The sequence below is a fragment of the Cyclopterus lumpus genome, chromosome 4, assembly GCF_009769545.1.
Source record: "Cyclopterus lumpus isolate fCycLum1 chromosome 4, fCycLum1.pri, whole genome shotgun sequence".
NCBI lineage: Eukaryota > Metazoa > Chordata > Actinopteri > Perciformes > Cyclopteridae > Cyclopterus > Cyclopterus lumpus.
In genome coordinates this window covers 23,762,752-23,823,699 of record NC_046969.1, presented here as the reverse complement: position 1 = coordinate 23,823,699, position 60,948 = coordinate 23,762,752, and the positions used below count along the sequence as shown (strand labels likewise).

Below are 60,948 nucleotides of genomic sequence, written 5' to 3'. Positions count from 1 at the left end.
TTGTTGGGGTAGTTTTTCCGATCCATGCATCTTCAAGTATGTAAGCTGTATGTCATTTGAATACCCTAGTGAGATACGCTATTTTATTTCACTATGTCATTCTGCGTTGGATTCACATTCAGATTTGTTGTCTATTGTTTTAGAAGCTGTCTTTAGGTCTCACGTGGAATATGACTTTTGGAGTATTGCTTCAAAGTACTGCTGATGGAGCTGCAACTGCAGGCCACCATCTGGCAAAGAGTGGCACCAAAATGACTCATTGCTGTCTAATTGACCGCTCGTCGAATGCTAATGTGATGCATACATATAGGATGATCGTCTCTGCAACATCAGGGGACAAATGCCAAGCGCATGCTTTCTATGACCTCACACTACCCTAACTTGAGCATTGACTGTTGAATTCAGTAAGTGCTAAATGTTGGGGCAGTTTTAGGTAAATAAAGCAACTGAATTGAAGAAGAAGAAGATAGAGGAAGACATATTTAAGAAGATGCCGGAAGAAGACATTGTATGGGAAACGCTCTCAGACCACTTCAAAAAGAGCCACTGGTGATGCTCCTGTTCATAAGTGCTTCTCTTTGGGGTTGTCTTAGTTGTGACAATCAGATCGGATTGAATGCAGTAAAGTTGTCCTCTCAGTGTCCAGATTTGGTCATTATGACTACCCTTACAAAAAACACTAACTTTGTTTTTCAATGCAGTAAGTGCTTCTTGTTGGGGTAGTTTTTCCGATCCATGCATCTTCAAGTATGTAAGCTGTATGTCCTTTGAATACCCTAGTGAGATACGCTATTTTATTTCACTATGTCATTCTGCCTTGGATTCACATTCAGATTTGTTGTCTATTGTTTTAGAAGCTGTCTTTAGCTGCAACTGCAGGCCACCATCTGGCAAAGAGTGGCCCCAAAATGACTCATTGCTGTCTAATTGACCGCTCGTCAAATGCTAATGGTATGCATACATTTAGGATGATCGTCTCTTCCTGAAGCTGTTGTTTACCGACATCGTCAAGACCATTGAAACTTCATCTCAAAGTAGGCGGAGTTTGTTTGACTGGCCGGCATTTAGTATTTAAGATGGGCTAATCTGTGCAAGAAACATCACTTCCACAGCTTCTGGGACGCAGCAAGGATCCAAGGAAGAACCATGTGCACTACGGGGATACCCGTAACTCCTCACTGGAAGTCTTTTATATTGCCTCAACTTGAGCATTGGCTTGTGTTTACATTAAGTAAGTGCTACTTGTTGGGGCGGTTGAGCATGACAAATACTACGGATGACAACGGAAGAAAGATCTCAATGAAATCACATTCAGATAACCTCAAACGGAGACACCGATGATTCCTTGGTTCATAAGTGCTTCTCTTTGGGGTTGTCTTAGTTGTGACAATCGGCTTAGATTTGGTCTTTACGATTACCTTTACAAAAACACTGACACTAATATTAATAAACAGTACAGTATTTACCTCTAAGATGAATACAAAATGCATTCTTTACCTCTGAAATGTATAAAAGTACAATATTTACCTCTGAGATGAAGCATAAAGTAGCAGAACATGGACGATTAGTGAAAAAGGACGTACAAATCCTCGTACCTGGCTACTCCAGAATATTGTAGAAAATGATTAAGGTGGACTCATAAGACTTGAGAGAATCACGCACTATTTATTTTCACTGCTTCAATTGATGAATAATACATACATATACTGATCCGCCCATACACAGATTCAAACTCCCAATTCTATATGCTCATGTCCACATACATGTATATCTCATTGGATGATTAAGCCAACTCACATTTAAAGAAATATAAAATCGGATTGATTGGGGTGACGAGGCAGTGGACCGCTTCCTTCCTCCCGTGACATCATCGTGATGTCACAAAGACCTGTCGTCTTACATGTACAAGTACACAGTAAATGCACTTTGTTACATTCACCAGCCAACATGTTAGTGTAGAAAGAAAGAAAAGTCTGCAGGTTCTTAAAAAAGTGTTTATTTCATATAAAGATTTACATTGTTTTATTTATAATTAAATACCAATTATTATTATCATCATCATCATCATCAGTTAAACTCCATCTGACCCGCTACGTCACAGTCTCGCTACATTAAAATCAAATAAAATCAACTGGCTTAAGAAACGTGGAAAATGAACTCGATCACATTGAAGTTGCTGCGTCGGTGAAAAGAGTCGTAAGAAAAGAGGTTCAGCTGGTTGTGAGGAGATCGTGAGACATCTGCTTTTGGGGAGGAGGGGGTGAGGGGGGGGGGGTTAAGCTGCGGTCGAGAAGAGAAGAGAGCACCTGAGAGGACCAAATCTTTGCCCGCCAAAATAAAATGCCACTGAACTGTGGAAGTTAACTTTGGTTAATGAGAGCGTGCGTGTTCTTTAAATAATGCACTTCCGAATGAACACTGGTTAGAAAAGTCAGGTGCCGAGAGTCAAAGGGTACGAAAACAGCCTCGAGTGTTACTCATCATGCAGGTGATGACGCCTCATGCACAGATCCTCCTGCTCGGAGACTTCAGGCGGCAGATTGTGACACAGCTGCACAGCTGGAGGCCTACTCATCGTTATCTGGGGGGGTGGAGAGAGAGAGAGATAATATGAGAGACAGGTCTTCCCCTCTGTTGATCTCGTCTAAATGAAGAGACCTAAAACACAAACAAAAGTCAACAAACAGATCTTTCCTCTGGGCCTCTAAACGTTGATGTATTTGTAACTTACGCACATCAGCAGCAGCACTTGAACGCAGCGTCTTAAACCCAGAACGGCGACCTCCTACTAAACTGAACCACGTCGAGTTTTAGAGCACCGAGAACGGGAGGAGTTTGGAAACTCACGTTTTTAAATGCAAACAACCGCTAGAGGCGACAACAAGGTAAAAGGTTTCACTTATTCTCATCGGGAATAAACACGGGCTATGTTACGTAAGGAAATTATACAAATGAATGGGACCTTTCACGCCGACTTTGTGCGGTTGAAATTATTGTCCAGGACGGTGGTGAGAAATGTTCGTGTGTGTGTATATATATATATATATATATATATATATATATATATATATATATATAAAAATGGTATCCGAACATCTCCGCATCTGTAGCCGGTAGATTGCACCGCATAACCGCAGGAAATGGGCCAATTATCGGTTAGATGACTCACAAATGCACCCGGTGTTACTGCGGTGCAGACGGGAGCCTGAAGTTACATCTCTTCACAGATAAAAGCCTCAAGAGAGAGGGGGAGAGAGAGGAGAGAGGGGGAGAGAGAGGAGAGAGAGAGCGATCTGACATCTCATCACGCATCCTCAGTTTCTCTGTCTGATGACAGTAAAAATAGAAAAATAAAAGAACCGTCATATAGAGATGTTCTGCGAGAGGAAACATCTGACGAAGACCAAGAAGAAGAAGACGAAGACGAAGGATGTTCTAACTTATTAAAACCCGTGCCTCACCTTCTTGGTAGGCGCCGTCCGCCATCACGAGGTGCAGGATGTTGGGATACAGATGCTGGTGCTCGGTGCCCAAAATGTTCAAGACCAAGCTGGAGCCCAGGTCGATGTTCTCGTCTTCGTCTTCATGTATCGCCTTAAAAAAACAAAACAAAAAACAAGAATCAGTTTGTTTGTTAAAGTCTGATGTTGTGAACATGTAGAGGTCAGACACACGTACCTTTATCTTGTTGTAGAGGTCAGACACACGTACCTTTATCTTGTTGTAGAGGTCAAACACACGTACCTTTATCTTGTTGTAGAGGTCAAACACACGTACCTTTATCTTGTTGTAGAGGTCAGACACACGTACCTTTATCTTGTTGTAGAGGTCAGACACACGTACCTTTATCTTGTTGTAGAGGTCAGACACACGTACCTTTATCTTGTTGTAGAGGTCAGACACACGTACCTTTATCTTGTTGTAGACACACGTACCTTTAGCTTGTTGTAGAGGTCAAACACACGTACCTTTAGCTTGTTGTAGAGGTCAAACACACGTACCTTTATCTTGTTGTAGAGGTCAGACACACGTACCTTTATCTTGTTGTAGAGGTCAGACACACGTACCTTTATCTTGTTGTAGAGGTCAAACACACGTACCTTTATCTTGTTGTAGACACACGTACCTTTATCTTGTTGTAGAGGTCAGACACACGTACCTTTATCTTGTTGTAGAGGTCAGACACACGTACCTTTAGCTTGTTGTAGAGGTCAAACACACGTACCTTTATCTTGTTGTAGAGGTCAGACACACGTACCTTTATCTTGTTGTAGAGGTCAGACACACGTACCTTTATCTTGTTGTAGAGGTCAAACACACGTACCTTTATCTTGTTGTAGAGGTCAGACACACGTACCTTTATCTTGTTGTAGAGGTCAGACACACGTACCTTTATCTTGTTGTAGGCCTCGATGAACTTCTCAAAGCCCATCTGCTGCTCCAGATTGAAGCGAAGCTCCTCCAGGCGGCTGAAGATGCTGTCGTGGTGCGCAGCCTCTCCGCCCGGCTCCTCGCCACTGCCGTCTGCGGAGCAGCAACATTTATATATAAATATTGAGTTTCTCATCAAAAAAAAGGGAAAATTAGCGTTCGAACTGGATTAAAATAGTTTAGAAGCGTTTATCTTTTGCAAACGGTTGCTCGTACCTGAATGCCACTCCTCGTTGAGCTGGCTGTGGTTACCGTGGTTCCCCTCTCCCACACCGTTGGTGAGCAGCTCGCCTGCTTCCTCGTCACCGGCACTCCCGTTAGAGCATTCCTCATCATCGTCCTCCTCCTCCTCCTCTTCGTCTTCATCTTCGTCGTCGTCATCTACAGCCATCTGGCTGCTGTCCTGGTCGATCTCAGCGGCTATCCTTTGGAAAAGTACCCGGTCGTCGTCGTCTTCTTCTTCCTCCTCCTCCTCCTCCTCCTCTTCTTCCTCCTCCTCTGGAGGATTCCCGTTGAAGTCTCCTGCTCCGACCTGCAGAGGGCTCCTCCTCATCAGGTCGCCCTCCTCTTGCAGCAGCCTCTCCATGGAGGCCCGGATGTCCCGCAGGTCTTCGTCCTCATACGCACTGTGGAACAGGGATGAATAATCAATACACAGCATATGAGCCGTGTTCCCGTCTGAGAAAAGGAAAAGCCAAAGTCAGACCGCCGCTCGGCTTACTCTTCGGCCTCCGACCGGTCGTCGTCGTCTTTAGCCGCGTCCTCCAGGTCCTCGATCTCCAGGTTGTTGCCGTCGTCGGGGGCGCCGCGAGCGTCGCCGGCCGCCGCGGAGTCCCGCCGAGAGCTGAAGAGGAGGCTGAGGTCCGGCAGCGAGCAGGTCCGCAGCATCTGACGGCGCAGGGGGAAAGCGGAGCGTTCAAACACCTCAATGGGGCTCGGACGGGAAGTCTCCATTTTTTACCGAGAGAGACTTGACGCTGTATTATGTGTTCGACAATCTGTGTGTAAACGTGTGTTAAATGTGTTAAAACGCCACAAATATTTAAAAAAAAAGATTTAAATAAATTGCAAACTCAAAAATATATTTTTTTACTAGAATTATTCATATGAATTCTTGAGTTGTCACAGTGACCTTTGACCTGAACATTATTATTATTATCTCAATTTCATGCTCGCAGATTTACATTTTACACATTTGTGTATTCGCAGCTCTGTTTTCTGTTTATTTATTTAAAATGTATTTATTTAATTAAATTGTACAAATCTTTTTTTAATTATTTACATGTACAGATTAAACATTTCCACACACAGATTGTCGTGAGCAACGTCAGCATTTCCTATTTCATACGAGCAACAATGTGAACTCTTCATTGTGGTTATTGTTAGTTTTACGGTTCACTTATTTATTAGAGATTAATCGTTTGATTACTTTGATTATGTGCACTTTGCTGCTGTGATACTGTGGGACTAATAAAGGATGTTGTTATATTAACTAATAATATTGAAACTAAATCGCACTGACAAAGCCGACCGGGTTTCAATTCTGTGCAGCTCCTTGTGTATTTGTGTGTGTGTGTGTGTGTGTGTGTGTGTGTCCCGCTGAAGGTCATGACAGATATAGGTTGATGGATGCTCTCTCCGTCCTTTGAGAGCCACTGCAGGTTCACACCGTGTGATGAATGGCCTCCGCCTCCGCTCCAGAGACCCTCTTTAATAAAGAAGAGTGACCTCCTTCCTAAAAATACTCCACGAGTCCCGACGACAATCTCCACCCACCGCAAAACACCCCTCCGCCTCCACCCGTACGGCCACGTGAAACCCCCCCCCAACAAGGCCGTGCTCACCACCTTGGGGTTGTTGGCGTCGAACATGCCCGTGGAGAGGCCGACGAGGAGGGCGTGGTGCTTGGAGCGCAGCGGGGAGATGGAGCGCGAGCGCGAGGCCACCGACGAGGAGGAGTCGTCCACGGAGGACTGGGCCGAGAGGAGCAGCAGGGCGGCGGTGCGTCGGTGGGCCGGGGAGCACAGCTTTGTGAACAGGGGCTCCTCGCGTTGGGCTGAACCTGGCATGGGGGGGTAAGTAGGATTATAACCACAGAAAAGTGTTCTTTGACTCTCTGAACAGGAAAGCTTACTGGATTCGGCCGGTTTCTCTGCACTCCTCTCGGCCTCTTTAGTGGCAGCGGGTCTAGTTACGCCCTCTGGTGGCCTGTGAGAAGAATACACTTTAGCTCGTCTTTAAATGTGTCAAAGAAAGAAGGTTTTCAGACATATTGAGGTGGGTAAGTGATGACAGAAATCTGCTTTTTCACACCAACATTAAGATTAATTCTTAATATAAAAAAAAAAAAGAAAGAGGAACAGTCACATCGGCTGTCGGGCTTCCTGCTCCCAGGCCTGCTGCACACCGGCTGGAGGACGCGAGGCCCGTCGAGGCGTCTCCTCCAGAACCAAAGACTCCACGTCTTCTGGATCTGCAGAGAGTCAGACCAGGTGGGGTTGAAATACACCTTAAGTATTCGTTAGTTAGTTAATAGTTCAGTTCATTTATAGACGATGTTTGGGAACAATATATAAGTTGATCAAAGTGGCAAAAGAACAATGCACACAATGATAATTTACGTCAGTTCAACATCCTGTGAAGCTACGTGAGGATGTTAACCTCCAGAAAAGGTGGAGAACACCACCTAAACAAAATAAACAAATAAAAAATATAAATGACTTTTCAGCAACTAAAACCAAAACCAAAAAAAAAGGGATAAAAATTAATGGAATGTGACTAAAACTAAAATCAACATCTTAGTCTCAAGACTAAATCCTATTCCATAATCAAACCGCGTTAATAATAATAATAATGCATTTAATTTATATAGCGCTTTTCATAATACTCAAAGACACTTCACATAATTAAAACATCCTAAAAGCTAAAAATAAATAAATAAGAATAGCTAAAATACAGGTAAAAACAAATAAATAAATAGGGACTTTGACTGGTGACTCTCGGGGGGAAAAGCACCAACCGTGTCATATTATCCAAACCTGGCTGAAAGTCACCAGTCAACACGGTCGCTCGTTCAACCGAAACACCCGTTGCTCTAAAAAACGCCCGTGAGAAGAACTCCGGTCGAAACCCGGCCCTTCGATGACGTAGGAACACGTAAGCGTTGTAAATGTTGGTCCGGATGTCCGGCGACAGCATACCGGGCACGAATCCAACCGGGGAGGAACGATCCGAGTGTCACACTCACCCTGAATCTCGGCGAGGTTCGTCGGAGCGCTCTCCTTCTGGACCTCCGGGCTCGGGGCCGAGGCAGGCGGCGCCGGTTGAGCGGACATCGGTTCTCTGGGCGGCGGCGTGACATCGGCTGAAACATCGTTACAGACCGGCTTTTACTCGATAGAATCTTTTTTTTTTTTTTTTAAACGCTTTATTCTTGTTATTATCTTTTTGTTTATTTAGTTCTTATTGTATCAATTGTTTTTTATTACTCTGATTGTTTATAAAAAAAAAAAAAAAAAAAAGGTGCATCTCAAAGTCCAAATCAAACCGTTTCCCCGAGGGGCACCTTCAAGGTCGTAGACACAAATGAGGAAGAGCGTACGAAGACGAACCAGGGCTGCAGATGTCGTCCTCGCCGACGGTGACGTCCTCCAGCCGCTGTGTGAGAGGCTGAAGCTCCGCCTCCCTCAGCACCCTCAGCACCTGAGAGTCCGGACTCGCTCCCCACACCTTCCTGCGAGCCTCTTCCTGCAGCGCCGCCATCTGGATCACCTCCCCCGCCGTTCGCTCTGGAGACGACGTCACACAAGACGGTGAGAGACTTGAGATTTTCTTTTCACGCGCACTTTCACGTGCACTTTTACGCGCACTTCTCTGCGCCGTCACTCGCGTTGAAAAGGGAACTCACCGATGGTCCCGAGGTACGTCTCCTCCAGAGTTTGTCGGGCTACGGAAAGGACAAGAGGAAGTCCCGCCTCCCACTTCCTCCGGTCTCCAGCGGAAGACTGTCCGTCGTCTGGAGACGTCGAGGTGGCTGGTGAGAGGACGAGAGGGAGATTCAAAACCGTCCTGTTTGTTGTTGTGTTATTGTGTCATGTGACGCTGATGTCAGCGTGTCATCTGAAGGATTTTCATGCTCGTGGATGAATGCATTTAAAAATATTTAACAACACAGATACAACAGTAGATTTCAGAATGAGAGACTTGACGGAAAGGTAAAGAGAAAAGTGTCATTTCTTATTAATGCCACCAGAGGCTTGTAGTCGCATTAAAAAGCGCATATAGAGGACGTTCATTGACGGCGAGGATGCTGGACAGACGTCGACTCACCGGTCGAGGTTTCCTCAAAGGTTCGCTGAGCCACGGGAAGCACGGGCAGTTCCGCCGCGTCCCACTTCTTCCGGTCTCCGTTGGAAGAGGGACGCGTGTCCGAGTCCGCCCGGCTCCGTTGGGGACCAGGACTCGGATGAGCCGGCTCCACCGGCTCCACCGGCTCCACCGACTCCACCGACTCCACCGACTCCACCGACTCCACCGACTCCACCGACTCCACCGACTCCACCGCGCTCTGGGTTTTCAGGTTCTGGTTGAGTCGCCGCAGAATCAGCTTCTTCTCACTCTGTTACACGATTAAGTAGAATTATCTTCCTGAATGTCGACTCCTGGGGGGGGGGGGGGTGGGGGGGGGGGGTCTGAATCCCGTGTCGTGAACTCACCTGGACGACCGTGGCGGTCTCTGGGGACTTTTCTTTCAGCGGAGTCGTCTGTCAAAACGCAAAATACTAAATTAATAAAGCTATGGAGTACAAATACAACAATACTGTAGATCTAAGAACAGCTCCATCTTACCCTGTGCACAAACAGCACAGCGACTACTATTTTATAAACTGGTATTAAGTTCCCGTATGTGCAAAAGAAATCCCAGACCCTCTTCCCCCCCCCCCCCCCCCCCGGGTTTGGCACCACTGGTAAAAGAATACTGACCGCTCCAACATTCTTCAGGGCGGCGGTCATGGATATGGCTGCAGGCGGGGCCGGAGGTTCGGCCGCTGGGTCCAGCTGAAAGGGACTCGGCTGTGGAAGAGGACCGTCAGAGGTAGACGATGCTGCTGCTGCTGCTGCTGCTGGTGGTGACGATGATGATGATGATGCTGCTGCTGCTGCTGCCATGCCAACCTTTACCCCCCGAGCTGCAAGCTACCACAGTACACAAGATTAAACTAAATTCACACGCACCGGTTGGGACAAGTAACGGTAGGAGAGTGCAAAGAATGATAAGACCTCACGTGGTCCTCCCAAGCTCTCTTTTCCCTCTCCTGGGCCTCCCTCCTCTTCTTCTCCAGCTGTTCTTTCAGAACGGCGGCGCGGGCGTTCGCCTGGGCCTTCGAGAACAACAACAACAACAACGACGGGAGCATTTGATCTTTTCATGCAAGGTCAGCAAAAGGAGAGCGGATAGCGTCTTTAGTCGCCTCAATGAGTCAGAGCCTTTTTAAAAACACTGAGGTGTTTCAAGGTAATTGATTATAGGATGGTCGAGCATCTGACCCTCTAATCCCCATTAAAACCACCAGGAGGACAAGTCCCTGAGGTAGTCTAGCTGACGGTCTTTGCAAAAAAATCCAGGCTTAGATTGACGGACATCCAGGGTACAATATACCCCGGATTGACACGTCAGACCCTGTGGGCTGAGGGGTGGGGGCAGAGACGTGGTGCTCAAACAGTCGGTGTTTAGCTGATAAAAGGAACTACTAATGACAATAAATTGGCCTGTTTTTGTCCCTTTGATGTTTGTGTTTCTTGTCATCAGTTGAGCGTCGCATATTGTTAAATGTATCATTCTCTCACTTTTAAAGCCTCGATCTTCTTCCTCCGGAGCTCCGCTTCCTCGCTGGCCTCCTGGCTGTCAGAACCATCGCTGTCATACTGGGAGGAAACAAAGAAGAAGACGACACACACACACACACACACACACACGAAATGTCAGAGGAGAAAATAAAAGTGTAAAAACACAAAGTTTGCCGTCATGTGAGAGCGGAGTACCTTCTCTCCTCGGAGCCGGGCTTTGATCTGCTGACGCTCGTTGAAGTTCTGCAGGCGGATCTGCCTCAGCCTGGACAAGTACTCCTGAGAACCAACAGACGTGCGTTACACACAGTCAGCTAGACGAAGGCGCTCACGATCATACAAGAAATGTAACATAAATTGCACGGGAAGAAACCACAACGTGTGTTCTTAATCACATCAGCCACTCAGCCAGAATAATAAAATAAAGATGCATGTATTTATGTGCTCTGTTCAAACGACAACAACAACAACAAGCTGCAATAAACAACTCAAAATGGAGGCGGGAGTGGTTATTTGAAATGGAACACAACGAACAAACAAACAAACAAAAAAAAGGTGTTTGTTGTTGTGAGCGGCCATTATTGGAGAGGCAAAAAACAGGCGGTTCACAAATGGAACAGCACACATGGGTTTGAGCTGCCAGGTTGCATTATGGGAGGGGGGGGGGGGGTTCAGTGCATATGAAGGACGGCGAGCCAAAGCCGGACGTGCTGCGAGGGAGGTGGGCTGTGAGGCGTTCAGGCTCCCTCTCCGGGCTCCTACCTCCTCCTCCTGGTCGGCTCTGGGTCTCCTGCACCAGATGGAACCGGCCCGGCTTCTGTAGGTTGCGGTCAGGTTTTGCCGAGCGCCCTGTTTACATACAGGACGTAGCCCCTTAACGTCTAACTGGCACAGCAGCCATGAGCTCGGGCCCGGAGGAAACGGTAAATCCAATCAATAAAACGTCAATTAAACATTTTCAAGAAGCCCGCAGAGCGTTAGCGCCCAACTCTGCAGCTCTACATCGTATTTTAGCTCTTTGATTCAGTCCCACACTTCTTTTTCCTGCAGCACATGGCAGCTGGTTTCCAGCAATAAATAGAGATGAATAAATGTTAGCAGCTAGCTGGAGAAGAAATGTGAAAGGTGTCCCTCAGAAGGTGCCTCTCATGTGTTCATCTCTCCTCAGTTACTCTGGCTCAGTAGGCAGCAAACAGCGGCAGTGAGAGCCGGTGGGTCTCGAACCTCACAAACCAAAACAATGGAGCTGAAACACCCGGCCGGTGCTTCGTAGAATTTGGCAGAACTTGCGACGCTTCCACGATACGTGGAGCCATTTCATTCAATGTTTACATAGAGAAGAAAAGAAACGTGTTAATGGAGCTTTAAGATCCATAACATTTAGGACGAACCACTACGTACCAGCTGTCCCTCGGCACGGACTTTGTTGAGCATGGCTTCCCTCTTCCGCTGTAAAAACTCCTCCACCTGATAGGCCCGTCCGGCAGCCGCCTGACCCCGCGGCCTGAAACACGGAATTTAAAAAAAAAACGCGTGAATTCAGAGCGACCGGAGCGAGGACGCGGAGTTTAAAATCCAGATGTTGTCGCAGCGGGCCGCCGGACTGACCGACTGACGTGGACCGGTTTGGAAACGTGCTGCAGCCGCTGCAGCTCCCTCTTGACGGCGTCGCAGTTCAGGAGTCGGGCGGGGCCGTTGGGCAGAACTGGACCGGCAGCAGCAGCAGGTACGCTTCTCGGGAAGGGAGCGCCCGTTAAGTGTTAGGTATTCGACAAAAAGGAGAAATCACCTGAAGTACACGGGGGACATCCGGGAACTCACCGGGTGGGACTGCCCAGTCCTGCCGAGGACGCCTCCCCGCCGAAGGCTTTAGGCTGCGGTTTAGCCATTTGGTCCAGGGCGGCGTGGTAGTGCTCGTACGGGGTTCTACCTGGCAGACAGGCCGAAGGGCCGGGACCCTTTCCTCCGCCTACATAACACTGAGTAAAAGGGCACAGAGAGGTGGCCGTGAGCCGGAAGGAGGCGTGGAACCATGAAATGTAGTCCTGGGAACTGGATCCAGTACCTTCCTCTCTGGGCTGCTCCCCCCGCTAGAGCTCAGGACATGTTTCCAGCCTTGTTCTCTGGCCTGGTTGATACGATTCATCTGTTAAAGATCCTTATTTCAGTTTCAGATAGAGACACACACACACACAGTACATTTTCCCTTTACAACCCCCCCTTTACTACAGTGATGATGACTATGAAATAACAAATAACAGCTACCTTTTCTTTTTCATATCTCTTCATTTGATCCGCTTTCAACAGGAACACCTGAAGGAAAAACTGTTGTTACATTTCCAGCCGCTTCCTGGTCCATCAGAAACTCTACAGAGGGGTTTACATAGTCGGTGTTTTACTACAGCGGAGGGAGGGAAGTCATGTTCTGCTGTGGTTGCATTCTGCATCCATTTCTGCCCAAATCCAAGTATCATGACTTTGTCATTTGTGTGACATTATCATAACTAGCATATAGATTCTTCTTCAGTGTTTTGTGAGGTCGCGGTGACCTTTTTAACCGGAGGCCACCACGTTCAAATCTATTCATCCTTGAGCCCAAATGGACGTCGGTGCAGACTAAAAGAAGTGGAGCGTGTTGCTGTCCGAGGAACCTTTCTGACGGGGAACTGAAGCACCCGTCATGGTTCTTTTAGGAGTCTAAAATACGCCCACACAGCAGAACTTCACTTTGCTTCACCTGCTGCAGTAAAACTCTGCAGGAGAAGAAGAAGAAGAAGAAGAGGAAGCTCACAGAAACACTCTTCAGAACATCGGTACTGGCCCTTTAACAAAATGCACCCACCTGCTCTCTCTGTTTCCTTTCTTTCTCAATCAGCTCCATCCTTTTCTTTCTGATGCCGTCCTGAAGGAGGCAAAAGCATCTCGTTTTTAAAAAGAAAGAAAGAAAGGAGGAAAGAAAGAAGGGAGAAGAAGAAGAAGCCTCTTAAAGAAACGGTTGGTTAACAGCTGTGAACGGGAGAAACAGGTGAACGTGGAGGATGAAGCGTAAAGGAGAGGGAGGAACAGCTAAACATGCCGATAGGGGGGGGGGGGGGGGGGGGGCACACCTTCAGGTGGGGTGAGGAAAAGGAAGGGGGGAGTCTAACAGTAAAGTCACGAGGGGCTTTCTGCTGTACCTCGAGTTTTTTCCTCTCTTCCTCCACTTGACTCACTCTTCTGTGGGGGGCTGCAGGGGGAGGGGCCTAAGCAACATATGACACTGGGGTTCAGAGGGTCGCCGACACACTACCATGTAAAAAAAAAAGAAAAAAAAAAAGAAAACTAGCACAAAGATGGGAGAAGGCCTCCGGCGTGACCCCGGAGCGAACCCCCCCTCCCCCCGCCCGCTCACCGCTTTATGCTTCACGGCCGGTCTTCTGGCATCCGTCACCTTCCTCGCGGTTAAAGGCACTCCGTATTTGCTGGCTGGTTTGGTGATCTTCTGGGCCGGGGTGAGTGGCGTGGAGCCCGGGGCGGGACGCTTGGCTGGTCACACGAGTCAAAGCATAAGAAGTCAGTATTCAACAGAAAAGAAGGCATGACATGTTGTTCTATGAGATCTAGTCACGGCTGGTCTCCAAAGTATTACGTAACATTATTAACAATATAGATGTTTTTTTGCACCAACAAAGCATCGGATTCAGAGCACGCTAACAACGCAGTTTATTTCTCCCTCTTAATGTCGTCCTAACTAACCCAAAACACTTAAATTCTGGTACAATTACAAGAAGATATACTTTTCTTTTTTTTCCCTGCGTTATTGACCTGAAACCATTTTTTTGTTGACCCATTTACATGAAATGTAAAAAATAAAATAAAGAAGAAGAAGTCGTTGCTGACCTGGTGGTCCCTGCACCAAACCCACTTTAGGCTGCTTGTGAAGAAAAGTATGGCGGAATTCCTGAGCAATGATCTGGAATCGGTGGAGAACAACACGTTATTATTTTAACCACGTTGTTGTTGTTGTTGTTGTTGTTGCGTCATCAGATGCCTCGCCGCGCGCTGCTCCACCTGCGGCGTGAGGAAGCGTTCGATCCTGCCGGTGAGGAACGGCTTGTCCAGGATGCTGCCGACGGACGGCCTCTCTCTCGGGCTGCGTTTGAACAGCAGCGCCAGGAGCGAGCGCAGCTCCGGGGAGTAGTGGCCGGACACGGGCGGGTACGAGCCGCGGATGATCTTCAGAACCAGGTTCTTCATGTTGCCGGCCTCGAACTGGAGGAGGGAGACGGGTAGAACGCGTGAGGGGGAATCGTACTAAAGCAGCGGGTTGTTTATTTTAAAACAATTTGAAGCCAGAAGTTGCAAAAACTGACATCGTCGGATTTTTTAAAAAATATCTTTCCGACGGTCTTTGAACACATCGTGTGTGCAGGAAAAAAAAGCGTCCAAAAACGTAGTTTGAAACTGTGACAAGTCTCTTTTAAAATCTCGCCCCAAATAAACCGTTTGCTATAACCAGATTCTGTAAAAAAAACATTAAGTTCTGAGTTCCTCAGTGAAACTATGAATGATTCATCTTGAGACCGTAGAGTATAACATGTTAATAGTTCAATATGTAAAACACGTGGAACCTCCATCTTTCCAACCTTGGTAGCACTTTATTGTAAAATAACGTATCAAAAGAAATTCAACGTTATAATTTATGCCATTACAACCGTTTACTTCTTTGCTAAAGACATGTTTGTGTTCTATACTTCTTGCAGGACTTTTCTATTCTGTCGTGACGAACTAATACATAAAAAAAACAGGTTCAGAGGGTTCATGAATACGTGGGCTCTCAGGAACCAAACAGAGATCAAAGCATGCGAGAGAGCGCTGCGATGCTGCGTAAGATACATTAAATCTGCATTTATGAATAAACAGCACACACACTGAATACTTACAGCATGCTTAAGAGTGCACATTTCATACAGGACACACCCGAGGGCCCAAATATCACTGCAGAGGAGGGGCGGGAGCAAACAGATGGACAGGCAGGAATAAGTTCTGGGGTTTACATTCATTCAATAAACAGTCACTTGCAATGTTTTTCTTTTCTTTTTTTTTTAAATCGTCGATGGGAAACACAACAGGCCCGAACTTTGGTTTTATATACTTGTTGGTATTTTACCTCCATAACTTGTCTTCTTTCAGACTTGAGGAAAGAAAACATTTATTTTACTACTTTTTCTGTAGATTTATGCTTGATTCACCAAAAGTCACCGTTACATAATGCCCCATTTCAAATAATTAAAAGTAAACTGGGGTCGTTTCACTGTAAGATTTCTATTTATTTACCATTTAGTGTCTCCCCTATTTCTTTGCCGAGAAAACTCCACACGGGATATTGAGCTGCTGCTAAATGTACTTCATTGGTGGTCAGTAAAGTCGATTAAATGACACGCTCAAAGTAGTTCAAGAGGAAATCAATACTGACATCCGGCCGCAGCGACAGAGAAGCAGGATCACTCAATAAAAGAGAAGACAACAACAACATGATCCTGCGCGACTCAGTTTGTTGGGATTACTATTAAATATTAATTTACACCACAAATAAGACAAAACACCCGAAAAACGATCCTCGGTACCTTTTGTTGTTGTACGGTTTATTTTCGCAGATCTCCGGCGACAGGTAATACGGGGTGCCGATGCACGTTCTTGCGAGTTCTACAGTGCTGAAAAATGACAAGAGAATGGATAATATTATGCTTTCTGCCCCCAAAAATGTGTAAATTTATCCAGATGACGTTTCACACACACACACACACACGCACACCTGTTGAGCACTCTTGCGATCCCAAAGTCTCCAAGCTGCACGGTCCCATCCTTCGTCAAAAATATGTTCTACGTGGACATTACGAAGAGACGTGTAAATACAGGACGAATACGCCACGTTGGGGAGGGAGGAGCTGGCGGTTCAAGGAGGAAATACCTGTGATTTGATATCCCTGTGGAGGATTTTTCGATCATGCACGTGCTTCAGCGCCAGGCTAATCTGCACAAACCAATCCAAGATCTGGGGAGGGGGAGAAGATGGCCACACACACACACACACACACACACACACACACAGGATCAACTTCCCATCGACACCAGTTACGATGACCGATTCAGTCCACATGTTCTCAAACGACGAGAGGCTTACTTTCTCTTCTGAGAACAGCGCTCCTTTCTGGGAGTTGATCTTCTTGAAGAGGTCTCCGCCCTCACAGTAATCCATCACGATGTACAGGCAGCCCCCCTCTTTAAAAAAGAAAAAGAAAAGTGGTTAGAAGACATTCAGAAAGGTCATCGCATACACCTCGTGTCCTGTCCATCGGGATTTATCAAGTCTGAAGGCCGATATCTGTGGATACCTTCGAAAGACTCCTTGTACTGGACGATGTTGGGATGACTCATGGTGGCCAGAACGGCCACCTCTTTCCGAGACTCCTGCCTCTCTTTACTCGACATCTGTCAAAAAGATAAACAACAGAGAAAAGGTGGCGTGAGGCAGCTGGCGCGGACAGTGAGGACGGCGTGCGGTTCACGGGAGCTTACTGCGGATATGCCGATCTCTTTGATGACGTACTGGTGTCCATCCTGTTTGGATTTGACGAGGATGGCCTTTCCGAATGAGCCTTCGCCGATTTTCTTCACCTTTTCGTACTTGTCCATGTCAGTGGAACGACTGGCTGCTCGTGCTGGGTCTGCAGAGAGAACACAGAGTCATTTGTTAAGGTCCTTATTAATCCAAAATGAATGCATATAAAAAGAAACAGTGCGGTATTAAGCAAAATAATGACTTATTATTCCCTTAAAATAGCATATGTTCAATAAAAATCAGACCTAGGCTTTATATTTGTTTACCAGCTTATTCTGTTAAATATTATTTATATATATATATATATATATATATATATATATATATATATATATATATATATATTATTATTATTATTATGTTATGTAAAGTGTCTTTGAGTATCACGAAAAGCGCTATATAAATTAAATACATTAATATTATATTATACTTGTTTACCAGCTTACTCTGTCAAATAATATAATATATATATATATATATATATATATATATATATATATATATATATATATATATATATATATATATATATATATATATATCAAAATGAACTACATAATGTTACTTCCTTATCAGTTCCCTCTTTTGACAGATATATCATTATTTTGTTTATGAACAAAATAGGTATTCATACTACAAAGAAATATTTAAAAGAAATAAGAAAAATTTACAATATATTTAAAATGAACTAACAAAGCAAACAAAACAACAGTGCAAAGATTCAGCCAAACAAACAGTGTCATTTAATAATAATAATAATAATAATAATAATATAGTGATAGATTTATTATATACATATTATTTTTCTGCTTTCTACATTTATCTTTATTTACAACATGTTGAAGCATGCCAGTTAATAAATATCGATATTAATCGATTTCTCTTCCGCAACATGACAATTAACTGAGTATGTTTTGTGTCTTTGCCCCCAACCCCGAACAAGGTTTAAATACATACGTATATATGTATTTAAACCTTGTAAAGACAACAGTAACATTAATATTAGCTCCATGAAGCTCTGAGGCACACAACTGACACGTTACCTGTTAGCATCTGAGCTAACGTCCCGTTACTCACGCTGGAGAAGATGGCAGCCGCCCCTCCGTTAAACAAACAGCCCGTAAGTGAACGCAGCGCTCGGTACCGTGAGTGAAGCAGCTCGCCTCGGCCGGTCGCGGCCTGTAAATGAGAAGAACACTTAAACACTCGTCTTACCATCAGTCTGTTTCGCTGCTGTCTCGCAGAGGTTCTGTTTAACTTGCTACCGCCCGCCCCTCGCCTTCTCTATTTAGCTATGGGTGGTTGTCTTTTTTGTGTGCTGCGTTTTCATTGGCCGCCTTTGCATTTCTCGCTCGCGGATTGGTTTAGACGGCCGTCCGTCATCTTTCGCCCTGAATGACACACATAACTGTTGCTGTGGACATTTCCCATAGCAACCACAAGCCAATCGTTGAAGAGCAGCGACCAGAGAAACCTTTGCACAAAATATATAGTTATAACATAAATATTATATATATATATATATATATATATAATAAAACAATTTAAAAATCTCTATATATATTGTTTTGCTATATATATATATATTAATAAAACAATAAATATATAAACACAATATTTGTTAGAGTTAATAGCAATAACAACAACAATATATATATATATATATATAAATATATATGAAAACGATAGAAATTATATATATAACTGTTATTGTTTATATATACATATTGTATATATATATATATATTGTATATATATATAAGAAATATATATCTTATCATAATCCATATACATTACTACATTCCTGATTCAATTCAGTAAATTCATTTAGCAATTACTGTCTAATTTATATTATTTTATAGATGTTGCGTTTTATCCCTTTTCTAATTTGCACTATTTTATTCAATTCAATTCAATTCATTATATTTTCTATAGCCCAATATCACAAATTACAAATTTGCCTCAGAGGGCTTTACAATCTGTACACATACGACATCCATGTCCCAGGACGCATCAGCAGGGCCAAGGCATGAGGCCATGAGGCCGGCTCACCAGGCATCAGACAGAGCCTGGTCCAATGGACCCTCTGAGATGTGAAGTTACAAAGACTCCAGGGAGGAAGCAGAGTTAATAAGTTGCAATGGAAGATGTAAATTCATCCATAAGGAGAGAGAGAAGAGGAGATAGGTGCTCAGTGTATCCTAAAACATCCCCCAGCAGCCTATAAGCCTATAGCAGCATATCTAGGGGCTCGACCAGGGCAAACCTGATTCAGCCCTAACTATAAGCACTATTAAAGAGGAAAGTCTACTCTTAAAGGAGATGACTGTGTCTGCCTCCCGGACTGAAAGTGGAAGCACATATACTAAAATTGGAACAATACAGAGAAGATTAGCATAGCCTCTCTCGGATATGGTTCATTCTTCTCCATGGGGGTAAGAAGAGAAGAGGGGGGCCAACCGGAAGGTCGGCGGTTCGACTCCAGTCAACGGGCAAAGAAGATGGTTCACATCTGTATGAAGCTGCACATCTGTCCTGGTCTCCTGATGCTGCACGTCTTTCCTCGTGGCTCCTTCACCCTGGAAGCGGAAGTTTATCGAGACTGAGTCGGTGAAATTCACCGAGTTGTGTGCGCCTACGGGTGATGTTATGAACCCAAACACGAGGGCGTTAGATGTTCTCATTTTGACGTACATGGCCGATATTTTCGATGCTCTCAATCATCTCAATCGCCAGATGCAGGGCGGTGGAGTCAACACCATCGAAAAGGAAGAAAACCTGAAGGCGTTAAAAAAAAAAACTCCCTTTATGGAAACGACAAACAGAGAATGATAACTTTGCAAACTTTCCCCTGCTGGACGACTGTGTGAGTAAGATCGAAGACGTGTCTGGAATTGGAGACATTTCTGTACCTGATGAGCTGAAGCAAGCAATCGCCATGCACTTAGATGAGCTCGCAAAGTCTCTCGACAGATACTTCCCCACCAGAGAGTCATATCCAACATGGGTGAGACAGCCGTTCACGTTTAGTGTTGCGACAGCAGATGTCAACGATGAATACTTCGACGAAAGCAGAACCAGCTTCAACAGCAACTCCTCAGAACAGCAACGCTCTCAACGTTTTGGTGTCACCAAATCGTACCATACCCTCTTATTGCCAAGAAAGCCCTTGAGATACTCACACCGTTTGTTACCACGTATCTTTGCGAGCAATAATTTTCGAGGATGGTAGACATCAAAACTAAGAAAAGGAACAGACTTTGGGGGCGAGGACTGATGGCTGTCGTTAGACTGCAGGTGGCAACGGTAGGTGTTGGTCAACAGGACTCTGATTGGCTGACACTAGAAGAGAAGCCAGTGGAAACTTTTCCATTTTCACAGATGCTGACAGAGTTCAACTGAACCACGTCTTCAACTTTTAGGAGATATTTTGGTACGTTTGCTCTGCTCTGATTGGCTCCTGATGTTTCTGAATGTGAACTTTATTCTTTCTTGTTTGGTCTTCATGCAGAAATGACAGACCAGAGGTCTTTGAGAGAGGAGATTCAGAGGTGGAAGGCTGACCCGAGGTCCTACAGTCATCCTCCTCAATTCAGGTTTAGGAAACCATTTTGGCCTCCAGTCCTGAAAGAGAGGGGAGACCCTTTATTCAATGACAACAAGGGCCCCAAAGACCCCCCTGACTCCTGCTCCCCAGGGCCCAAAGCCAGGGCCTTCTAGGAAAGGTGAGTCTCCTTATTTAAAACACAAATGACACTGAATATGTTCCGTTTGCTGCTGCTGGTGTGTGTGTGTGTGTGTGTGTGTGTGTATTCGTTCCGGGCAGGTGCAGGGGGCCAGGAGGCAGAGGCATTTCATGCAGAAATGACAGACCAGAGGTCTTTGAGAGAGGAGATTCAGAGGTGGAAGGCTGACCTGAGGTCCTAAAGCCCTCCTCCTCAGTTCAGGTTTAAGAAACCATACACTGAATATGTTCTGTTTGCTGCTGTAGTGAGGATGCATTTGTATAAACCCGTGTGTGTGTGTATTCGTGCAGGGGGCCAGGAGGCAGAGGACCTGCAAGTCCTGTGGCCAGAGGTCGACTTGGGTCACAGCATCCATCTGCCAACAAAGCAGAACTTTTGCCGGGCCAGTGGCCCCCAGAAAACATCGGTGGAGCAGTGGCTCACAGAGGTCTGAGGAGGGCTCTCCTCCAGAGCTCTGCACCAGGCCCGGGTCGACAGGACACGCCACTACAGGCAGAAGCTGGACGTGCATGAGCTTCTGAACAGGAAGAGGAGGCAGCAATATGCTCAAAAGACATATGGGGAAAAATGAGGACGACAATTTGAGTTCATTTAAGTTTATATTTGTAAAGGCGTGTGTGTGAAATAAAAGTATTTAAAAGGCTGCCTGGTCCTCCCTGCTTTTACGGGAGCCAATTGGCCACTAGGGGCCGCCTGAAGACCCGTTCATGAAGATCTTCAGGCCTCCCTCGGGTCTCCCTGAGCTCTCCCTAGCGGAGCCCGCCCTCTCCATAGATTGGCAGGGTCTCCTCACATTTCTGTGTCCTAGTACTTTCATTGGACAGTCTCCCTAACTGGTAGTGCTCTGATTGGCTGCTGCAGGGGGGGGGAGGGGCGACTCGCAACACCAAGTCTCTCTGCTCACTCTTAGCTAGACAGCGCGCAGTCAACTAACGGTAAAGAGGAAACCACACACGCGACTTCACGGTTACCGGAGGAGAGAGACAGCATTATACCGGCGAAAAAACGACAACTATACCGGTAAAGAAAACTAAAACGGTAAAGAAACACTTAAACTGTATGAACGTTAACCGGGGCAGGTACACTTTGTGTGCACGCTACGTCTACCGGAGGACGGTTGAAACCACGGCTGCGTTCTTTAAACTCTCACACAGTAAAGTTAACAGAATGAAATGTGCATTATTTAAATGTTACACAGTAAAGTTAACAGAATGAAATGTGCATTATTTAAATGTTACACAGTAAAGTTAACAGAATGAAATGTGCATTATTTAAATGTTACACAGTAAAGTTAACGGAATAAAATGTGCATTATTTAAATGTTACACAGTAAAGTTAACAGAATGAAATGTGCATTATTTAAATGTTACACAGTAAAGTTAACGGAATAAAATGTGCATTATTTAAATGTTACACAGTAAAGTTAACAGAATGAAATGTGCATTATTTAAATGTTACACAGTAAAGTTAACAGAATGAAATGTGCATTATTTAAATGTTACACAGTAAAGTTAACAGAATGAAATGTGCATTATTTAAATGTTACACAGTAAAGTTAACAGAATGAAATGTGCATTATTTAAATGTTACACAGTAAAGTTAACAGAATGAAATGTGCATTATTTAAATGTTACACAGTAAAGTTAACAGAATGATATGTGCATTATTTAAATGTTACACAGTAAAGTTAACAAAGTAAAATGTGCATTATTTAAATGTTACACAGTAAAGTTAACAAAGTAAAATGTGCATTATTTAAATGTTACACAGTAAAGTTAAGAGTAAAATGTGCATTATTTAAATGTTACACAGTAAAGTTAACAGAATGAAATGTGCATTCTTTAAATGTTACACAGTAAAGTTAACAGAATAAAATGTGCATTATTTAAATGTTACACAGTATGCTTACTGGTTTAATATCTGCTTTATTTAAATGAACAGATGGATTACGCACCCAGTTTTAACTTGACCGCGTCCAATGAGCTGATGCTGAGAGCCTCTCCTGAGGCCCAGGCTTTCTCCCGTCAGCAGGAGGTCGGTCGTTCCGGGCGGCCTAAGAACCAACCGGCCACCTCGCAGGATGCCAGGGACCGGGTCGCTGCTGGTGGAGGGGACTGCACAGACAACAAGCTGGTTCTCAGCCGCCATGAGATCCAGTTTGGGAAGTACAGAGGGCAGACCTTCCACTGGCTGGCCAGCAACGACATCGGCTACCTGGTCATGATTGTGGCGGCTCACAGTAAGGAGCGGGAGTCGGGGGACAGCAGCACCGACGCCCAGATGCTGAGCAAAGACGCTCTGTGGCGGTACGCCAAGCTGTTCCCCGACCTGATGGAGGTGGTAACCCGGAGGAAGGCCTCTGACAGCTCCTCCGAGGGAGCGCTGGACAGCAGGCTGGTGGGCTTCGGTGACCACGCCGCACTCACCTACCGGGCCTTTTATGAGTCTGCGGATCCAGTGGTGCAGAGGTGAGTCACCGAGCGAGTCGTGATCCAACCGTCACTGTGAGGCGTTTCCTGTTGTCATCTAATGAGGCTTTGTCCCTCCACAGCTACAGGATGTGGCTCAGGCGAACCCGCATCCACTCTGTGGGCTCCAGCATGGACCACCTGAAGAGGTACGTGCTGGACACGGACCAGAAGAAGAAGGCAGGCTCTTCACCTTCTGCTCCACCAACCTCCACGGTCACCATCTTAGCCACCTCCTCCTCCAGGGCCTCCTCATCTTCCTCTGGGCATTCGAAGAGGGAGACTAAAAGGAGTAGGGTTATCATAGGTACGTAGTCTTCCACCAGTAGACCAGCGCTGCTCTGTCGGTCTCTCGTGGTTCAGATCAGTCCTGATGATTCTCTGTTACAGATTCCTCCTCAGAGGACGACGCGGTGCTGGTTGTTGCAGCTGCTGATTATGAGCGCTCCCTTTCTTCAGGTGATGACCCCACCATCCTGTTTATTGAGTCTTTATTGTGTTTAATAGGAGGCCCAAAGGAAAGTCATTAAATGAGTTGTTTTTCTTTTTATCATCATGGCGTAGCTCCTAGTGAACCAGCGGCCCCTGCTCCACCTGCTCCACCTGCTCCACCTGCTCCACCTGCTCCGGCCCAGAGCAGACGACCTGCAGCTCCAGAATCTGCCCGTCTCCCAGCTGATGTCAGTCCTCCGATAGAATCTAAACACATGTTGGATGTTGTGTTGTTTGTTAATGTGGTTTCTATATTTATGTGCATGTGTTACAGGTTCTGCTCCTCCCAGAGAGCTGGAAGAGCACACTTCCCAGGGTGCAGCACGGGTGGGTGAGCCAGGCCCTCTTCACCAGGGACCCCACTGGGAAGCCTGTGCTCAAGACGGAGCTGCAGACATGGTACTACCCTCCTGGCCCTCGTCGGCTGTACCACCAGCCTCCGGCCTCGCTCGACGCCTTCTTCCAGCGGCCGTTCTTCCTCTGGGTACCCTACAGGATGTGGCAGTGCCCCATCAGCTGCCCCATCTGTACCCATAAAATGACCGGATGTGGCCTGTACAAGACCGTCCGCAAGGTCCTGGCCAGCGACGGATGGTATTTTATGGGTACAGAGTACCTGGAGTGTCACCGCTGTAGGAAGAAGTTGGCGTCGTGGTCGATGAGCATCATGGCTCAGCTGGATGAGGGGTACAGGAGTGTGTTCCCAGCGTTGCTGAAATACAGGTACATCAAAGACTTTAATCTTAAAGGGGACTTTGAACTCTGGAGGGAGGGGAGTGACGAGGGGGAAGTGAGGAGGGGGGAGTGAGGAGGAGGGGGAAGTGAGCCTGATAGCCCCCTCAGCTCTTCACACCTCTCAAAGCTCACAACAAAGGCCTCACACAACAAGTGTTCAACTGCCTTTGTTCAAGGTCCCTGTTCATCTTTCACAGCAGGGACCTGCTCAGATCTTGGTTTAGTGGTTATTTTCCATGAGCAGTTCTGTGTTTTTCTAAAAGCTTACAACTCAACCCGTTCTGTCTTTCTGTCCACCTTCTCATTGTCTCTGCAGGCTGTCATGTGACAAGGTGGTTTTGGGACAGATGACGGGCCGGACGCTGGGCAACAGTGCCAGCCGTCTGCGCTCCTGCCTGGTGGAGCAGCACACGGCAACCTGGATGAACAGTTGCAAACGCTTCATGTCCATCTATAAGATGTTCATGATGCCGGGTGTGACTGTTCAACCTCCTCCAGCCCTCCCAGAGATGGAGCCGGTCCCCACCAGCAAGTGGATCCTCTCGGCCTACGTCACCGACAGCTTCTCCCGTCTGGAGGAGATGAGAGGCAAGGTGACGTCCATCTTTGGCTCCATCCTCAAAATGGACTCCACCAAGAAGGTAGAATTTTAACTCAAGTTTGTCATGTACACGGTTGTATATTTTAGTACGGTAGCGCTCTGGTAACTCTTTTAGAATGAGAGCATCTTGACCCGATTCCCCCTCAGGATCATTAAAGTCCTTCTGGTTGTGTAGATCACCAGGAAGCTGGCTGGCCACGCTGCAGGGACGGCCCAGTGGGTGACCAACGTGGGCAACGAGCACGGGCAGGTGCTCATGTCGGTCCTCACTGCAGCCAAGGGCTCCGGGCTGAAGGAGATGACCTCTGGGCTGGTCAGGCGGTACCAGCAGGCCGGCGAGGAGCCACCTGTGGTCCTGTATGTGGACAGGGACTGCTGCTCCATCACTGGTGGTTCAGCAGCAGCCGCTCTGTTCCCAGAGTGGACCCGGCTCGTGGTCCGGCTGGACACGTGGCACTACGTGCGGAGGCTGGCGGCGATGGTCACCACGGAGAGCCACCCCCTCTATGCCCACTTCATGCGGCGCCTGTCCATTTGCATCTTCGTCTGGGATCCAGAGGACGTGGCCCTGCTGAAGAGAGCCAAGGAGGCCGAGAGACCCGGGGCCTGGAGCAGGGTCTCCCTCAAGGAGATGGCTCGGCACTGTCGCCGCCGCACACGTGGGGCACAGGAGACCGAGCGTCTCATCGAGGAGGCCCTGGCCCACTTCAAGTCGGCCAAGGACGCCATGGGCATCCTGCTGCTGGACCAGGAGAGGGTCACTGGTATCTGGAGCACCCAGCGCCGCCATCTGCAGTGCCTCCAGGACCCACCTGGGCTGCAGCTGTACACCAGGTCTGGCCAGCTGACCCGGGGAGGAGTCAGCCTGCCGGTGTACCGCTGCGCCCGCGGCTCCACATCCTTGGAGTCGTTCCACCTCCACCTCAACAGGTTCATCCCTGGTAAGAGTCTGAAGCCTCACAAGTTAATGTTCTCTGAGAGTCTGTCCTCTTCTCACCTCACTCTTCTGTCGCGTTCCAGGAACCAGTGCGAACGCTATGCACTTCCAGATCTACCTGCTGGAGGGCCTGACGAGGTGGAACGAGGACCGCGGCCGTGCCTCGGTGGGGCAGGGTGGCAGCCAGCTACGCAGCTACAGTAGCAGAGACGTGCACTGTGTGAACCAGCTGGCCCAAAGCCTCTACGGGATGCAGCTGGTTCACAGCTACAGCCGGACTCTGGAGTACACAGGTACCTGCTGAGGGAGAAGCTCAGGGAGCTGCCAGCAACTTTGACTGTTTTTAATTTTGTTTTCTGTGCTACCACAGGCGAGTTGATCGGGGTCAACTACCTGTTCTCCCAGACCGGCCGGGTGCTGCAGGAGCTGCCGGAGGACCCCGACGTACCAGAGGAGGAGACGGAGGAGCAGGAGGGAGAGGAGGAGGAGGAGGAGACGGCGGAGGACTTTGATGAAGGGGTTTATGAGGGCTTTCAGGAATTCCTGTTTCCCGACACAGAATTCCTGTTGGCCACCTCACAGCCCCGACCGCCAGCTGGCCTCCAGGACGCCTCGGAGCAGGTACGTGATCCTTTCTCCATCACCTCCGTCCTCAAAGCCACATGATGAATGACGGAGGACTGTTTTTCTGCCCTCTGTAGGAGTGCGTGGGCCCAGACGGCTTCCCCGGGTACCAGCATGTGCTGAACCTGGCCGAGCGTCTGGTGGAGCTGCGGCTGACTGGTCGAGTCACAGTGGGGCGTGAGGAGCAGCTCATGGCCTTGTGGGAGAAACTCCCCGAGGGAGACAAGGGCCCTGTGAACTACCCCCCACGTTACAGGGACCAGCTCACTCAGGCACCCAACACTGTGGGTGTGGAGAGCATGAGAAGGTAAGCAATATTAGGGTCTGCTTGTAAAGTGAATCTGAGTTCAGGGGCTCCTCTGACTTCCTGTTTCTCTGCAGATGTCTCCACAGTCAGGCCAGCGGCCGCTCAGCGAGGCCCGACGCCAGCAGGCTGGTGGAGGCCGTCTGCATCCTGCTGTGTCGGCTCCATCCTCAGAGCTGCTCGCTTGCCGGAGTTCGGATCAGCCGCTGGTCTCTGATCCTCAGGAGCTACTGCGCCATCAGAGACAGCGTGCTGGATAACCCGACCCTCCGAACCAAGCTGCAGCTCTTTGATATTAATCAGAGGACGCTCACCCAGTGGTGAGTATCACACTAAACTAAGAGGTTTACTGTAAAACAGCTACGTCTTCAATGTGTTAATCCTGTATGAACTCTAGGTACAACTGGAGGAATGGGAACCAGGAGGGATGCGCCCTCCAGGCCGATGTGCCATCCACCAGCGCTCCTCTGGTGGCACCAGCCCCAATACTGCCACCCAGAGAGAGCCCACAAGGCCTCCCCCTGGACCAGCTCTTACAAGGCGCCTGTCAGACCCCGGACCTGCCAGCAGCTGCTCCCCCCACCACTGAGGCTGCTCCTGCCGCCATCGCCGCCGCCGCTCCTCCACGTCTGCCCACAGCGGAGGCCAGCGGGCCTCCTCCACCTCCTCGGCTGCCCAAGACGACGCTGTGGAAGCGGAAGCAGCTGGACAAGAGGAGGCAGGAGGCGGAGAGACAGGGCCAGGACTTCAAAGTGAAGGCGCCCTTCTCCTGCACCTGCAGCCTCTGCAAACAGCCCAAAACCAAGGAATTTGGTCACAGCCGCTTCCACAGCAAGAAGTTAAAAACAATGTTTCACTTCTGCCAGAGATCCTCCGGGGGCAGAAGTGTGGAGGACTGGCTGCAGGAGAAGAAGAGAGAGGAGGAGGAGAGGTGAAGTGTGGGGGGTTTGGTTGGGTGAAGTGAGGTTTGGCCTCAAGACATTTTACAGTCACACAGCAGCATCAGCATGGATCAGCAGCAGACCCAGGACCAGCAGCAGACCCAGGACCAAAAGGTGAACAACAACTCTTTAATTCCATTTATATCTACTCTAATATGGGACTGTTGAGGAGCAGATGGTCCTTTATACTAAAATAAATAATGTGTGTATCCTTCTTATTGCTTGCAGGGATTTTCAAGCTTCTAAGAGGGACCTCCCTCTCCAGGACCTGCTGCCCCCCTCAGCTGGAGGACTTTAATACGAAGCCGCGGGTGCAGAAACAGCCCTCCTCCTGTCCTCACTGTTGGGCGTCCATTCAGACGCCTGAACACTTCCCATACAAGTGGGCCGTTTACTGTGAGGTCACAGCAGAGGATGGGGAGACTCTGGAAGACTGTCTGAAGGACCGGGGAGGTGCCCAGGACCACCATTTGGCGCCTCGTTGCCCCCCCCAGGGAGAGCTTCTGCCAGAACCCAGACCCACTCGGCAGAACAGTGAGTGGCTGACGGAGAAGAGAGGGGGGGTCACCAGCAGCGAGAGGGAGATGAAGAAGAGGAACGCCAGGGCCAGAGAGAAGAGGGACAAATTAAGGGTAAGGTTCACCTGATGTGTGGATTTAAAATGTGATGTGTATGTATGTGATATATAATTGAACACAAAATCTCCTCTTTCTCCTTTTGTTCCACATTTCAAAGGGAACATCCACCACAGGGTCCCAGTCGTCAGCAACGAGGGGGGAGGACTGACGGCTGTCGTTGGACTGCAGGTGTCAAAGATAGGTGTCGGTCAACAGGACTCTGATTGGCTGACACCAGAAGAGAAGCCAGTGGAAACTTTTCCATTCTCACAGATGCTGACAGACTTGTCTTAAGATTTTAGGAGATATTTTGGTACGTTAGCTCTGCTCTGATTGGCTCTTGTTGTCTTCTGAATGTGAACTTTATTCCTTCTTGTTTTGTCTTCATGCAGAAATGACAGACCAGAGGTCTTTGAGAGAGGAGATTCGGAGGTGGAAGGCTGACCCAGGTCCTACAGCCCTCCTCAATTCCGGTTCAAGAAACTGTTTTGGCCTCCAGTCCTCAACGAGAGGAGGAAAAGGTGAGTCCTTATTTAAAACACAAATTACACTGAATATGTTCCGTGTATGCATTTGTATAAACCTGTGTGTGTGTGGATTTGTTCAATGCAGCTGGACAGGGCAAGCAACTAGAGGACCAACAGGAGGAGGAGGCAGCAGCAATATGCACAGAGATTATTTTGGTAAAGATGTATGTGTGTGTGTGTGTGTGTGTGTGTGTGATATCTAATATTTGAACATAAAAACACCCCTTTCTTTTGTTCCACACTTCAAAGGGAACATCCACCACAGGGGCCCAGTCGTCAGCAACGATGGGGGGAAGAGGAGGCCGAGGACTGATGGCTGTCGTTGGACTGCAGGTGTCAAAGTTAGGTGTCGGTCAACAGGACTCTGATTGGCTGACACCAGAAGAGAAGCCAGTGGAAAGTTTTCCCATTCTGACAGATGCTGACCGAGTTCAACTGAACCACGTCTTTAACTTTTAGGAGATATTTTGGTACATTTGCTCTGCTCTGATTGGCTCCTGTTGTTTCTGAATGTGAACTTTATTCCTTCTTGTTTTGTCTTCATGCAGAAATGACAGACCAGAGGTCTTTGAGAGAGGAGATTCAGAGGTGGAAGGCTGACCCGAGGTCCTAAAGCCCTCCTCCTCAGTTCAGGTTTAAGAAACCATACACTGAATATGTTCTGTTTGCTGCTGTTGTGAGGATGCATTTGTATAAACCTGTGTGTGTGTGTGTGTGTGTGTATTCGTGCAGGGGGCCAGGAGGCAGAGGACCTGCAAGTCCTGTGGCCAGAGGTCGACTTGGGTCACAGCATCCATCTGCCAACAAAGCAGAACTTTTGCCGGGCCAGTGGCCCCCAGAAAACATTGGTGGAGCAGTGGCTCACAGAGGTCTGAGGAGGGCTCTCCTCCAGAGCTCTGCACCAGGCCCGGGTCGACAGGACACGCCAGTACAGGCAGAAGCTGGACGTGCATGAGCTTCTGAACAGGAAGAGGAGGCAGCAATATGCTCAAAAGACATATGGGGAAAAATGAGGACGACAATTTGAGTTAATTTAAGTTTATATTTGTAAAGGCGTGTGTGTGAAATAAAAAAATGTATCTTAAACAACAAACTCTTCAGTTGCTTTGTACATTAATATTTTCAGATTGAACAGATTCAGAGTGCTCCTTCTCCACTTTTGGGCCCATAGTCACTGGACATACTTTTAACGTAGAACAATTATTTAAAGTTTCAAAAGTTAACAAATCTCTGTACTTTATTTTGATAGCTAGCAGTTTTTATTGTAGTCATTGTTCAAGTTTCAGGAACATTTTGGGACTGTTTCAGATGTGTGTAATGGTGGAAGAATAAATGTCTGACATTGCGTGACATCCCAGTAACGTTGAGGTCCAGGTGAAGCAGAAGTTAGAGAGCCCTTAACTTCTGTTCTGTGTCGTATTCACCAGTGAAACTGAATATTTGAGCTGTGTAGTTACAATCCAGATTGATTGACGGTTGAGGGGTGTTGCGTGACACGGAGTTTCAGAGGACTGGCTCCTCACAACTCCCTTGTCACTACATCATTGGTTGAAATTGGTTGGTACAACTTTACCTTTGCATATTTACTTTGAGAAAAAGAGAAGATGATTGGAATTTGATAGAAAAATACAAAGAAAGTGACTTTTTATTATGCGTGTATTATTAAATAACTGCAATATTACCAGGGGATGTGATCTTAAAGGATTTCATCTCCACTTCAACGTATATACACTAATGTGCTCCAACACGTGGGAAACGCAATCTTACGGGGCAGAAATATAGTCTCATTTATAAATTGTGCTTGCTGTAAGCGACCGTACAAACAAATGTTTTCTTCTTTGTTCCTCTAATGAATCTGGAACGACAGGCTCGTCTTCTGGTCACAAAACCTCTCACGAAGGTCTTTCATGACCTTCTTGACCAACTTCTTTGAATGTTTGAAGAGGCGCAAAGCTGCACCAATAGGGAGTCACCGAAATTGCTAGAATTTTACACACACACACACACACACATGGGGTTTTGACGGAGAACAAAGAAATCCACTAAACTTTAAGGGCATTTCAGAACCTTCTCTGCACAGACAGAGGGGCTTTTGCTGGCCCAGAAGGCCCCTGACTCTTTTGCCTCCTCCCCTTTTTCGCAGCATCAGGACCAGCACCAGCACCAGGACCAGCACCAGCAGCAAGGGCTGTGTGGCCAAGAAATAATAAAGCTTCAAACAAAATGAAGATTGTAAAAATGTATTTATAAATAGAGCAAAGTAATAACAACAAACATTAGTGATAAATGAGTAATACCAAATAAAAATGATTAGAAAGGAAAAACACAACCAATCAACATTAAAAATAAATTTAAAAAAAACAAACAAACTACCATTTACACAAATGTCCTTCATCGTCCCCCCTTATGTTTTTCCCGCATCTCCTCCTTCCACTCCTCCACAGTCTTCCCGCCGGCCGTCGCGCAGTAGTAGACCCCATAAAGGTGAGTGTGGCCAGTTTCAATCCTTCTGGCCTGGCCACACTTCCTGCACAAGTGGTTATATTGTCGTTGGGTTTTGGCCCTGGGCTGTGGCCCCTGGCCGGCAGCAGCAGCCTCGGCTGCCTTCCTCTTCATGTAGGCTGTGGTCCGGGATATGGATGGTCCAGGAAGAGGAGGCTGACCGGCAGGAGCAAGAACAGGGTAAAGGTGGGGGTGAGGGGGGGGATGGGCGAGCCCCCCGGATGAGGGTCCTGGCCCGGATGGCTCAGACGGTACGTCAGCTGGATCACCTGACCGGGCTGCTGCTGCGCTGGTGGATGGGGTATCGTGCTGGAAGATGGTGGGGTCCTCCACATCTTCACCCTCATCCTCCTCTTCTGCCAGCGACTTGATGGCAGCAGCAGCCTCGTCCGGAGTGTCAGGGTCCAAGCTGACGTCCTCAAGCACTTTCCCAGTCTGCTGGTACAGGTACTCGACTCCGATGAGCTCTCCTGTAAACACACAAAGTATTTAATAGCTGCTGCTCTTCCTCAGTGGAGATGTTGGAATAAAGGGTTTTCCCGTCACTTACCCGTGTACTCAGCAGGCTTGGTGAAGTCCTTAACCGGTTGACGACCAAGCACCCTTTGGCTCTTCTGATTAAGGACGTGCTTGAGGTGCCCACTGTAGGAGTGCAGACGTCCCACCTTACCCTCAGCTGCAACCGGTGGCGGTGAAGCCGCCGTTGCGCGGTCCTCGTTCCACCTCACCAGTCCATCGACCAGGAACGCCTGGAAATGTATCCCGCTGGCTCGCGTCCCTGAGGAAGCAGGTTTAAAAAATAAATAAATTTAAATGTAAAAACTAAATCTATTTGATCACAACCTGTTCGAAGAGACACGAGTACCTGGGATGAACCGGTTGAGGTGGAGGTGGAAGGACTCCAACGATGTGGAGCCCCTCGCGCAGCGATAAACCGGCAGGATGACTCCGCCCTTGGTCAGCCTGCCGGTCTGGGTGTACAGCTGCACCCCTGGTGGGTCCTGGATGCAGCTGAGATGGGGCCTCTGCGTACTCCATATGTCCTGCATGCAGAGAGCGTCGAGCAACGGGATGTCCAGGCTGTTGCGTCCTGCTGGTCCGCCGAAGGTATCGAGGAGATCCTGTATGAGGAGGGTCGACACCTCTGCCCCACGTGTCCTCCTCCGACAGTGGAGCCTCCATTCCCGTTTGGAGATCTCCTCGATCACCTCGGCGTCAGTCAGGCCAACAATCCCGCGCTTCTCCTCCAGCTCGGACCGCTTAGCCTCGGTGAGACGGCGGGCATCTTCAGGGTCGACCTCGAAGATGCAGCGAGACAGCTGCCCCATGAAAGTGGGGTACAGCTCGTGGGCCTCAGTGGTGACACCTGATGCGAAGCGTCGCATCAGCTGGCAGATGCTGAGTCTCACCACGAGCTGCTCCCACTCCTGTGAGAGAAGAAATATAATGTGGGTTAAAAGTCTGTACCTGTTTTATATTACCGATACAGTTTTAGTATCAACACTGTCGGTTTCACACCTGGAACAAGTCAGCTGTCTTCGACACGCCGTCTCTGTCGCAGCAGTCGCGGTCCACGTACATGAGCTGGGGGGGGGGGTACCCCGGCGAGTCGGTACCGCCTCATTAAGCCGGTCGCCATCCTGGACAGGCCCCCGGCGCCCTCGGAGCAGGTGAGGACGCTCATGAGGACCTGCCCATGCTCGTTACCGACGTTGGTAACGCAGGTGGCCGTGTCAGAAGCGGCACCAGCGAGCTTCTTCGTCACCTGGAGAAAGAGTTGAGAAATGCTAACGTGAGAACATAAACACATCCGAGGTGTCAAAGCAGCTGAAAGAAAAAAAGACTCCACTCGCCTTCTTGGTGGAATCCATCTTTAAGATGGACCCGAAGGTGGAAGTGATCTTGGCCTTGTACTCATCCAGCCGCGACAGCACATCGTAGGTGAAGACCGTCATCAGCCACACGGGTGTTGGTACAGGGGGCATCTCGGGTGGTGGTGGTGGTGTCTGCCCCCTCGCCGAGTACAAGGCCAGGAACTGCTCGCACACGCCGAGGTACTGGATCGCTCTCCGCATCCAGGTCTCCGAGTGCTGCTCGCGCAGGGTGTTGTACAGCCGACTCGCACTGTTGCCCAGAGTGCGAGACCTCAGCTGTACAACCACCCTCAAGTCACAGGACAGCCTGCAAAACAACAGCACAAACACGTTGTCCAACTTTGTCACCACAGAAATATCAAACTGGATGTTCAGCAAAGATATTAATTTCATGTCTTACTTGTACGTGAGTACAGCTGGGAACTGGCAGCTGTACTGGGGGGCCAGCTGCCGGATGATGCCCTGCGACCACCCTCCGACCTTCTTCTTACACCGACGGCACTCCAGGTACTCGGTGGCCATGAGGTACCAGCCGTCGATGTCCAGGACCCTCCGGATGGTCCTGTACAACCCAGCCTTTGTCATGGACCCAGTGCACAAAGGCTGGGGGCATGTCAGCTGCTGATGCCAAATCCGGTGTGGCATCCAGAGGAACAGCCGACATGCAAAGAAGAGATCGGGGGATGCGGGAGGCTGGCTGTAGACCGGCCGGGTTTGGGGAGGTGACCACCAGAGATTCAAGTCGCTGATGAGGCGAGACCTCCCCGAGCTGTCCCTGGTAAACAGCACCCGACTGATCCACTGCTGCTGCTCGGCAGAGAGAGCTGCCCGCCAGGACTTAGGCAGCAACTGATGAAACAAACATACGGGACAACTTAATACCCGAGGGCACTTCTGGAGGGTGGCAGAGACACCTGAGGCCTCATATGTGTGACAGACAGACTCAGTTCAGCACTGTTGGCAGGCAGTGTTGAAGGGAAGAAGGCTGGACCGGGCAACTGCACCTCTACGGCACCACGAACAGCTGCAGGGGGTGTGGGAGGGAGGGAGGTGACAACGTGAGCGGTGTGTGTGGAAGGGAGGAAGGTGGCAAGACGACCAGGAGCAGGGGGTGTGGAAGGGAGGAAGGCTGGACCGTCCCCTTCGTCCGGCGTGGCCTCCGGCAGCTCCTCGTCTGTGGATTCATCCCGGACAGGAGAGTCACCAGCTCCAGGATGTGGTGCTGAGGTGGAGGCAGATGGAGGTGGAGGGAGGAGCGAGAGAGGGGCCTGTACATCTGAGGCTTAAAGAGAAATAAAAGCGTTCAGTGAGATGAAACAATGAGCGTTTTGTGTTTAATATTGAGAGACAGACACACATTGAGCCAAGCTGCAATTACAACTAGAGGAGCACAGAAGGAGGTGAAGAGAGAACGGTGAGACCAGATCAGACATGATGAGGGATGCAGGCAGCAGAGTAATTCAGGGGATTGAGGGAAAGGGTGGTGAAGGAGCTGTTACTCTACAGGTGCACCATTAGTGATGTTTAGACCGACAGGTGGGTTAGTGATCTGAGATGAGCACCAAGCAGACATCAGCTATTCATTCTATTCATTCAACCCAAACTTACCAGTCGTCTCCTCCTCTGACTACAGAAATGTTTGAGAGCAAATAAAAAGGGTCAACGATGAATTCAAGTATTTCTGTTATTAACAACTTGTTACCTGAATACAACTTGACTTTGTACTCACATTTCTCCAAGTCTACGAGCGCCTTGACCAGCTCCTCATCCAAAGGCTCCTCAGACGACCTCGAGGAGGACGGAGCAGCCCAAAAAGGACTCAAGTTGGAGGCTGTAAATCACATGATGAGAGAGAAGAAACAGGAAATAAACAGTGCTCACAGGAAGTTCAATAAAGATGAATTAACTCTATAAGTTAGGCTGGACTTGCCTGGACAAGCAGGCTTAGGGGCCACCGTCTTCTTCCTGAAAGTTGGATGATCCATCTAAACATAAAGAGGAACATTAGCAGTAAATACTTAAGAATAATAAATGATGATGAAGATCATGTGACACTTGAGATCTTGAGATCTATAATAAAACAGGAACAGTTACCTAACAGTTTTTTATTTACTCACATCAGTTCGTAATTAAATCATTTTTATCAGACAATTTACTTAAAACTCTCAAAGGTCATTACAATTCTACTGAACTGTTTACTTAGACACATATGAATAAAACGGGTTCATTTCTCCTGGTGTATATCAATAATCATAATAATGACTCATAATGTATAATTAAATGATAATATCTAATATACAGTGGAGGGCCGTCAGGGCCATTAAAGCCTTCTCTGAAGGCCTAAACAGAATCACAAAGTTATAGGTATTTTATAATTTTTTAATTTAATTTAATTTATTTTTTATAATGAAAAGTTTTTTTCACAAATACACTACATGTATTATAATTATTTTCTCATTGCACAGACAGGAGTCTCACATGTCCCTCTGGTATTCCTCATGCATAAGGTAGCTGCTTAACAGCATCGTTATCCAATCACATCGCATGTTAATGGTCACGTGGGCCGTGTGACCAATCACCCGTCCAGGCTTCTAGAAGGCCCTCTCAACTAGTTTAAAAGGGCTTTGTCTTCCAAGTATTTAAACTGTATAGCTGGGAATGCCTTTTATTTGAGCGGACATTATTTATATTTTTACATCTGCAGTAGCGTTGTGTTAATGTGTCTCTGGTGTTGTTTTTATTATATAGTTAATTATGTTCGTTACTTCTGATGTTAATAATATTTGAATGGATCGTTATATATCAGTGTACAGTGTTTTAGTCCGCCCGTTTTTGTTGTAAATAAATGTGACTGGTTCTTTTAAGAATTTGTTATTGTCCTTAATTGTCCTTAGTTAATTACGTTGACGTGACTGCGTCACTTTATGGGTCCGCACTCTGCAGTTATTTGTAGGTGTTGCGCTTCATGTAACAACGAAACAAATTATAACCTGTAGCTGTGACGTCATAATGAGGTGATTAAGGTATTTAGCTCTAGTCGAGGCGGCACAGAAGGCCTGGGTCCGAAATGCACGGCCCGCTACTGATAATATATAATAACAAGTTAATAACACTAACCATGTGAATAACAGGTTTAGACAGCAACACCGTCCGCTGGTTAACACAGAGTCTTAATTAATAGAGTCTCGTTATTAACGGACGAACTAAGTCACTAAGTCAGGACTGTCACACACTAACAAGAGCCCTTATATGAGCGCAGCTACGTTAGACACTCGTATCCAACAGCAGTTAATAAGCACGTTATTGATAAAGTGTCATAAAAGAGAAAGGTTTGGGACTCACGTGTCACGCTTTTCAGGTCGCGGAGAGTAGTGTGCGCCGCGAGGCGAGGATCCAAGATGGACGCTCCAGATTGGGAAAATGGGACGAGCGAGCCCTCTGATTGGACGGGAAATTAAACAAATGGAACAAATGAAACAGACTTAAACAGATAAAGAAACAGAATATTTTATAGAGAATATGGTTCATTCTTCTCTGTGGGGGGAGGGGGGTCACTCCCACCCACACGGACATGACTCTGTGGCCTCCTCCCTTCTTGACTGCATCAGGACCAACGAGGGCTGTGTGCTGTGGCCATCATCGACAACCTCTCCCCACAATCACACCGTAATGGCTACATATAGACACTTTACTACAATGTTTACACTTTTACGTTCAATCTGAATCACAGAGCTCCAGCAGACTGTCCTCTTGACAGTGCTCAGACTCGGCGCCACCGCCGCAGTACCGGCAGCGGCCACGGCGGCGCTGTTTCACCCAAATATGAAGAAATCACACACAACATTTACCAAATCATAAAGAAATCACACACAACATTTACCAAATCATAAAGAAATCATAAGCAAATTAAATCATAAAATAAGGAACGCTTCACGAATTTGCGTGTCATCCTTGCGCAGGGGCCATGCTAATCTTCTCTGTATCGTTCCAATTTTAGTATATGTGCTATCGAAATAACACAACCATACAATGTCTCTGGGGTGTATATAACGGCTTCTAGCCGGGAAGAGGTTTGCATGAGGGTACGGGAGCCCGGGACCACCTGAGGGAGCCGAAGACTAAATGCCTCTCTCTGGGCAGGAAACACAGGTCTGCTAACTGCCTGTGAAGCCCTGAACTGCATCCGCTCCAGAACCTGGTCTTACCCGGTCCGACCCACTGCAAGTTCTGCCCGCCCGCCCGCCCTGCTGAGGAACCCAAGAGGCTGCTGGGAAATCTAGGCGTCTACGTCAGAGGGTCACAGCTCCGCCTGCATTCCTGAGACGGGGCAGGAGAGAGAGAGAGACGGGAGGACGTTTGAGGATCCACAACGAGACACCAGCCTGAGGACAGAAGTGTGTTTTAAACAACTAGGACTGTTTCGTATTCTCTATTTTCACATTATCTGGGTTCTTACTACTTCGGGTTTTCATTTGGAAAAAAAACACCGGTGCAGTTAAAAAGATTCTCACCAGCAGGTGTCGCACTGTGACCGGTGTGTGGAGAGAGGGGCGCTGTGGTCTGCCTGCAGAACGAGGGAAAGTACTGCATGAGACACATGAGTAAACAACAACAACAACTGCTGCTGCTGCTGCTGCTGCTGCTGGGAAATCGCCAAACCATACTCCATTAAGCCTTTACATCTGTAATGATCATTTGGCATTATTATATGTTACAAATGCTTAAAACAGTGTGTAATAACAATAAAGTAAAGAAACGTATCTGAATTTTCATCAGGTTTCTCTTCATAAACAATTGTAAATGAACATGAAGAACACTTTTGAGATTTTGAGAAACAATAATAATACTATTATTTACAAAGAAAACACCAAGGGCATTACCGTAAAGCTCGAGGAGTTACGGTAGTTTGAATTATGCACGTCGCTTTCTAAAATTCCCCCTCATTGTTTATTGTCTTATTCCTTTGTATTTATTTATTATTATTTGACGTCATTTATTAAGTGTATTTTGCTCTAATAAAAATAAGTCTTGAAATGGTGACCATTTCTCTCATAATGTGTAGAGCTTGTATTTAAAATCGTATACAGCTTCAAACAAAGTGCAGATTGCAAGACTTATTTGTATTAGAGCAAAATGATGAGAGGCTGGGTGACATGAAAGAAATGGTGACATGAGAATGATAATAAATAACTGAACAACTAGACCATGAAGCTCAGGCTGTCCCACTGCTGGCTGATGACCTCATGTAGTCCAGCTGAGGAGACCAGGACAGATGTGCAGATTTAGTTTTTTAGTTGTCCAGCTACTTTATCCTCTTCACTGTTTGTTCACCTATTAATAAACACCCTAAAACCATTCTTTGCCGTTGGCGGGGATGTTGTTGTTCAGTTATTTATTATCATTCTCATGTCACCATTTCTCTCATAATGTGTAGAGCTTGTATTTAAAATCGTATAAAGCTTCAAACAAAGTGCAGATTGCAAGACTTATTTTTATTAGAGCAAAATACACTTAATAAATGACGTCAAATAATAATAAATAAATACAAAGGAATAAGACAATAAACAATGAGGGGGAATTTTAGAAAGCGACGTGCATAATTCAAACTACCGTAACTCCTCGAGCTTTACGGTAATGCCCTTGGTGTTTTCTTTGTAAATAATAGTATTATTATTGTTTCTCAAAATCTCAAAAGTGTTCTTCATGTTCATTTACAATTGTTTATGAAGAGAAACCTGATGAAAATTCAGATACGTTTCTTTACTTTATTGTTATTACACACTGTTTTAAGCATTTGTAACATATAATAATGCCAAATGATCATTACAGATGTAAAGGCTTAATGGAGTATGGTTTGGCGATTTCCCAGCAGCAGCAGCAGCAGCAGCAGCAGTTGTTGTTGTTGTTTACTCATGTGTCTCATGCAGTACTTTCCCTCGTTCTGCAGGCAGACCACAGCGCCCCTCTCTCCACACACCGGTCACAGTGCGACACCTGCTGGTGAGAATCTTTTTAACTGCACCGGTGTTTTTTTTCCAAATGAAAACCCGAAGTAGTAAGAACCCAGATAATGTGAAAATAGAGAATACGAAACAGTCCTAGTTGTTTAAAACACACTTCTGTCCTCAGGCTGGTGTCTCGTTGTGGATCCTCAAACGTCCTCCCGTCTCTCTCTCTCTCCTGCCCCGTCTCAGGAATGCAGGCGGAGCTGTGACCCTCTGACGTAGACGCCTAGATTTCCCAGCAGCCTCTTGGGTTCCTCAGCAGGGCGGGCGGGCGGGCAGAACTTGCAGTGGGTCGGACCGGGTAAGACCAGGTTCTGGAGCGGATGCAGTTCAGGGCTTCACAGGCAGTTAGCAGACCTGTGTTTCCTGCCCAGAGAGAGGCATTTAGTCTTCGGCTCCCTCAGGTGGTCCCGGGCTCCCGTACCCTCATGCAAACCTCTTCCCGGCTAGAAGCCGTTATATACACCCCAGAGACATTGTATGGTTGTGTTATTTCGATAGCACATATACTAAAATTGGAACGATACAGAGAAGATTAGCATGGCCCCTGCGCAAGGATGACACGCAAATTCGTGAAGCGTTCCTTATTTTATGATTTAATTTGCTTATGATTTCTTTATGATTTGGTAAATGTTGTGTGTGATTTCTTTATGATTTGGTAAATGTTGTGTGTGATTTCTTCATATTTGGGTGAAACAGCGCCGCCGTGGCCGCTGCCGGTACTGCGGCGGTGGCGCCGAGTCTGAGCACTGTCAAGAGGACAGTCTGCTGGAGCTCTGTGATTCAGATTGAACGTAAAAGTGTAAACATTGTAGTAAAGTGTCTATATGTAGCCATTACGGTGTGATTGTGGGGAGAGGTTGTCGATGATGGCCACAGCACACAGCCCTCGTTGGTCCTGATGCAGTCAAGAAGGGAGGAGGCCACAGAGTCATGTCCGTGTGGGTGGGAGTGACCCCCCTCCCCCCACAGAGAAGAATGAACCATATTCTTTATAAAATATTCTGTTTCTTTATCTGTTTAAGTCTGTTTCATTTGTTCCATTTGTTTAATTTCCCGTCCAATCAGAGGGCTCGCTCGTCCCATTTTCCCAATCTGGAGCGTCCATCTTGGATCCTCGCCTCGCGGCGCACACTACTCTCCGCGACCTGAAAAGCGTGACACGTGAGTCCCAAACCTTTCTCTTTTATGACACTTTATCAATAACGTGCTTATTAACTGCTGTTGGATACGAGTGTCTAACGTAGCTGCGCTCATATAAGGGCTCTTGTTAGTGTGTGACAGTCCTGACTTAGTGACTTAGTTCGTCCGTTAATAACGAGACTCTATTAATTAAGACTCTGTGTTAACCAGCGGACGGTGTTGCTGTCTAAACCTGTTATTCACGTGGTTAGTGTTATTAACTTGTTATTATATATTATCAGTAGCGGGCCGTGCATTTCGGACCCAGGCCTTCTGTGCCGCCTCGACTAGAGCTAAATACCTTAATCACCTCATTATGACGTCACAGCTACAGGTTATAATTTGTTTCGTTGTTACATGAAGCGCAACACCTACAAATAACTGCAGAGTGCGGACCCATAAAGTGACGCAGTCACGTCAACGTATTTAATTAAGGACAATTAAGGACAATAACAAATTCTTAAAAGAACCAGTCACATTTATTTACAACAAAAACGGGCGGACTAAAACACTGTACACTGATATATAACGATCCATTCAAATATTATTAACATCAGAAGTAACGAACATAATTAACTATATAATAAAAACAACACCAGAGACACATTAACACAACGCTACTGCAGATGTAAAAAAAAAAAAAAAAATGTCCGCTCAAATAAAAGGCATTCCCAGCTATACAGTTTAAATACTTGGAAGACAAAGCCCTTTTAAACTAGTTGAGAGGGCCTTCTAGAAGCCTGGACGGGTGATTGGTCACACGGCCCACGTGACCATTAACATGCGATGTGATTGGATAACGATGCTGTTAAGCAGCTACCTTATGCATGAGGAATACCAGAGGGACACGTGAGACTCCTGTCTGTGCAATGAGAAAATAATTATAATACATGTAGTGTATTTGTGAAAAAAACTTTTAATTATAAAAAATAAATTAAATTAAATTAAAAATGTATAAAATACCTATAACTTTGTGATTCTGTTTAGGCCTTCAGAGAAGGCTTTAATGGCCCTGACGGCCCTCCACTGTATATTAGATATTATCATTTAATTATACATTATGAGTCAGGAGAAATGAACCCGTTTTATTCATATGTGTCTAAGTAAACAGTTCAGTAGAGTTGTAATGACCTTTGAGAGTTTTAAGTAAATTGTCTGATAAAAATGATTTAATTACGAACTGATGTGAGTAAATAAAAAACTGTTAGGTAACTGTTCCTGTTTTATTATAGATCTCAAGATCTCAAGTGTCACATGATCTTCATCATCATTTATTATTCTTAAGTATTTACTGCTAATGTTCCTCTTTATGTTTAGATGGATCATCCAACTTTCAGGAAGAAGATGGTGGCCCCTAAGCCTGCTTGTCCAGGCAAGTCCAGCCTAACTTATAGAGTTAATTCATCTTTATTGAACTTCCTGTGAGCACTGTTTATTTCCTGTTTCTTCTCTCTCATCATGTGATTTACAGCCTCCAACTTGAGTCCTTTTTTGGCTGCTCCGTCCTCCTCGAGGTCGTCTGAGGAGCCTTTGGATGAGGAGCTGGTCAAGGCGCTCGTAGACTTGGAGAAATGTGAGTACAAAGTCAAGTTGTATTCAGGTAACAAGTTGTTAATAACAGAAATACTTGAATTCATCGTTGACCCTTTTTATTTGCTCTCAAACATTTCTGTAGTCAGAGGAGGAGACGACTGGTAAGTTTGGGTTGAATGAATAGAATGAATAGCTGATGTCTGCTTGGTGCTCATCTCAGATCACTAACCCACCTGTCGGTCTAAACATCACTAATGGTGCACCTGTAGAGTAACAGCTCCTTCACCACCCTTTCCCTCAATCCCCTGAATTACTCTGCTGCCTGCATCCCTCATCATGTCTGATCTGGTCTCACCGTTCTCTCTTCACCTCCTTCTGTGCTCCTCTAGTTGTAATTGCAGCTTGGCTCAATGTGTGTCTGTCTCTCAATATTAAACACAAAACGCTCATTGTTTCATCTCACTGAACGCTTTTATTTCTCTTTAAGCCTCAGATGTACAGGCCCCTCTCTCGCTCCTCCCTCCACCTCCATCTGCCTCCACCTCAGCACCACATCCTGGAGCTGGTGACTCTCCTGTCCGGGATGAATCCACAGACGAGGAGCTGCCGGAGGCCACGCCGGACGAAGGGGACGGTCCAGCCTTCCTCCCTTCCACACCCCCTGCTCCTGGTCGTCTTGCCACCTTCCTCCCTTCCACACACACCGCTCACGTTGTCACCTCCCTCCCTCCCACACCCCCTGCAGCTGTTCGTGGTGCCGTAGAGGTGCAGTTGCCCGGTCCAGCCTTCCTCTCTTCAACACTGCCTGCCAACAGTGCTGAACTGAGTCTGTCTGTCACACATATGAGGCCTCAGGTGTCTCTGCTGCCCTCCTGAAGTATTAAGTTGTCCCGTATGTTTGTTTCATCAGTTGCTGCCTAAGTCCTGGCGGGCAGCTCTCTCTGCCGAGCAGCAGCAGTGGATCAGTCGGGTGCTGTTTACCAGGGACAGCTCGGGGAGGTCTCGCCTCATCAGCGACTTGAATCTCTGGTGGTCACCTCCCCAAACCCGGCCGGTCTACAGCCAGCCTCCCGCATCCCCCGATCTCTTCTTTGCATGTCGGCTGTTCCTCTGGATGCCACACCGGATTTGGCATCAGCAGCTGACATGCCCCCAGCCTTTGTGCACTGGGTCCATGACAAAGGCTGGGTTGTACAGGACCATCCGGAGGGTCCTGGACATCGACGGCTGGTACCTCATGGCCACCGAGTACCTGGAGTGCCGTCGGTGTAAGAAGAAGGTCGGAGGGTGGTCGCAGGGCATCATCCGGCAGCTGGCCCCCCAGTACAGCTGCCAGTTCCCAGCTGTACTCACGTACAAGTAAGACATGAAATTAATATCTTTGCTGAACATCCAGTTTGATATTTCTGTGGTGACAAAGCTGGACAACGTGTTTGTGCTGTTGTTTTGCAGGCTGTCCTGTGACTTGAGGGTGGTTGTACAGCTGAGGTCTCGCACTCTGGGCAACAGTGCGAGTCGGCTGTACAACACCCTGCGCGAGCAGCACTCGGAGACCTGGATGCGGAGAGCGATCCAGTACCTCGGCGTGTGCGAGCAGTTCCTGGCCTTGTACTCGGCGAGGGGGCAGACACCACCACCACCACCCGAGATGCCCCCTGTACCAACACCCGTGTGGCTGATGACGGTCTTCACCTACGATGTGCTGTCGCGGCTGGATGAGTACAAGGCCAGGATCACTTCCACCTTCGGGTCCATCTTAAAGATGGATTCCACTAAGAAGGCGAGTGGAGTTTTTTTCTTCCAGCTGCTTTGACACCTCGGATGTGTTTATGTTCTCACGTTAGCATTTCTCAACTCTTTCTCCAGGTGACGAAGAAGCTCGCTGGTGCCGCCTCTGACACGGCCACCTGCGTTACCAACGTCGGTAACGAGCATGGGCAGGTCCTCATGAGCGTCCTCACCTGCTCCGAGGGCACCGGGGGCCTGTCCAGGATGGCGACCGGCTTAATGAGGCGGTACCGACTCGCCGGGGTACCCCCTCCCCAGCTCATGTACGTGGACCGCGACTGCTGCAACAGAGACGGCGTGTCGAAGACAGCTGACTTGTTCCAGGTGTGAAACCGACAGTGTTGATACTAAAACTGTATCGGTAATATAAAACAGGTACAGACTTTTAACCCACATTATATTTCTTCTCTCACAGGAGTGGGAGCAGCTCGTGGTGAGACTCAGCATCTGCCAGCTGATGCGACGCTTCGCATCAGGTGTCACCACTGAGGCCCACGAGCTGTACCCCACTTTCATGGGGCAGCTGTCTCGCTGCATCTTCGAGGTCGACCCCGAAGATGCCCGCCGTCTCACCGAGGCTAAGCGGTCCGAGCTGGAGGAGAAGCGTGGGATGGTTGGCCTGAGTGACGCCGAGGTGATCGAGGAGATCTCCAAACGGGAATGGAGGCTCCACTGTCGGAGGAGGACACGTGGGGCAGAGGTGTCGACCCTCCTCATACAGGATCTCCTCGATACCTTCGGCGGACCAGCAGGACGCAACAGCCTGGACATCCCGTTGCTCGACGCTCTCTGCATGCAGGACATATGGAGTACGCAGAGGCCCCATCTCAGCTACATCCAGGACCCACCAGGGGTGCAGCTGTACACCCAGACCGGCAGGCTGACCAAGGGCGGAGTCATCCTGCCGGTTTATCGCTGCGCGAGGGGCTCCACGTCGTTGGAGTCCTTCCACCTCCACCTCAACCGGTTCATCCCAGGTACTCGTGTCTCTTCGAACAGGTTGTGATCAAATAGATTTAGTTTTTACATTTAAATTTATTTATTTTTTAAACCTGCTTCCTCAGGGACGCGAGCCAGCGGGATACATTTCCAGGCGTTCCTGGTCGATGGACTGGTGAGGTGGAACGAGGACCGCGCAACGGCGGCTTCACCGCCACCGGTTGCAGCTGAGGGTAAGGTGGGACGTCTGCACTCCTACAGTGGGCACCTCAAGCACGTCCTTAATCAGAAGAGCCAAAGGGTGCTTGGTCGTCAACCGGTTAAGGACTTCACCAAGCCTGCTGAGTACACGGGTAAGTGACGGGAAAACCCTTTATTCCAACATCTCCACTGAGGAAGAGCAGCAGCTATTAAATACTTTGTGTGTTTACAGGAGAGCTCATCGGAGTCGAGTACCTGTACCAGCAGACTGGGAAAGTGCTTGAGGACGTCAGCTTGGACCCTGACACTCCGGACGAGGCTGCTGCTGCCATCGAGTCGCTGGCAGAAGAGGAGGATGAGGGTGAAGATGTGGAGGACCCCACCATCTTCCAGCCCGATACCCCATCCACCAGCGCAGCAGCAGCCCGGTCAGGTGATCCAGCTGACGTACTGTCTGAGCCATCCGGGCCAGGACCCTCATCCGGGGGGCTCGCCCATCCCCCCCCTCACCCCCACCTTTACCCTGTTCTTGCTCCTGCCGGTCAGCCTCCTCTTCCTGGACCATCCATATCCCGGACCACAGCCTACATGAAGAGGAAGCCAGCCGAGGCTGCTGCTGCCGGCCAGGGGCCACAGCCCAGGGCCAAAACCCAACGACAATATAACCACTTGTGCAGGAAGTGTGGCCAGGCCAGAAGGATTGAAACTGGCCACACTCACCTTTATGGGGTCTACTACTGCGCGACGGCCGACGGGAAGACTGTGGAGGAGTGGAAGGAGGAGATGCGGGAAAAACATAAGGGGGGACGATGAAGGACATTTGTGTAAATGGTAGTTTGTTTGTTTTGTTTTTATTTATTTTTAATGTTGATTGGTTGTGTTTTTCCTTTCTAATCATTTTTATTTGGTATTACTCATTTATCACTAATGTTTGTTGTTATTACTTTGCTCTATTTATAAATACATTTTTACAATCTTCATTTTGTTTGAAGCTTTATTATTTCTTGGCCACACAGCCCTTGCTGCTGGTGCTGGTCCTGGTGCTGGTGCTGGTCCTGATGCTGATGCTGGTCCTGATGCTGCGAAAAAGGGGAGGAGGCAAAAGAGTCAGGGGCCTTCTGGGCCAGCAAAAGCCCCTCTGTCTGTGCAGAGAAGGTTCTGAAATGCCCTTAAAGTTTAGTGGATTTCTTTGTTCTACGTCAAAAACCCATGTGTGTGTGTGTGTGTGTGTAAAATTCTAGCAATTTCGGTGACTCCCTATTGGTGCAGCTTTGCGCCTCTTCAAACATTCAAAGAAGTTGGTCAAGAAGGTCATGAAAGACCTTCGTTAGAGGTTTTGTGACCAGAAGACGAGCCTGTCGTTCCAGATTCATTAGAGGAACAAAGAAGAAAACATTTGTTTGTACGGTCGCTTACAGCAAGCACAATTTATAAATGAGACTATATTTCTGCCCCGTAAGATTGCGTTTCCCACGTGTTGGAGCACATTAGTGTTTATACGTTGAAGTGGAGATGAAATCCTTTAAGATCACATCCCCTGGTAATATTGCAGTTATTTCATAATACACGCATAATAAAAAGTCACTTTCTTTGTATTTTTCTATCAAATTCCAATCATCTTCTCTTTTTCTCAAAGTAAATATGCTAAAGTAAAGTTGTACCAACCAATTTCAACCAATGATGTAGTGACAAGGGAGTTGTGAGGAGCCAGTCCTCTGAAACTCCGTGTCACGCAACACCCCTCAACCGTCAATCAATCTGGATTGTAACTACACAGCTCAAATATTCAGTTTCACTGGTGAATACGACACAGAACAGAAGTTAAGGGCTCTCTAACTTCTGCTTCACCTGGACCTCAACGTTACTGGGATGTCACGCAATGTCAGACATTTATTCTTCCACCATTACACACATCTGAAACAGTCCCAAAATGTTCCTGAAACTTGAACAATGATTACAATAAAAACTGCTAGCTATCAAAATAAAGTACAGAGATTTGTTAACTTTTGAAACTTTAAATAATTGTTCTTCGTTAAAAGTATGTCCAGTGACTATGGGCCCAAAAGTGGAGAAGGAGCACTCTGAATCTGTTCAATCTGAAAATATTAATGTACAAAGCAACTGAAGAGTTTGTTGTTTAAGATACATTTTTTTATTTCACACACACACACACACACACCTTTACAAATATAAACTTAAATGAACTCAAATTGTCGTCCTCATTTTTCCCCATATGTCTTTTGAGCATATTGCTGCCTCCTCTTCCTGTTCAGAAGCTCATGCACGTCCAGCTTCTGCCTGTACTGGCGTGTCCTGTCGACCCGGGCCTGGTGCAGAGCTCTGGAGGAGAGCCCTCCTCAGACCTCTGTGAGCCACTGCTCCACCGATGTTTTCTGGGGGCCACTGGCCTGGCAAAAGGTCTGCTTTGTTGGCAGATGGATGCTGTGACCCAAGTCGACCTCTGGCCACAGGACTTGCAGGTCCTCTGCCTCCTGGCCCCCTGCACGAATATACACACACACACACACACACAGGTTTATACAAATGCATCCTCACAACAGCAGCAAACGGAACATATTCAGTGTATGGTTTCTTAAACCTGAACTGAGGAGGAGGGCTTTAGGACCTCGGGTCAGCCTTCCACCTCTGAATCTCCTCTCTCAAAGACCTCTGGTCTGTCATTTCTGCATGAAGACAAAACAAGAAGGAATAAAGTTCACATTCAGAAACAACAGGAGCCAATCAGAGCAGAGCAAATGTACCAAAATATCCTAAAAGTTGAAGACGTGGTTCAGTTGAACTCGGTCAGCATCTGTCAGAATGGGAACACTTTCCACTGGCTTCTCTTCTGGTGTCAGCCAATCAGAGTCCTGTTGACCGACACCTAACTTTGACACCTGCAGTCCAACGACAGCCATCAGTCCTCGGCCTCCTCTTCCCCCCATCGTTGCTGACGACTGGGCCCCTGTGGTGGATGTTCCCTTTGAAGTGTGGAACAAAAGAAAGGGGTGTTTTTATGTTCAAATATTAGATATCACACACACACACACACACACACACACACACACATACATCTTTACCAAAATAATCTCTGTGCATATTGCTGCTGCCTCCTCCTCCTGTTGGTCCTCTAGTTGCTGGCCCTGTCCGGCTGCATTGAACAAATCCACACACACACACACACAGGTTTATACAAATGCATACACGGAACATATTCAGTGTAATTTGTGTTTTAAATAAGGACTCACCTTTTCCTCCTCTCGTTGAGGACTGGAGGCCAAAACAGTTTCTTGAACCGGAATTGAGGAGGGCTGTAGGACCTGGGTCAGCCTTCCACCTCCGAATCTCCTCTCTCAAAGACCTCTGGTCTGTCATTTCTGCATGAAGACAAAACAAGAAGGAATAAAGTTCACATTCAGAGACAACAAGAGCCAATCAGAGCAGAGCTAACGTACCAAAATATCTCCTAAAATGTTAAGACAAGTCTGTCAGCATCTGTGAGAATGGAAAAGTTTCCACTGGCTTCTCTTCTGGTGTCAGCCAATCAGAGTCCTGTTGACCGACACCTAGCTTTGACACCTGCAGTCCAACGACAGCCGTCAGTCCTCCCCCCTCGTTGCTGACGACTGGGACCCTGTGGTGGATGTTCCCTTTGAAATGTGGAACAAAAGGAGAAAGAGGAGATTTTGTGTTCAATTATATATCACATACATACACATCACATGTTATATCCACACATCAGGTGAACCTTACCCTTAATTTGTCCCTCTTCTCTCTGGCCCTGGCGTTCCTCTTCTTCATCTCCCTCTGCTTCCTCTCGCTGCTGGTGACCCCCCCTCTCTTCTCCGTCAGCCACTCACTGTTCTGTCGAGTGGGTCTGGGTTCTGGCAGAAGCTCTCCCTGGGGGGGGGCAACGAGGCGCCAAATGGTGGTCCTGGGCACCTCCCCGGTCCTTCAGACAGTCTTCCAGAGTCTCCCCATCCTCTGCTGTGACCTCACAGTAAACGGCCCACTTGTATGGGAAGTGTTCAGGCGTCTGAATGGACGCCCCACACTGAGGACAGGAGAAGGGCTGTTTCTGCACCCGCGGCTTCGTATTAAAGTCCTCCAGCTGAGGGGGGTAGCAGGTCCTGGAGAGGGAGGTCCCTCTTAGAAGCTTGAAAATCCCTGCAAGCAATAAGAAGGATACACACATTATTTATTTTAGTATAAAGGACCATCTGCTCCTCAACAGTCCCATATTAGAGTAGATATAAATGGAATTAAAGAGTTGTTGTTCACCTTTTGGTCCTGGGTCTGCTGCTGGTCCTGGGTCTGCTGCTGATCCATGCTGATGCTGCTGTGTGACTGTAAAATGTCTTGAGGCCAAACCTCACTTCACCCAACCAAACCCCCCACACTTCACCTCTCCTCCTCCTCTCTCTTCTTCTCCTGCAGCCAGTCCTCCACACTTCTGCCCCCGGAGGATCTCTGGCAGAAGTGAAACATTGTTTTTAACTTCTTGCTGTGGAAGCGGCTGTGACCAAATTGTTTGGTTTTGGGCTGTTTGCAGAGGCTGCAGGTGCAGGAGAAGGGCGCCTTCACTTTGAAGTCCTGGCCCTGTCTCTCCGCCTCCTGCCTCCTCTTGTCCAGCTGCTTCCGCTTCCACAGCGTCGTCTTGGGCAGCCGAGGAGTTGGAGGAGGCCCGCTGGCCTCCGCTGTGGGCAGATGTGGAGGAGCGGCGGCGGCGATGGCAGCAGGAGCAGCCTCAGTGGTGGGGGGAGCAGCTGCTGGCAGGTCCGGGGTCTGAGAGACGCCTGGTAAGGGCTGGTCCAGGGGGAGGCCTTGTGGGCTCTCTCTGGGTGGCAGTATTGGGGCTGGTGCCACCAGAGGAGCGCTGGTGGATGGCACATCGGCCTGGAGGGCGCATCCCTCCTGGTTCCCATTCCTCCAGTTGTACCTAGATTTCATACAGGATTAACACATTGAAGATGTAGCTGTTTTACAGTAAACCTCTTAGTTTAGTGTGATACTCACCACTGGGTGAGCGTCCTCTGATTAACCTCGAAGAGCTGCAGCTTTGTTCGGAGGGTCGGGTTATCCAGCACGCTGTCTCTGATGGTGCAGTAGCTCCTGAGGATCAGAGACCAGCGGCTGATCCGAACTCCGGCAAGCGAGCAGCTCTGAGGATGGAGCCGACACAGCAGGATGCAGACGGCCTCCACCAGCCTGCTGGCGTCGGGCCTTGCTGAGCGGCCGCTGGCCTGACTGTGGAGACATCTGCAGAGAAACAGGAAGTCAGAGGAGCCCCTGAACTCAGATTCACTTTACAAGCAGACCCTAATATTGCTTACCTTCTCATGCTCTCCACACCCACAGTGGTGTCGTTGGGTGCCTGAGTGAGCTGGTCCCTGTAACGTGGGGGGTAGTTCACAGGGCCCTTGTCTCCCTCAGGGAGTTTCTCCCACAAGGCCATGAGCTGCTCCTCACGCCCCACTGTGACTCGACCAGTCAGCCGCAGCTCCACCAGACGCTCGGCCAGGTTCAGAACATGCTGGTACCCGGGGAAGCCGGCTGGGCCCACGCACTCCTACAGAGGGCAGAAAAACAGTCCTCCGTCATTCATCATGTGGCTTTGAGGATGGAGGTGATGGAGAAAGGATCACGTACCTGCTCCGAGGCGTCCTGGAGGCCAGCTGGCGGTCGGGGCTGTGAGGTGGCCAACAGGAATTCTGTGTCTGGAAACAGGAATTCCTGAAAGCCCTCATAAACCCCTTCATCAAAGTCCTCCGCCGTCTCCTCCTCCTCCTCCTCCTCTCCCTCCTGCTCCTCCGTCTCCTCCTCTGGGACGTCGGGGTCCTCCGGCAGCTCCTGCAGCACCCGGCCGGTCTGGGAGAACAGGTAGTTGACCCCGATCAACTCGCCTGTGGTAGCACAGAAAACAAAATTAAAAACACAGTCAAAGTTGCTGGCAGCTCCCTGAGCTTCTCCCTCAGCAGGTACCTGTGTACTCCAGAGTCCGGCTGTAGCTGTGAACCAGCTGCATCCCGTAGAGGCTTTGGGCCAGCTGGTTCACACAGTGCACGTCTCTGCTACTGTAGCTGCGCAGCTGGCTGCCACCCCGCCCCACCGAGGCACGGCCGCGGTCCTCGTTCCACCTCGTCAGGCCCTCCAGCAGGTAGATCTGGAAGTGCATAGCATTGGCACTGGTTCCTGGAACGCGACAGAAGAGTGAGGTGAGAAGCGTGAGGTGAGAAGAGGACAGACTCTCAGAGAACATTAACTTGTGAGGCTTCAGACTCTTACCAGGGATGAACCTGTTGAGGTGGAGTTGGAACGACTCCAAGGATGTGGAGCCGCGGGCGCAGCGGTACACCGGCAGGCTGACTCCTCCCCGGGTCAGCTGACCAGTCCTGGTGTACAGCTGCAGCCCAGGTGGGTCCTGGAGGCACTGCAGGTGGCGGCGCTGGGTGCTCCAGATACCCTTGACCCTCTCCTGGTCCAGCAGCAGGATGCCCATGGCGTCCTTGGCCGACTTGAAGTGGGCCAGGGCCTCCTCGATGAGACGCTCGGTCTCCTGTGCCCCACGTGTGCGGCGGCGACAGTGCCGAGCCATCTCCTTGAGGGAGACCCTGCTCCAGGCCCCGGGTCTCTCGGCCTCCTTGGCTCTCTTCAGCAGGGCCACGTCCTCTGGATCCCAGACGAAGATGCAAATGGACAGGCGCCGCATGAAGTGGGCATAGAGAGGGTGGCTCTCCGTGGTGACCATCGCCGCCAGCCTCCGCACGTAGTGCCACGTGTCCAGCCGGACCACGAGCCGGGTCCACTCTGGGAACAGAGCGGCTGCTGCTGAACCACCAGTGATGGAGCAGCAGTCCCTGTCCACATACAGGACCACAGGTGGCTCCTCGCCGGCCTGCTGGTACCGCCTGACCAGCCCAGAGGTCATCTCCTTCAGCCCGGAGCCCTTGGCTGCAGTGAGGACCGACATGAGCACCTGTCCGTGCTCGTTGCCCACGTTGGTCACCCACTGGGCCGTCCCTGCAGCGTGGCCAGCCAGCTTCCTGGTGATCTACACAACCAGAAGGACTTTAATGATCCTGAGGGGGAATCGGGTCAAGATGCTCTCATTCTAAAAGAGTTACCAGAGCGCTACCGTACTAAAATATACAACCGTGTACATGACAAACTTGAGTTAAAATTCTACCTTCTTGGTGGAGTCCATTTTGAGGATGGAGCCAAAGATGGACGTCACCTTGCCTCTCATCTCCTCCAGACGGGAGAAGCTGTCGGTGACGTAGGCCGAGAGGATCCACTTGCTGGTGGGGACCGGCTCCATCTCTGGGAGGGCTGGAGGAGGTGGAACAGTCACACCCGGCATCATGAACATCTTATAGATGGACATGAAGCGTTTGCAACTGTTCATCCAGGTTGCCGTGTGCTGCTCCACCAGGCAGGAGCGCAGACGGCTGGCACTGTTGCCCAGCGTCCGGCCCGTCATCTGTCCCAAAACCACCTTGTCACATGACAGCCTGCAGAGACAACGAGAAGGTGGACAGAAAGACAGAACGGGTTGAGTTGTAAGCTTTTATAAAAACACAGAACTGCTCATGGAAAATAACCACTAAACCAAGATCTGAGCAGGTCCCTGCTGTGAAAGATGAACAGGGACCTTGAACAAAGGCAGTTGAACACTTGTTGTGTGAGGCCTTTGTTGTGAGCTTTGAGAGGTGTGAAGAGCTGAGGGGGCTATCAGGCTCCTCACTTCCCCCCCCCTCCTCACTCCCCCCTCCTCACTTCCCCCTCCTCACTCCCCTCCCCCCAGAGTTCAAAGTCCCCTTTAAGATTAAAGTCTTTGATGTACCTGTATTTCAGCAACGCTGGGAACACACTCCTGTACCCCTCATCCAGCTGAGCCATGATGCTCATCGACCATGATGCCAACTTCTTTCTACAGCGGTGACACTCCAGGTACTCTGTACCCATAAAATACCATCCGTCGGTGTCCAGGACCTTGCGGACAGTCTTGTACAAACCACATCCGGTCATTTTATGGGTACATATTGGGCAGCTGATGGGGCACTGCCACATCCTGTAGGGTACCCAGAGGAAGAACGGCCGCTGGAAGAAGGCGTCGAGCGAGGCCGGAGGCTGGTGGTACAGCTGGCGAGGGCCAGGAGGGTAGTACCATGTCTGCAGCTCCGTCTTGAGCACAGGCTTCCCAGTGGGGTCCCTGGTGAAGAGGGCCTGGCTCACCCACCCGTGCTGCACCCTGGGAAGTGTGCTCTTCCAGCTCTCTGGGAGGAGCAGAACCTGTAACACATGCACATAAATATAGAAACCACGTTAACAAACAACACACCTTCCAACATCCAACATGTGTTTAGATTCTATCGGAGGACTGACATCGGCTGGGAGACGGGCAGATTCTGGAGCTGCAGGTCGTCTGCTCTGGGCCGGAGCAGGTGGAGCAGGTGGAGCAGGTGGAGCAGGTGGAGCAGGGGCCGCTGGTTCACTAGGAGCTACGCCATGATGTAAAAAAGAAAAACAACTCATTTAATGACTTTCCTTTGGGCCTCCTATTAAACACAATAAAGACTCAATAAACAGGATGGTGGGGTCATCACCTGAAGAAAGGGAGCGCTCATAATCAGCAGCTGCAACAACCAGCACCGCGTCGTCCTCTGAGGAGGAATCTGTAACAGAGAATCATCAGGACTGATCTGAACCACGAGAGACCGACAGAGCAGCGCTGGTCTACTGGTGGAAGACTACGTACCTATGATAACCCTACTCCTTTTAGTCTCCCTCTTCGAATGCCCAGAGGAAGATGAGGAGGCCCTGGAGGAGGAGGTGGCTAAGATGGTGACCGTGGAGGTTGGTGGAGCAGAAGGTGAAGAGCCTGCCTTCTTCTTCTGGTCCGTCTCCAGCACGTACCTCTTCAGGTGGTCCATGCTGGAGCCCACAGAGTGGATGCGGGTTCGCCTGAGCCACATCCTGTAGCTGTGGAGGGACAAAGCCTCGTTAGATGACAACAGGAAACGCCTCACAGTGACGGTTGGATCACGACTCGCTCGGTGACTCACCTCTGCACCACTGGATCCGCAGACTCATAAAAGGCCCGGTAGGTGAGTGCGGCGTGGTCACCGAAGCCCACCAGCCTGCTGTCCAGCGCTCCCTCGGAGGAGCTGTCAGAGGCCTTCCTCCGGGTTACCACCTCCATCAGGTCGGGGAACAGCTTGGCGTACCGCCACAGAGCGTCTTTGCTCAGCATCTGGGCGTCGGTGCTGCTGTCCCCCGACTCCCGCTCCTTACTGTGAGCCGCCACAATCATGACCAGGTAGCCGGTGTCGTTGCTGGCCAGCCAGTGGAAGGTCTGCCCTCTGTACTTGCCAAACTGGATCTCATGGCGACTGAGAACCAGCTTGTTGTCTGTGCAGTCCCCTCCACCAGCAGCGACCCGGTCCCTGGCATCCTGCGAGGTGGCCGGTTGGTTCTTAGGCCGCCCGGAACGACCGACCTCCTGCTGACGGGAGAAAGCCTGGGCCTCAGGAGAGGCTCTCAGCATCAGCTCATTGGACGCAGTCAAGTTAAAACTGGGTGCGTAATCCATCTGTTCATTTAAATAAAGCAGATATTAAACCAGTAAGCATACTGTGTAACATTTAATTAATGCACATTTTATTCTGTTAACTTTACTGTGTAACATTTAAAGAATGCACATTACTGTGTAATATTTAAATAATGCACATTTTACTCTGTTCAAATTAACAGAGTATTATTTTAAATGTAAAACATTTAAATAAAGCAGATATTGTTCAGTAAACCAGTAAAAAAAATGCACATTTTAAATAATGCACATTTTATTCCGTTAACTTAAAGAATGCAGCCGTGGTTTCAACCGTCCTCCGGTAGACGTAGCGTGCACAGTGTACCTGCCCCGGTTAACGTTCATACAGTTTAAGTGTTTGTTTACCGTTTTAGTTTTCTTTACCGGTATAGTTGTCGTTTTTTTTCTCCGTTATAATGCTGTCTCTCTCGTCCGGTAACCGTGAAGTCGCGTGTGTGGTTTCTTCTTTACCGCTAGTTGACTGCGCGCTGTCTCCGCTGAGAGTGAGCAGAGAGACTTCGCCTTGCGAGACGCCCCTCCCCCCCCCCCCCCCCCCCTGCAGCAGCCAATCAGTGCACTACCAGTTAGGGAGACTGTCCAATGAAAGTACTAGGACACAGAAATGTGATTTCTTCATATTTGGGTGAAACAGCGCCGCCGTGGCCGCTGTGGCCGCTGCCGGTACTGCGGCGGGGGCGCAGAGTGAGCACTGTCAAGAGGACAGTCTGCTGGAGCTCTGTGATTCAGATTGAACGTAAAAGTGTAAACATCTTCCCCACAGAGAATAATTAACCATATCCACAAAAACAATGTCATTTGTTTCATTTGTTTCATTTGTTTCATTTGTGTCATTTGTTTCATTTGATTACATTGTTTCATTTGTTTCAACTGTTTCATTTGTTTCATCTGGTTCATTTGTTTCATTTGTTCCATTTGTTTAATTTCCCATCCAATCAGAGGGCTCGCTCGTCCCATTTTCACAATCTGGAGCGTCCATCTTGGATCCTCGCCTCGCGGCGCACACTACTCTCCGCGACCTGAAAACCGTGACACGTGAGTCCCAAACCTTTCTACACTTTATCAATAACGTGCTTATTAACTGCTGTTGGATACGAGTGTCTAACGTAGCTGCGCTCATATAAGGGCTCTTGTTAGTGTGTGACAGTCCTGACTTAGTGACTTAGTTCGTCCGTTAATAACGAGACTCTATTAATTAAGACTCTGTGTTAACCAGCGGACGGTGTTGCTGTCTAAACCTGTTATTCACGTGGGTTCGTGTTATTAACTTGTTATTATATATTATTTATTAGATTATTATAATCATTTAATTATACATTATGGGTCATTATTGTGATTACTCATACAAACCAGGAGAAATGAACCCGTTTTATTCATATGTGTCTAAGTAAACAGTTCAGTAGAGTTGTAATGACCTTTGAGAGTTTTAAATAAATTGTCTGATGAAAATGATTTAATTACAAACTGATGTGAGTAACTAAAATACTGTAACTGTTCCTGTTTTATTCTAGATCTCAAGCTCCCAAAAAAATGACTATGTGTCACATGATCTTCATCATCATTTATTATTCTTTATGATCTTGAAGTATTTACTGCGAATGTTCCTCTTTATGTTTAGATGGAACATCCAACTTTCAGGAAGGGGCTGGTGGCCCCTAAGCCTGCATGTCCAGGCAAGTCCAGCCTAACTTATAGAGTTAATTCATCTTTGTTGAACACTGTTCATTTCCTGTACTCTTCTCTCTCTTCATGTCTCCACCTCAGCACCAAATCCTGGAGCTGGTGACTCTGCTGTCCGGGATGAGCCCACAGAAGAGGAACTGCTAGAGGACCAAACAGACCTGGTGCACCCTCCAGCTCTAGCGCAGTTGCCCGGTCCAGCCTTCCTTTCTCCCACACCCCCTGCAGCTGTTCGTGGTGCCGTAGAGGGGCAGTTGCCCAGTCCAGCCTTCCTCCCTTCTACACTGCATTCCAACAGTGCTGAGGTGAGTCTGTCTGTCACACATATGAGGCCTCAGGTGTCTCTGCCGCCCTCCAGAAGTGCCCTCGGGTATTAAGTTGTCCCGTATGTTTGTTTAATCAGTTGCTGCCTAAGTCCTGGCAGGCAGCTCTCTCTGCCGAGCAGCAGCAGTGGATCAGTCGGGTGCTGTTTACCAGGGACAGCTCGGGGAGGTCTCGCCTCATCAGCGACTTGAATCTCTGGTGGTCACCTCCCCAAACCCGGCCGGTCTACAGCCAGCCTCCCGCATCCCCCGATCTCTTCTTTGCATGTCGGCTGTTCCTCTGGATGCCACACCAGATTTGGCATCAACAGCTGACATGCCCCCAGCCTTTGTGCACTGGGTCCATGACAAAGGCTGGGTTGTACAGGACCATCCGGAGGGTCCTGGACATCGACGGCTGGTACCTCATGGCCACCGAGTACCTGGAGTGTCGTCGGTGTAAGAAGAAGGTCGGAGGGTGGTCGCAGGGCATCATCCGGCAGCTGGCCCCCCAGTACAGCTGCCAGTTCCCAGCTGTACTCACGTACAAGTAAGACATGAAATTAATATCTTTGCTGAACATCCAGTTTGATATTTCTGTGGTGACAAAGTTGGACAACGTGTTTGTGCTGTTGTTTTGCAGGCTGTCCTGTGACTTGAGGGTGGTTGTACAGCTGAGGTCTCGCACTCTGGGCAACAGTGCGAGTCGGCTGTACAACACCCTGCGCGAGCAGCACTCGGAGACCTGGATGCGGAGAGCGATCCAGTACCTCGGCGTGTGCGAGCAGTTCCTGGCCTTGTACTCGGCGAGGGGGCAGACACCACCACCACCACCCGAGATGCCCCCTGTACCAAAACCCGTGTGGCTGATGACGGTCTTCACCTACGATGTGCTGTCGCGGCTGGATGAGTACAAGGCCAGGATCACTTCCACCTTCGGGTCCATCTTAAAGATGGATTCCACTAAGAAGGCGAGTGGAGTCTTTTTTTCTTCCAGCTGCTTTGACACCTCGGATGTGTTTATGTTCTCACGTTAGCATTTCTCAACTCTTTCTCCAGGTGACGAAGAAGCTCGCTGGTGCCGCCTCTGACACGGCCACCTGCGTTACCAACGTCGGTAACGAGCATGGGCAGGTCCTCATGAGCGTCCTCACCTGCTCCGAGGGCGCCGGGGGCCTGTCCAGGATGGCGACCGGCTTAATGAGGCGGTACCGACTCGCCGGGGTACCCCCCCCCCAGCTCATGTACGTGGACCGCGACTGCTGCGACAGAGACGGCGTGTCGAAGACAGCTGACTTGTTCCAGGTGTGAAACCGACAGTGTTGATACTAAAACTGTATCGGTAATATAAAACAGGTACAGACTTTTAACCCACATTATATTTCTTCTCTCACAGGAGTGGGAGCAGCTCGTGGTGAGACTCAGCATCTGCCAGCTGATGCGACGCTTCGCATCAGGTGTCACCACTGAGGCCCACGAGCTGTACCCCACTTTCATGGGGCAGCTGTCTCGCTGCATCTTCGAGGTCGACCCTGAAGATGCCCGCCGTCTCACCGAGGCTAAGCGGTCCGAGCTGGAGGAGAAGCGTGGGATGGTTGGCCTGACTGACGCCGAGGTGATCGAGGAGATCTCCAAACGGGAATGGAGGCTCCACTGTCGGAGGAGGACACGTGGGGCAGAGGTGTCGACCCTCCTCATACAGGATCTCCTCGATACCTTCGGCGGACCAGCAGGACGCAACAGCCTGGACATCCCGTTGCTCGACGCTCTCTGCATGCAGGACATATGGAGTACGCAGAGGCCCCACATCAGCTGCATCCAGGACCCACCAGGGGTGCAGCTGTACACCCAGACCGGCAGGCTGACCAAGGGCGGAGTCATCCTGCCGGTTTATCGCTGCGCGAGGGGCTCCACATCGTTGGAGTCCTTCCACCTCCACCTCAACCGGTTCATCCCAGGTACTCGTGTCTCTTCGAACAGGTTGTGATCAAATAGATTTAGTTTTGACATTTTCATTTATTTATTTTTAAACCTGCTTCCTCAGGGACGCGAGCCAGCGGGATACATTTCCAGGCGTTCCTGGTCGATGGACTGGTGAGGTGGAACGAGGACCGCGCAACGGCGGCTTCACCGCCACCGGTTGCAGCTGAGGGTAAGGTGGGACGTCTGCACTCCTACAGTGGGCACCTCAAGCACGTCCTTAATCAGAAGAGCCAAAGGGTGCTTGGTCGTCAACTGGTTAAGGACTTCACCAAGCCTGCTGAGTACACGGGTAAGTGACGGGAAAAGCCCTTAGTCCAACATCACGACTGAGGAAGAGCAGCAGCTATTAAATACTTTGTGTGTTTACAGGAGAGCTCATCGGAGTCGAGTACCTGTACCAGCAGACTGGGAAAGTGCTAGAGGACGTCAGCTTGGACCCTGACACTTCGGACGAGGCTGCTGCTGCCATCGAGTCGCTGGCAGAAGAGGAGGATGAGGGTATCTGTGAAGATGTGGAGGACCCCACCATCTTCCAGACCGATACCCCATCCACCAGCGTAGCAGCAGCCCGGTCAGGTGATCCAGCTGACGTGCCGTCTGAGCCATCCGGTCCGGCCGCCCCCGACGCTTCTCCTGAGGCCCCTGAGGTTCCCCAGCAGCCCTCCTCAGACTCTGAGGTGAGATCACTGACTACAATAATGTGTAATAAGGATGATGGCATATCAACTATGAAGATGGCATATTTCACAGCAGTCTGTGCTAACTGGCTCAGTTTCTCCTCAGGAGAACATCCAGGTTCCTGACGGCCAGCCCGGGTACCAGCATGTCCTTAAGCTGGCCCAGGCCCTGGTGGAAGGAAGGAACCTTCAGGGGCTCCCTGACAGCAGGGTAGACAGACTCATCCTGCTCTGGAACCGCTTGCGAGAGCAGGACAAGCAGCGAGTGGTCTACCCTCCCAGATACCAGGAGAGACAACCTAAGGGGCGGTTCAAGGCACCGAAGGGGAAGAACACGACTTCCCAACGGTGAGACTCGTTACAAATGTGAATGTGTCCTCTCTTAAATATGTGCCGTATATTAACCCACGCTTTTCCTCTCCACGACATATTCAGCTGCTTTCTCGGACTGAACTCGGGCCCTGCAAACTGGCCCATTGCCAGTCGCCTGGTGGAGGCCATTTGCAGCCAGCTCTGCCAGCTCCATCCGGCGGCCACGAAGATCCGTGGGGTCACGAGGACTCGGTGGGCCCTCGTCCTCGCGGACTACGTGGCCATCCAGGGGGCAGTGCTGCACAACCCGAGGCTGATGGCTCAGACGGAGCTCCAGCTCTTCGAGCTCAAACAAAGGACCCTGATCCAGTGGTAAGAGTTCAACATGAGGCTGTTCTGATGTTTTATAACCTGTAGTGTGATTTATGGTTTGATGAAGAGTCTAAGAACATTCTGATTGTCTCCAGGTTTGCTCGGCGGCAGATGGGGAAAGGGAAGACTGTGCTGTCGCAGGGAACTGACGTTGGCGTCGTCCCTGCAGGAGCTGTTGCTGCCGAGCCTCTCCCTTCGGCTAAAGGGCTGTCCTATGTTCAGGTGGGACAAGGACAGCCCTTCCACGCTGAGGTCCCCCCGGATGAGCAGCCAGGACCCTCATCCGGGGGCCTCGCCCATCCTCCTCCTCCTCCTCCTCTTGCTCCTGCTGGTCAGCCTCCTCTTCCTGGGCCATCCATACCCCGGACCACAGCCTTCAGGAAGAGGAAGGCAGCCGAGGCTGCTGCTGCCGGCCAGGGGCCACAGCCCAGGGCCAAAACCCGCCGACCGACGACGCAGTTCACCTGCAGCAAGTGTGGCCGGCCCAAAAGGCTTGAAACTGGCCACACTCACCTTTATGGGGTCCACTACTGCGCGGCGGTCGGCGGGAAAACTGTGGAGGAGTGGAAGGAGGAGATGCGCGAAAAACATAAGGGGGGACCATGAGGGACATTTTTATTACTTTTGTTTTTATTTATTAATTATTTATTACTTATTTTTTTTCAATGTTTATTAGTTGATTTGTGTTATTCCTTTGTAATCATTTTTATTCATTTGTTATTACTCGTTTATTATTCATGTTTGTTATTGTCATTACTTTGTTACTATATAGTAATAAATACATTTTCCAATCTTCACTTTGTTTGAAGCTTTATTATTTCTTGGTGACGATGGAGGGGGGTGTGGGTGGGAGGGGCCTTCCGGGCGCCAGTAAAAGCCCCCCCTGTCTGCACAGAGGAATGAACCATGTCTGCCTTGATGGCGTTGCCGTAGAGGAGCAGTTGCCCGGTCCAGCCTTCCACATCGCCTGCCAACAGTGCTGAGGTGAGTCTGTCTGTCACATATAGGAGGCCTCAGGTATTGCCATTGTCAATTCCCAGTTCACTGCTTCTGTTGTGCTGTGAGGCACAAACACATAGATACACATGCAGTTTGACACAAGTCCAATTTTATTATATGT

At 48.7% G+C, this 60,948-nt stretch overlaps 3 protein-coding genes, 1 long non-coding RNA gene and 2 other non-coding genes across 19 annotated transcripts; 3 read left to right on the top strand and 3 right to left on the bottom strand.

Moving 5' to 3' along the window:
* Positions 1-1,980: 1,980 nt before the first annotated feature.
* Positions 1,981-18,165, bottom strand: nek1 (NIMA-related kinase 1). 14 transcript variants are annotated; one of them, XM_034530999.1, is made up of 38 exons: positions 17,923-18,088; positions 16,837-16,985; positions 16,653-16,749; positions 16,442-16,539; positions 16,229-16,312; positions 16,073-16,140; positions 15,885-15,971; positions 15,201-15,255; positions 14,329-14,529; positions 14,158-14,230; positions 13,670-13,803; positions 13,455-13,520; positions 13,121-13,180; positions 12,544-12,591; positions 12,344-12,424; positions 12,100-12,257; positions 11,887-12,009; positions 11,680-11,782; positions 11,041-11,127; positions 10,474-10,557; positions 10,279-10,356; positions 9,717-9,812; positions 9,415-9,627; positions 9,147-9,194; positions 8,761-9,049; positions 8,339-8,464; positions 8,043-8,219; positions 7,679-7,795; positions 6,799-6,904; positions 6,566-6,639; positions 6,279-6,493; positions 5,153-5,319; positions 4,648-5,057; positions 4,127-4,524; positions 3,969-4,067; positions 3,745-3,909; positions 3,462-3,678; positions 1,981-2,581 (listed from the first exon to the last, which is right to left on the bottom strand). In XM_034530999.1, the coding sequence occupies exons 1-38, from the start codon at positions 17,930-17,932 to the stop codon at positions 2,568-2,570; spliced, it is 4,875 nt and encodes a 1,624-aa protein (XP_034386890.1). In that variant the 5' UTR covers positions 17,933-18,088; the 3' UTR covers positions 1,981-2,567. The 14 variants fall into 14 exon arrangements, with proteins under 14 accessions (XP_034386890.1, XP_034386886.1, XP_034386887.1 ...); XM_034530995.1 differs by having other exon boundaries at positions 3,462-3,909; positions 4,127-4,357; positions 4,391-4,524; XM_034530996.1 differs by lacking the exon at positions 17,923-18,088 and adding an exon at positions 18,095-18,165 and having other exon boundaries at positions 3,462-3,909.
* On the top strand, positions 8,136-10,216 carry LOC117729693. Its single transcript, XR_004609383.1, has 2 exons — positions 8,136-8,243; positions 9,433-10,216. It is a non-coding gene; the product is annotated as an uncharacterized LOC117729693 (long non-coding RNA).
* A 13,097-nt stretch (positions 18,166-31,262) lies between the features above and the next one.
* LOC117729431 lies at positions 31,263-35,232 on the bottom strand. The gene is made up of 9 exons (XM_034530450.1): positions 35,178-35,232; positions 34,950-35,078; positions 34,252-34,529; positions 33,648-34,096; positions 33,227-33,554; positions 32,974-33,138; positions 32,239-32,800; positions 31,924-32,151; positions 31,263-31,843 (listed from the first exon to the last, which is right to left on the bottom strand). The coding sequence occupies exons 1-9, from the start codon at positions 35,230-35,232 to the stop codon at positions 31,263-31,265; spliced, it is 2,775 nt and encodes a 924-aa protein (XP_034386341.1).
* Positions 35,233-37,161: 1,929 nt separating this feature from the next.
* On the bottom strand, positions 37,162-37,267 carry LOC117730201. Its single transcript, XR_004609426.1, has one exon. It is a non-coding gene; the product is annotated as a U6 spliceosomal RNA (small nuclear RNA).
* A 2,471-nt stretch (positions 37,268-39,738) lies between these two features.
* Positions 39,739-39,844, top strand: LOC117730200. The gene has a single exon (XR_004609425.1). It is a non-coding gene; the product is annotated as a U6 spliceosomal RNA (small nuclear RNA).
* A 2,459-nt stretch (positions 39,845-42,303) lies between these two features.
* Positions 42,304-44,761, top strand: LOC117729430. Its single transcript, XM_034530449.1, has 6 exons — positions 42,304-42,358; positions 42,455-42,732; positions 42,878-43,326; positions 43,420-43,747; positions 43,834-44,079; positions 44,171-44,761. Exons 1-6 carry the CDS (start codon positions 42,304-42,306, stop codon positions 44,759-44,761), a joined length of 1,947 nt encoding a protein of 648 aa, XP_034386340.1.
* Positions 44,762-60,948: the final 16,187 nt, after the last annotated feature.

What these genes read in the sequence shown, in the direction of transcription:
- nek1 (XM_034530993.1), bottom strand. An exon ending in TTTGGTGCAGGGACCACCAG is followed by an intron (nt 13,804 to 14,157) that starts GTCAGCAACGAC and finishes TCGTGTGACCAG; the next exon opens with CCAAGCGTCCCGCCCCGGGC. An exon ending in GAACCTCGCCGAGATTCAGG is followed by an intron (nt 6,905 to 7,678) that starts GTGAGTGTGACA and finishes GACTCTCTGCAG; the next exon opens with ATCCAGAAGACGTGGAGTCT.
- LOC117729431 (XM_034530450.1), bottom strand. Translation starts at nt 35,232, where the DNA reads ATGGATCATCCAACTTTCAGGAAGAAGACGGTGGCCCCTAAGCCTGCT. An exon ending in CCCTAAGCCTGCTTGTCCAG is followed by an intron (nt 35,079 to 35,177) that starts GCAAGTCCAGCC and finishes TGTGATTTACAG; the next exon opens with CCTCCAACTTGAGTCCTTTT. An exon ending in CAAGCCTGCTGAGTACACGG is followed by an intron (nt 31,844 to 31,923) that starts GTAAGTGACGGG and finishes GTGTGTTTACAG; the next exon opens with GAGAGCTCATCGGAGTCGAG.
- LOC117729430 (XM_034530449.1), top strand. Translation starts at nt 42,304, where the DNA reads ATGTCTGATCTGGTCTCACCGTTCTCTCTTCACCTCCTTCTGTGCTCC. An exon ending in CTGTTCGTGGTGCCGTAGAG is followed by an intron (nt 42,733 to 42,877) that starts GTGCAGTTGCCC and finishes TTGTTTCATCAG; the next exon opens with TTGCTGCCTAAGTCCTGGCG. An exon ending in AGACAGCTGACTTGTTCCAG is followed by an intron (nt 44,080 to 44,170) that starts GTGTGAAACCGA and finishes CTTCTCTCACAG; the next exon opens with GAGTGGGAGCAGCTCGTGGT.